This window comes from Seriola aureovittata, chromosome 23 (assembly GCF_021018895.1).
Source record: "Seriola aureovittata isolate HTS-2021-v1 ecotype China chromosome 23, ASM2101889v1, whole genome shotgun sequence".
Lineage (NCBI taxonomy): Eukaryota > Metazoa > Chordata > Actinopteri > Carangiformes > Carangidae > Seriola > Seriola aureovittata.
The window spans coordinates 19,193,594-19,264,286 of NC_079386.1; the positions used below are offsets into that span (position 1 = coordinate 19,193,594).

Genomic DNA, 70,693 nt, shown 5'->3' on the forward strand with positions numbered 1-70,693 from the left:
AAAAGTCATAAAAAAGTCATAGTATAGCATGGCATAAAAAGTCATAAAAAAGTCATAGTATAGAATGGCATAAAAAGTCATAGTATAGCATGGCAAAAAAGTCATAGTATAGCATGGCATAAAAAGTCATAAAAAAGTCATAGTATAGCATGGCATAAAAAGTCAAAGTATAGCAAGGCATAAGAAGTCATAAAAAAGTCATAGTATAGCATGGCATAAAAAGTCATAAATAAGTCATAGTATAGAATGGCATAAAAAGTCATAGTATAGCATGGCAAAAAAGTCATAAAAAAGTCATAGTATAGCATGGCATAAAAAGTCAAAAAGTCATAGTATAGCATGGCATAAAAAGTCATAGTATAGCAAGGCATAAGAAGTCATAAAAAAGTCATAGTATAGCAAGGCATAAGAAGTCATAAAAAAGTCATAGTATAGCATGGCATAAAAAGTCATAAAAAAGTCATAGTATAGCATGGCATAAAAAGTCATAAAAAAGTCATAGTATAGCATGGCATAAAAAGTCATACAAAGTCATAGTATAGCATGGCATAAAAAGTCATAAAAAAGTCATAGTATAGAATGGCATAAAAAGTCATAGTATAGCATGGCAAAAAAGTCATAGTATAGCATGGCATAAAAAGTCATAAAAAAGTCATAGTATAGCATGGCATAAAAAGTCATAGTATAGCAAGGCATAAGAAGTCATAAAAAAGTCATAGTATAGAATGGCATAAAAAGTCATAGTATAGCATGGCAAAAAAAGTCATAAAAAAGTCATAGTATAGCATGGCATAAAAAGTCATAAAAAAGTCATAGTATAGCATGGCATAAAAAGTCATAGTATAGCATGGCAAAAAAAGTCATAGTATAGCATGGCATAAAAAGTCATAAAAAAGTCATAGTATAGCATGGCATAAAAAGTCATAAAAAAGTCATAGTATAGCATGGCATAAAAAGTCATAGTATAGCATGGCATAAAAAGTCATAGTATAGCATGGCATAAAAAGTCATAAAAAAGTCATAGTATAGCATGGCATAAAAAGTCATAAAAAAGTCATATTATAGCATGGCATAAAAAGTCATAGTATAGCATGGCATAAAAAGTCATAAAAAAGTCATAGTATAGCATGGCAAAAAAAGTCATAAAAAAGTCATAGTATAGCATGGCATAAAAAGTCATAAAAAAGTCATATTATAGCATGGCAAAAAAAGTCATAAAAAAGTCATAGTATAGCATGGCATAAAAAGTCATAAAAAAGTCATAGTATAGCATGGCATAAAAAGTCATAAAAAAGTCATAGTATAGCATGGCATAAAAAGTCATAGTATAGCAAGGCATAAGAAGTCATAAAAAAGTCATAGTATAGCATGGCATAAAAAGTCATAAAAAAGTCATAGTATAGAATGGCATAAAAAGTCATAGTATAGCATGGCAAAAAAGTCATAAAAAAGTCATAGTATAGCATGGCATAAAAAGTCATAAAGTCATAGTATAGCATGGCATAAAAAGTCATAGTATAGCATGGCATAAAAAGTCATAGTATAGCATGGCATAAAAAGTCATAGTATAGCATGGCAAAAAAAGTCATAAAAAAGTCATAGTATAGCATGGCATAAAAAGTCATAGTATAGCATGGCATAAAAAGTCATAAAAAAGTCATAGTATAGCATGGCATAAAAAGTCATAAAAAAGTCATAGTATAGCATGGCATAAAAAGTCATAAAAAAGTCATAGTATAGCATGGCATAAAAAGTCATAGTATAGCATGGCATAAAAAGTCATAAAAAAGTCATAAAAAAGTCATAGTATAGCATGGCATAAAAAGTCATAAAAAAGTCATAGTATAGCATGGCATAAAAAGTCATAGTATAGCATGGCATAAAAAGTCATAAAAAAGTCATAGTATAGCATGGCATAAAAAGTCATAAAAAAGTCATAGTATAGCATGGCATAAAAAGTCATAGTATAGCATGGCATAAAAAGTCATAAAAAAGTCATAGTATAGCATGGCATAAAAAGTCATAGTATAGCATGGCATTAAAAGTCATAGTATAGCATGGCATAAAAAGTCATAAAAAAGTCATAGTATAGCATGGCAAAAAAAGTCATAAAAAAGTCATAGTATAGCATGGCATAAAAAGTCATAAAAAAGTCATATTATAGCATGGCAAAAAAAGTCATAAAAAAGTCTTAGTATAGCATGGCATAAAAAGTCATAGTATAGCATGGCAAAAAAAGTCATAAAAAAGTCATAGTATAGCATGGCATAAAAAGTCATAAAAAAGTCATAGTATAGCATGGCATAAAAAGTCATAGTATAGCAAGGCATAAGAAGTCATAAAAAAGTCATAGTATAGCATGGCATAAAAAGTCATAAAAAAGTCATAGTATAGCATGGCATAAAAAGTCATAGTATAGCATGGCAAAAAAAGTCATAAAAAAGTCATAGTATAGCATGGCATAAAAAGTCATAAAAAAAGTCATAGTATAGCATGGCATAAAAAGTCATAGTATAGCATGGCATAAAAAGTCATAGTATAGCATGGCAAAAAAAGTCATAAAAAAGTCATAGTATAGCATGGCATAAAAAGTCATAGTATAGCATGGCATAAAAAGTCATAAAAAGTCATAGTATAGCATGGCATAAAAAGTCATAAAAAGTCATAGTATAGCATGGCATAAAAAGTCATAAAAAGTCATAGTATAGCATGGCATAAAAAGTCATAGTATAGCATGGCATAAAAAGTCATAAAAAGTCATAGTATAGCATGGCATAAAAAGTCATAAAAAGTCATAGTATAGCATGGCATAAAAAGTCATAGTATAGCATGGCATAAAAAGTCATAAAAAGTCATAGTATAGCATGGCATAAAAAGTCATAAAAAGTCATAGTATAGCATGGCATAAAAAGTCATAGTATAGCATGGCATAAAAAGTCATAAAAAGTCATAGTATAGCATGGCATAAAAAGTCATAGTATAGCATGGCATTAAAAGTCATAGTATAGCATGGCATAAAAAGTCATAAAAAGTCATAGTATAGCATGGCATAAAAAGTCATAAAAAGTCATAGTATAGCATGGCATAAAAAGTCATAAAAAGTCATAGTATAGCATGGCATAAAAAGTCATAGTATAGCATGGCATAAAAAGTCATAAAAAGTCATAGAATAGCATTTCATAAAAAAGTCATAAAAAGTCATATTATAGCATGGCATAAAAAGTCATAGTATAGCATGGCATAAAAAGTCATAAAAAGTCATATTATAGCATGGCAAAAAAAGTCATAAAAAGTCTTAGTATAGCATGGCATAAAAAGTCATAGTATAGCATGGCAAAAAAAGTCATAAAAAGTCATAGTATAGCATGGCATAAAAAGTCATAAAAAAATCATAGTATAGCATGGCATAAAAAGTCATAGTATAGCATGGCATTAAAAGTCATAGTATAGCATGGCATAAAAAGTCATAAAAAGTCATAGTATAGCATGGCATAAAAAGTCATAGTATAGCATGGCATAAAAAGTCATAAAAAAGTCATAGTATAGCATGGCAAAAAAAGTCATAAAAAGTCATAGTATAGCATGGCATAAAAAGTCATAGTATAGCATGGCATAAAAAGTCATAAAAAAGTCATAGTATAGCATGGCATAAAAAGTCATAAAAAGTCATAGTATAGCATGGCATAAAAAGTCATAAAAAAGTCATAGTATAGCATGGCATAAAAAGTCATAGTATAGCATGGCATAAAAAGTCATAAAAAGTCATAGTATAGCATGGCATAAAAAGTCATAAAAAAGTCATAGTATAGCATGGCATAAAAAGTCATAGTATAGCATGGCAAAAAAAGTCATAAAAAAGTCATAGTATAGCATGGCATAAAAAGTCATAAAAAAGTCATAGTATAGCATGGCATAAAAAGTCATAGTATAGCATGGCATAAAAAGTCATAAAAAAGTCATAGTATAGCATGGCATAAAAAGTCACAGTATAGCATGGCATAAAAACTCCAAAAAGTCATAGTATAGCATGGCATAAAAAATAAAAAAAAGTTATAGTATAGTAAGGCATAAAAACTCATAAAAAAGTAATATTATAGTAAGGCATAAAAAGTCATAGTATAGCATGTCAAAAAAAAGTCATAGTATAGCATGGCTAAAAAAGTCATAAAAAAGTCATAGTATAGCATAGCATAAAAAGTAATTAAAAAAATCATAGTATAGTGAGGCATAAAAAGTCCAATTATTGTATGGCATAAAAAGTCATAGTATTGAAATGCATAAAAAGTTATATTTTAATAAGGCTTAAAGTTTTTTTAAAAATCATAGTAAAGTCAAACTCAAACTGCACAGTTGATACCAGAATCGAACTTACGTTGAGTCTGGTTAGAAGCTGACCCTTCACTAATCCCCGCCATCCTCAGGTACATGTTGTTTGATACAGTTTACTCATTGAATTTAAATATAATCTTTAAACATGAGTCTGATTTCCCCTCAGACTACAGTGGTGGGCTAAATGCAGAGTGGGTCGACGAAGGGCAGTACAGTGTTGGAAATTGATGATTTAAAAAATGTTAGTAGTAACAACAAGTCACAAGATAAGTTTAAGAACGGAGCAGAGACATCTGTTCATTTTGACCGATTTATTGGGTAAATCACTGAAATAAAAGTCAGAAAAGTCCATTGTCTCACAAATAAAACGATTAAAGACTAAAGTACAGCTGAGTCCAGTCTCTCAGACAGAAGCCTGGATCATTACTCACACTGAGCATATCAACAGTATCACTATGAAGGAAACTTTACACAATCAGACCAATTCAAACATACAGCACAATGACTTCTACTAAAAACATGTTGCGTATTAGGAAGAGAACTTCATTCACTTCCAATGCAGTTAACAGTGTTGACAAACAGGAATGTGTTTCTTCCTTTGGTTTTACTACAACAGGTACAGAGTTCTCCATTGTATTACATGTTACATTTGTAGTAGCAGTTAGCAACATGCTAATCCGTCTAAATTCACCAAACGTATCAAAGCTCAGTTGAAGAGACTTGGAGTCTGTTGCTGAACTAATTAGCCACAAAGCTAGATATTACCATGGCTCGTCAGCATGAAACAGCTAATGAGCCGTTAGCATGTAACATTATTGATGGCGTAAGATCTGAAACTCAATTCAGTTACTGTCAGTGCTTTGTAAGTCAGTGGTTTGTCTTTAAATTCTGACCATCACATTTGAAACAGCTGGATAGAACTGGTAATATTAGAGGGATTATCAGACTGAAATGAAGGTGCACACTGTGACAGCTGATTCAGACACTCCCCATGCCTCATCTGCAGATATCAAAATCAACATTTCCCTTAAATATCCCAGATCAGTCGGGCTCTGATTCGTAGCACACTGTTGCCAGCTTCGTTTAGTAGTTACTGGCTGAAGGTTACACCTCTGCCAGAAGACACCAACTGATTTTTGACAGGTAATGTGAGGTAGCTAAGACAATTTGAGCTTATATCAATAACTGATATAGATAAAACGCTCCATCTGAAAAATTCAAAACTGTTTACTCATACTGAGCTTATTTTTTTTGCGTTAGGCATTAACTGTAGACATGCATTTTTTATTAGTGTTTTCCTTTTTGACGTTCAGTTTTATTCATGTTTTTTTATTTCATTTACAAATGTAATTCCTTATTTTAGCACAAATGTCTCACAAGTAAAGTCAAAAAGGTAATTTCTTCAATCAATAAGTACTTTCTAATTTTCCAAAAATTTCACTTTTCGGCCAGAACACCTGTTCAAATTTTGCTCCCGTTAAAATTTTCAGAAATGTGTACTTGTACACTTAAGAACTATAGTGTATACTGCAGGGCCCCCGATCAAAGACTGTCCTACATGACTGGTAGTTTAAGCCATTAGTCGAGTAATCGTCACACATTTATAATATTAATTATACAAATAAATATTTTTCCAAGGATGAGAAAGAATGTTATAAATAATGTTGTTAACGCTGTGCTTCATTACAAATTTAAAAAACCTAATATGAGCCTTTAAAATATAAACAAGACAAATGTAATAAGGCCTGTCTGAGAATTTTGGGTTTTTATATTTCTGCTAAAACACATTGATCCCAGATATCAATTTTTAATTTATTTAATGAAAAATATTTTACACACATATATATATATATGATAAACCAATCAGAACTTTCCTGTGGTTAGCGTTAGAACATTTAATCAAAATGTTATGTTCCAACATAGAATGGACTAAATTTTAGTGAATATTAAGTGCAATCACTTATAATTACTGGAAATATGAAGAGACAGGTTGAATCCTGATGAACAACATATTCACCTGCTAACAGGAAACAAAGTAATTACGTTAACTCAAGACACTCAGTTACATCACTATCCAATAACAGCAGGGACCAGTTTGACTTTTTCTCCTACAGACAACCTGCACTCAAAACTTAACGCCCTAATATCTTCATAGGTCTCTCTTATCACAGTTTTACAGTATCAGTGAAACACAATTTATTTTCTCCGACATTGAGTTTTGAGGATTATTGTTAATCTCAGTGAGTCGGGACACGGCTAGCACAACAGACATAAGGCAGGAGAAACAGTTAGCTTGTGTTTCTAACTGGCGTGGACACGTTGGTGGATTTTCAGGATACTCGATCTACCGAACGCTTTCCCACACTTTTCACAAACATATGGTTTCTCTCCGGTGTGAATCCTCTGGTGGTTTTTTAGATCCCCTGACTGTGAGAAAACGGCGCCACACTGGTCACAGCTGTACGGCTTCTCTCCGGTGTGGATGCGTTGGTGGACTGTATATTGACTTGAGGAACCAAAAGCTTTGCCACACTGGTCACAGCTGTACGGTTTCTCTCCCGTGTGAATACGTCGATGGGGTTTAACTTGACTTAAAGTCACAAAAGCTTTTCCGCATATGTCACAACTGTACGGCTTCTCTCCAGTGTGAATACGTCTGTGAGGTTTTAATCTACTTAAACTCACAAACGCTTTACCGCATAAATCACAACTATATGGTTTCTCCCCCGTGTGGAGGCGTTGGTGGATGTGTAACTTACTTGACGACACAAAAGCTTTCCCACACTGGTCGCAGCTGTACGGTCTCTCCCCGGTGTGAATGCGCTGGTGACGCTTTAAGCTACAGGAAGTCATGAAAGCTTTCCCACACTGATCACAGCTGTACGGCTTCTCTCCAGTGTGAATGCGCTGGTGAGCTTTCAAATTACCTGAATTTGTAAAACTATTCCCACACTGATCACACCAGTAAGGCTTCTCTCCGAGGTGAACACGCTGATGGACTTTTAAATTGCCTAATTTCAAAAAAGACTTCCCACACTGCTCACAGCTGTGCGGTTTCTCTCCAGTGTGAATTAGTTGGTGTCTTCTTAAGCGATATGCCACGGAGAAAGATTTCCCACAGCTGTCACAGCTGTACGGCTTCTCTCCACAGTGAATGAATTTGTGGTGGGTATTTAAATGACTTGAAGATGTGAAAGTCTTCCCACACTGGTCACAGCTGTGCTGCTTCTCTTTAGCGTGAACTCTCCGACGAGTCTTTGTGCGTCTCCGTTTCTATAGCGACAGACAGACAGAAAGAGAGCGAGGGAGAGAGAGAGTTAGATCTCATGGAGTGGTAAGTGGTAAAGCATAATCACATATAATCACATTGTTGTCTCTTTGTTTTTAAAAGTAATCTTTCACCGTTGTTTTTATAGTACTATGCAGTAATTCATTCAGTCAGTGAAGAAGTGATTGTGGGGGGGGGGGGTACAAGAGTTCAGAGGAGGACATTAAGAAACAGGAAGATATGAACATGAACTAGTTCATTTTAATCTGTGTGTTGGTGAGTAAAGGAATGAAGTTTGATGCTGAACTCGCGTTTCTTCTACACTGGTAAATAAACAGCTGCTAATGTTAGCGATGTAGCAACAGCAAAACTTATAAAAAGCTCCTTTAATGCGAAAGCCAGTGAACTAGGAAGACACTCAGTGGAGCACAAACTTCTCCCAAAGACACATTACAATGACTGATGAGAAGATTATAATCCTGAGTTAAAAAAGCCTCTAACAATGTTTAGGAAAGTGATAAAGAATAATCCTGGATCCTTGTCACCTAGATTTAATGTGCTCTTCCCTGATCAATCCCTCCACCAAGTTTGGTTCAAATCGATTCATACTTTTTACATACTTCTGCTAACAAGCAAACAAACCAACAAGAACAAGAACAGACATCACACCTTCCTACAGATGCCTCCAAATTCTCAAACCAACCGTCCAAAGATTTTGTTAATGTCACATAAGAGACAGACGCAGAAATAAAATCTATTGAGAGGCTGAAACGATGAATTTGAATTCATGCTACAAATTATTAACAATCTCTTGAGCGCTAAATAGAGTTTCTAAGATGTAACTTCATTGAACTTAATTGTCGAGGAAATTCAAATTTGACACAGCAGCAACAAAAAGAAGTAAGAAATAAAATAAGAACAGAAAGAGAATGTAAAATAAATGAGATAAAACAGAGACACTATATACAATATAAAAGGAGATAATTAAGTGTTTGAAGAGACAGTGAACTGACACTTGTTGCAGCTCTAGTTTCATTGTGCATTTTCCTAGAATCACAGGTTTGATGGACGTTATAGTTTTTTACAGTGAAACACAAAGATTTGGATCGATGACTAAAAGAAAACATGAGTCTCTTTCTCCTGAAAAGTCCTCAGCTCGTCTTCTTTGTCTCTGTCTGATCTGTGACTTTCATTAGAAACTGATCAGTGTTTATTGTTCTTACACGACATGTGACACTACTCAGAACTCCACTACAGTCAAAACCAAATATAAATGTAAGGTAAGCTCCTGTGTTCCCGCCATGTTGTGTGTGAAGAGTGCAGCTGCTTCCGGACTCTGTTTTCTGTCTGAAGCTGGTTCTAAACCGACCTGTTCAACTGATTCTGGGTCTCTGGTCTCTTCACAGCAGTCTGATGCTAATGCTAGCCATGTTAGCAAACGTCACTCACTTCACCTGAGATTCACTCTGGTCACGTGACTCGTTTCAACATGAGCCCGGGAAAACAGACCAACACAAACACTTTGTATTTCTGATGCCACAAAAACCAGCGGATCAAACACGGACCCTCCATCAAGTCCTGAACACTGACCTGTAGACCGGCGGGACCAGCGGCCTCCAGGCTCCGATGCTCCTGGTTCTCCTCCGTCGTCCCGGTCTGGTCGTTAAAATCTGGATCCTGGTTCTCCTCCTTTATGCCGACCTTCTCCTGGTCAGGGTCGTTGAAATCTGGGTCCTGGTGTTCCTCTTTCACCGCAGTCTTGTAGTGGTCCTCATCGATGAAATCTGGATCTTGGTTCTCCTCCTTAATTACAATCTTGTAGTGGCCCTGGTCAACAAAATCCGGGTCCTGGTCCTCCTCCTTTATTCCGTTATTCTCTTGGTCATTGTCGATGAAATCTGGATCCTGGTTCTCCTCTTTCATCCCGGTCTTGAAGAGGTCCTGGTCGATGAAATCCTGGTCCTGGTTCTCCTCCTTTATGCCGGTATTCTCTTGGTCATGGTCAATGAAGTCCGGGTCCTGGTTCTCCTCCTTCATCCCGGTCTTGTAGTGATCCTGGTTGAGGAAATCAAACAGAAATGTTCTACAATGGTTCCTTTAAGAACATTCCTGTGTTCTACAGTAAAACTAAGACTTATATTTTAATTAAACAGGAAAAAGGAATTGATGAAATTGAATGATGTAATAAACCTGTCAAACATTAAATTAAGTTTTCTTCTATATTTTTCATTCTTCATTATCAGAGAATAGAAAACGACATTGACTCTTAAAGTAAAATCTAAACATGGACGTGGTTAAATACAGATGTGTAAAGGAGGTGGTGTGTGTGTGTGTTGGGGGGGGGGGGTCATACATATATACATAGATAATTATGACATCTCAAAGAACAATTAGTTTTCCACTGTATACAGCACAACTTTCACCTTCGTAGAACTTAAAGTGTTCATAAGAGTCCTCATAAGACTAAGTGGGGGTTGTGGGTGGAGTCATCCCAGAACCCATCCTGTATCCCCCCATAAGGAAGGTGGACCGAGCCCCTGTGTGTTTGGACCGGACTCTGAACTCTCACTGAACACTGGTCAGATCAGCTGACGACCATAACAGACACAAACACTGGCGGGAACAATCACTGCTGCGTGTGATTGTTGTTGGGCGCTTAATAAACGACTTAACTTCATACCTGAACAACATCAACCTCCGGAACAAAGATACACGAACACAGGAAGCAAATTAAAGTTCCTCGACAGACGCCGGAAGTCCAGTAACATACATTTAAGTTACGACCGGTTACAGGCGCAAATAAAACGTCAAATCGCTGAAGATAAAAACGTTGACATGAAATTTAAATCTAAATCTGTTTAACAACGAACACACCGGCCTCTGTTTGACTTTAAGTCTGTTGTCAAAGAACAGCGTCAGCTAGCTACGTTAGCTTCCGCCCGCCGAGCTAATGCTAGTTAGCTCCTCTTTTCTGACGCAGCGAAACAGGAAGTTGTTTCAAAAATATAAAACTGCCTCGGAAAAATGTAAAGTTACGGCCTCATTCACTGTATCATGTAAAACTTACCTGGAAAGGCCCGATTATCAGAACAGAGTTCGACCAACCCGCAGTCTTTACGCTGCAGGATGAAAACAGGAAGTCCCGACAAATACCAGTGTCCGGGTGAAACATGGAAGAGGAACATTGTTTCTGTTGTTACAAGTTCTGTGACACGATTAGAAATCTCAGCTATATCGCATGTCAAAGATTGATAACCACCCTCAATTATTCATATCCATAAACATTAATGATCCTGAATGAATCTTTCTCAATTATTAATATCATTCAAAAACATAATAGTCAAATTAAAGATCTTGCTTTTTTTAAAATAAAAATAATTTGTTTTTATAATGAGAAATAAAATAATTTGGGAATTCACCATTTGCTCCACCAATCCTGAAGACACCTCAGTAAATGTGGTTAGAATTTCTATTGACACTCAGTTACTCAGTTTTGACAAATAAACAAAAAGTGTAATTGAAAGTCTTTCTTTTTAGTCTTGAGTCTTAAATTAAGAAACAACTAAAATAGCAATCTGTAGAAGAGAAATGAGATTCTTTAAGTTGCAGCTTTCCATGTTAACGTGGGACTGTTTTGTCAGCTGTGGGAAATACAATCTTGTTACTGATGTTGGCGACTAGGTCGTTAGAAGAAAGGAAAACACTCTCCATCAACATGGATATATTTAGCATGTGAGTCAGTTGATGATGACGTGGAGGAACGTTAGGAGACGACACACAGTGAAGCTGTTTTGTACTTTTATGGAAAACTAATTATTCAGTGCAGCTGGAGGTCAGGTCTCACTCAGGCGTCCCAGCAGCTAATGAAACAGTCCTGAGGTCATTATGCTGCCAGGAGTGACTTCACTTTAATCAGCAGCATGTGTTTGAGACTACAGCAGTGATAACATGCAGACCGGCTGGAGGAGGGACAGTACAACCTGATGGGTGCACTGTTAGAGAGTTCATCATTTAAAATAATGATGTTTTGTGACTCGTCGTTACGAGTGAAAGAAGAAGCAGAGACCTCTGTTCATTTTTACAGATTTATTGAGTAAACCACATGATCAATATCTGATGCGTCTCAAAAAGAAAAAAGACTTAAAGTTGACTCCAGTCTCTGAAGCTCCTTTTCCACTGGATAGAATATTTTCAGCTCTTTATCTTCCCGTAAAAACAGCACTTTCCTTCGTTACATTTTCCTCAACAGCTGAAAGAGTGAACTTACGGCACGCACGGTATTACGCCGCAGCTGAAGCCGCAGGTCAGCTGAGTGATCCAGAGGAGCTAAACTTCTTTGTTTAGACGGTAAGATAAAGAGCTGAAAATATCCCCCATGAAGCTTGATTTGAACAGATATGGGATCTTTTCGGTGGATATATTTAGCCCCGCCCACAGCAGCTCCTCTCTCTGCTCCTGCACCGGTTCTCCTGCTGCTCCTCTAAACACACTGACTACACACGACAACCTCACACAACCCCAGCTATCCCTTTAAGGATGAAAGCGTGAAGCTGCAGACTCTAAATAAATTTCTAAAACACAACCACCGTCCACGGTCCGAACAGAGCGACAAACTCGACCGGCAGTGCGTGTTTTAAAAAACCTGATTAAGCCTGATAATGTGGGTGTGAAAAGGGAATCAGACGGAGGTCAGGAATCAGAGTTACTCACACTGACACTGTCTTTCTGATCAAAATCTTACAGGCACTATAAAGGCAACTATCACAAGAAATCAAACACATCAGCACAATGACTATGCCACTAAATAAGACCAAAGCTTGTAGAGTATTAGGAAGACATTTCATTCCTTGTAGAAAACTCTTTAGAGAATTAAAGTCTGACCGTCACAGGTCACAACAGCTGGATTGAACTGGTTCAACTGGAGGGATTAGACTGAAATAAACATGTGCACATTGTGAAAGAGACAGCTGATTCAGACACTCCCCACATCTCATTGGCTGATACATTATCAGTTTTTATATCACAATATCAAACTCAACATTCCCCTTATAAATTCTGTGTCAGTCAGGCCGTGGTTCGTATCAGTTACCAGCTTCAGTTAGTGGTTACCGTCTGAGACAGAAAGTCGGTCGCTGTCAGTGGTGTTAGTAATTACACCTCTTATTACTTTAACATGTAGCGTTCATAACTTATTATTACACCGATAACTCTGATATTAGTAAAGAGTCGTATCTGCCTAAGAAGCATAAACCTAAAACCACTGACACAAATTATGGTCAGTTTCTGGTGACAGCCATTCGCCATGGAAATGCATTTTTTATGACATCGGTTCAACATACAAATCACTTTCCTTTTTGTCTTTGTTGGTTTTACTCACGTTCATATTTTTAAGTTTAATTCCTACTGAGAGACGCAATTTCATATTGTAGCAAAAGCTTTTTAATCCTTTTCAATTGTGTTACATTGGAGGTCAAAAAATGATTTTTAGTCCATTTTTTTAGTTGAAAACTCTAAAATATTTAGAGTTAAACAATTTGAAAATGATCAAAGTTTCATTTTTAAACCAGGACATCTATTCCAGGTTCTGCTCCCCACTGTCAGATGTAGTGACTCCCTCTGCCGTCAGCACACGTCGGTTTGGAAAGTCCGAGCGAATCGTAAGAAGAGAGACAATAAAAGGTTGTTGCCAGTGAAAATGCTGCATTCAAACACAAACAACCAGGAGATGAATTATCAACAGGAAGTGCAGTCTGTAAGTTACTGGGATAATACAGTGAGTCGGGTTCAGCACCTTTGTGAACATCATAATCTCTTACAAACTGTTTACATTTTGAGGTTGACCAGTCCAAGGTTTCAAAGAGCAAAAAAAAATCAAAACTTTCCAAAGAGCTTTGACAAAATTTCTGTTTTTATCAAGCAACCTACCAACCAATCAGAGCTTGTCATACTCATGTGTCTCTTTACAGGATGGAGAAATGTGCTTTACATCCCAAACACCAGTGAAATCAGAGGTTTTTCATATGTGAACACATTTATTGCTAGAAAACATCAGGCAGGAGAAAACAGCTGAACTGGCGTTGAGTGTTTCTAACTAACATGGACACGTTGGTGGATTTTCAGACTGGTCGACCTGCTGAAAGCTTTCCCACACTTATCACAGATGAAGGGCTTCTCTCCGGTGTGACTCCGCCGGTGGTTTCTTAGATCCCCCGACTGTGAGAAAACGGCGCCACACTGGTCACAGCTGTACGGCTTCTCTCCGGTGTGGACGCGCTGGTGGACTATACACTGACTTGAAGATGAAAAAGCTTTGCCACACTGATCACAGACGTACGGTTTCTCTCCAGTGTGAATGCGTCTGTGGGATTTTAACTGACTTAAAGTCACAAAAGCTCTGCCACATGTGTCACAGCTGTGCGGTTTCTCTCCAGTGTGAATACGTTTGTGAGGTTTCAATCTACTTACAGTTGCAAAAGTCTTTCCACACAGGTCGCAGCTGTACGGCCTCTCTCCACTGTGAAGGTGTTGGTGGGTGTGTAGCTCCTTCAGAGTCACATAAGCTTTCCCACACTGGTCGCAGCTGTACGGTCTCTCCCTTGAGTGAATGCGCTGGTGACGTTTTAAACTACAGGAAGTCATGAAAGCTTTCCCACACTGATCACAGCTGTACGGCTTCTCTCCAGTGTGAATGCGTTGGTGGGTTTTTAAATTACTTAAGCTAGTAAAACTATTCCCACACTGATCACACCAGTAAGGTTTCTCTCCGAGGTGAACACGCTGATGGACTTTCAGGTTACTTAACTTCATGAAAGACTTCCCACACTGGTCACAGCTGTGTGGTTTCTCCCCAGTGTGAACAAGTTGATGCCTTCTTAAACGATCTGCCAGAGAGAAAACTTTCCCACATGTGTCACAGCTGTACGGTTTTTCTTCAGAGTGAATGTGTAAGTGGGACTTCAGGTGATATAACCTACTAAAAGTTGCCCCACATTGACTACAGCTGTAGGGTTTCTCTCCGGTGTGAATGCGCTGGTGGTTTTTTAAACTGCTTATAGCTGTGAAGGTGTTCCCACAGTATTCACAGCTGTAGGGTTTCTCTCCAGTGTGAATCCATTGGTGGGTTTTTAAATGACTTGATGTTGTAAAACAGTTCCCACATTGGTCACAGCTGTACGGTTTCTCTCCAGTGTGAATCCTGCGGTGGGTTTTTAAATTACCTGAAGATGTGAAAGTATTCCCACAGTGGTCGCAGCTGTGCTGCTTCTCGTTAGTGCGAACTCTCTTCTGAGCCTTTGTGCATCTCTGTTTCTATGGTGACGGACAGACATGAGGAAAGAGAGAGAGGGAAGAGTTAGATCTTATGATGGAGTTGTTTATAACAAACACTTTGAGAACATCCAGAGACTAAAGCATCAGCTCTCAGGCATCAGATCAAACTGCATCATTTCTTAGACCCAACATACTTCAGGGCGTATCATCAGGTCTCCGGTCTTATGTCAGGGAGTTGGACTCTTTGCAGCTCAGGTATCAAATCTTAGTGTTTTTTTATTTTACTGATCACTTACGGAAGTTTGTTAAAGTTAATACTTCCTGCTTGTTGAAAAGCAGACAAGCATATCTGATAGTTTTAATGCCTAAAGTCTGATAGCTGGTTCCTGAAGTCTGAGTCAGAATGACTAGTACTGGCAGAGTTAGGAGAACCGCCAGTAAACAAAGGGACTGACAGTTCTGACGGTTCTGACTTCGACTCCTACAGTCATTTTCACTTTTTAAATATGTACATCATGTTGCAGTTGTCAGGTTAAACCTACAGCTTTGAACATTATGTGTTGGATGATGTTTTTATCAAAATAAAATGAACTTAAATGAAAAGGTCAAACATGAATCCTCAAGTCCTGAACACTGACCTGCAGACCGGTGGGACCAGCGGGCTCGTTGCTCTGGTGGTCCGCGTCCTGGTTCTCCTCCGTCGTCCCAGTCTTGTAGTGGTCCTGGTCTAAGAAATTCGGGTCCTGGTTCTCCTCCTTCATCCCCGTCTTGTAGTGGTCGTAGTCTATGAAATCTGGATCCTGGTTCTCCTCCTTAATCACAATCTTGTAATAGTCCTGGTTAATGAAATCTGGGCCCTGGTTCCCCTCCATTATCCCACTGTTGTAGTGGTCCTGGTCGATAAAATCAGGGTCCTGGTTCTCCTCTTTCATCCTGGTCTTGTAGTGGTCCTGGTTGACGAAATCCGGGTCCTGGTTCTCCTCTTTCATCCCGGCCATGTAATGGTCCTGGTCGATGAAATCCGGGTCCTGGTTCTCCTCTTTCATCCTGGCCTTGTAGTGGTCCTGTTCGGTGAAGTCCAGGTCCTGGTTCTCCTCCTTCATCCCGGTCTTGTAGTGGTCCTGGACGGTGAAGTCCGGGTCCTGGTTCTCCTCCTTCATCCCGGTCTTGTAGTGATCCTGGTTGAGGGAATCAAACAGAAATGTTCTACATTGGTTCCTTTAAGAACATTCCTGTGTTCTACAGTAAAACTAAGACTTATATTTTAATTAAACAGGAAAAAGGAGTTGATGGAATGAATGATGTAATAAACCTGTAACTCATCTAATTAATTTTTCTTTTATCTTAAATCAGATCCCTCAAAACAAACCAGAGAAGCAAATGAACTAAACACCTCTGTCAAGATGCGTGTCCTCTGACTATAACTTGATCCTAACCCTGACCACCGAGAGGGGGCGCAACGGGAAACACAGACTTCTATAAAACACCGGAAGTCCCCTACAACACATTTAAGCTAATGCAACAAGTTACGGCCGGTTACAGGCGCAAATAAAATGTCAAATCACTAGAGAGAAACTTAAACCTTAAAGTTAAAGCTCTGAAATCCGTTTAACAACGAGGACACCGGCCTCTGTTTGACTTTAAGTCGTGGATGGTTCGTTCGTCTGTTGTCAAAGAACAGCGTCAGCTAGCTACGTTAGCTTCCGCCCGACGAGCTAATGCTAGTTAGTTCCTCTTTTCTGACGCAGCGAAACAGGAAGTTGTTTCAAAAATATAAAACTGCCTCGGAAAAATGTAAAGTCACGGTGTCATTCACTGTATCATATAAAACTTACCTGGAAAGGCCCGATTATCAGAACAGAGTTCGACCAACCCGCAGTCTTTACGCTGCAGGATGAAAACAGGAAGTCCCGGAGTGTAATAACGTCCTGGTGAAACATAGAACAACACGTTGGTTCCGTTGTTACAACACGTTAGTAATCTCAGCTATATTGCCCGTCAAAGATTGACAACCACTCTCATTCATTTATAACCATTAACATCAATGATCGTGGATGAACCTTCTGATGATTCAGAATTAATTAATTTTCACCACTTTATCCATCTTCATTGTAGGAGTTATTTTGTGATTGGACCAGTGTTGATGTCAGGGAAAGAGTTAAGCAAGCTGACCTGTCACTGTTATTATTATTACCAATGATCTACTGGACACATGAATTTCTCCAAGGAGATAAATAAAGTATCTATCTATATATATCTACTCAAAAAACATGGACCAAGACAGGTCGATATCACAGTCATAATAACTGAAAGATGTAAATACATGATCATATTGTTACTATAATTCGTTGGTATTTCATGATACTGAATCATTGTCCAGCGCATTCTGTTGTCTTTATTAATTTCACTTTTTTTATTGTGGAAAATTAAACAATCTTATTATATAGTATTTTAATGTTTTTCTTTGTCAAGATTGATCAGAAATACTTATTCATAACAAAAACTTTTAACGTTACTTCCAGTATATATATATATAAAATATAATCAAATGACTGTAAAGTTTATACTCTCGCCTTCCTTTGCAGGCCCGCGCCGACTTCAATCCGTCAGCTGACCATCAGAGGTATAAAAAGTAGTTGCTCTGCTCACTCAGTATGTTAAAATAAAAAAAAGCAGGTATGAACAAGAAAACTGGAAAATGGCAAAGAGCTGGTCGACCAAGGAGCACACCAAGTCACCAATGTTCTCCAGGATGTAGGCGCACGTGTTTCCTTGTTCAAGAAACATCACGACCACAGAAGTTATTGTACTCGGGCCTGAACACCTCAGAAACACATGATCTGATGATATACTTGCTCAGGATGGCATTACCTTCGGGTCACTGTTGACCAGGACGTGTCTTTTACTTCAGCCTTTTTCCACCTGACCATTACTGTCCTGTCTCTAAAGGAAGCTGAAAACCTAAAGAAATAAAACTTTATTATCAGGACGTCCCAATAACCGAGTGAAAAGCCTCCAGCTGATCCAACATGCTGCAGGTTTCTTCCTCTTTCTCTGGTATTTCTCACAGCTGCTGCACAATAACAGGCACAGTGTTTAAGACTGAATTCAATACAATCTATCAGTCATTGAAATTGCCGACAAATGACGTTGTTCAGGGAAAGGTGAATCAGTTTCATTGATGACATGGAGGAACATTAGGAGACGACACAGAAGCTGTTTCATAGTTTAACGGAGAACTAATTATTGAGTGCAGCTGGAGTTCAGATCAAACCCGTCCTTCACTAGAAATACAGAAATCTAATCGTGTAACAGTTAAATTACTGAAACACACACAATTACACTTTCATTTTACAATGAAATCGATCTCCATCCAGAACAACACACACACACCTACTGAGCATGTGTGAGCCGGTGTAAACAGGAAGTAGATCGTCTCCTCTGCAGTAAATCCTCTGAAGGAGGAACAGCAAAGACAGTTGTAGCAGGAGTTTTCAGAATAAAACACAAACCCAGAGTTTTCAGAATAAAACAGGTCCAGCAGTTTCCAAACTCTGTTGGGGGGGGGGGGGGTCAGTACGACCTGATGGGTGCAGTAGGAAGGAGATGATTTAATAAATGTTTTTATCTTGTGAAAGAAGAAGCAGAGACCTCCATTCACTTTGACAGATTTATTGAGAAAACCATGAAGAATATTTCATGCAGAATAAAAGATCAGAAAAGTTCAGTGTCTGAAAAATAGAACAACTTAAAGTTTAGTCCAAGTTTGTCTCAAAAATTAAAACAACTTAAAGACCAACGAACAGTGAAGTCCAGTCTCTCAGACCGAGGTCAGGAATCAGAGTTAGTCACTGAGAACACTGGCTTCTTGAATAAAAACTATCACTACTATATATCAGAACAGATCAAACATACAGTACAATGACAATGTTACTAAAAAGAACTAAAACATGTAGTGTAGCGGGAAGAGCACTTCATTCTTTATAGAAAACAGGAATTAAAAAAAGGAAAGTATAAAGTTGGTTTCAGCGGCTACAACAGTGAAAAATGTCTCATGCAGTTTCCCAGAGTCCAAAGTTTTGAGGTCAGGTGTGTTTCATTCTTCCGACAGCACCGAGGTGCTGCACATATAAAAGTACATGAGAGCAGGAAAGCAGCAAATCTTCATCTGATTCAACTGAACCAGGAAATGTTTAAGTTTCTTCTTGACTCAGTAACTCTCAGAAATGAGCTTGACTAAATCTGTGTGTTGTTTCTGTGCCAGTCGCCACGGCAGCTCTCTGCTGCAATGACGCAAAGTGTTCTGGTGCTGCAGCAGATCAGTGACTGTTGTACAGACAACACACTGTCTGATGTCTGAGGGCTACACCCGTCATTACAGCTGCAGCAGGACGGTGGACGGAGAGGCGGGTGGTTCGCTCTGCAGTCTGTAAATTCCCTCGAGCAGGAAGGAGGCGACAGTGGCGACGTCCAGGAAATGTCTCATTTCACATCGATCAGACCAGTAAAGTCTTTATCATCCAGTGTGAGCATGTCAATGCTCATTTCGTTGCCTTGGCGTGCGTTCGTCACAGCTGTGCGGTTTCTCTCCGGTGTAGATGTGTCGGCGGGGGCATCAGGTCGTGTGACCTCCTGAAAGCTGCCTCACACCTACAGACCTTTCTGTGTGTGCCAGGTGTTGAAGCAGTCCCTCTGTGCCACAAAACACAAGGCCACCTCACAGGTGACGCAGTGAACCGGCGTCTTCCTGTGGCAGAGCACGCAGCACCTTCTTCCGGCGGTGCTCGCGTCCCGTTTGGGAATGTTCTGTCCGACCGTGAAGTATCGCAGCTTGTGTGGAGCCATTGGGCCACAGGGGGCGATGTACCTGGAGTTTTTAGGTATCGAGCTGGACACAGAGCCTTTGTTGGCAAGCTCCTCGACGAGCGCCTGCCGGAATTCTTTCTGCGTCATGGCGGGAGCGCTCTCGCATTTTGTATATAGAATGTAGGCGTTCACCACAGCTATGTCCAGGAAGTGGTAGAAAAAGGTCCGGTACCACTTCCTGGTCTTGTGTATGACACTGTAATACCCAATGAGAGCGTCGGACAAGTCGACCCCTCCCATGTGTTGGTTGTACTCCCTGACTGGGGCGGGAATAGGGACGTCGGTCTTCACCCAGTTCCCCGCTCTCTTTACTCGTCTGTGGACGACGTCACCGCTGTAGGCCTTGTGGATGGTGGAACACATGGCGACCTCTCGGGTGTCCATCCACTTCACGAAAAGCAGATCGCCGTCCCTGATCCACCTCATGGTGCCTCTGGCGGTGTCCCTGGTGAAATCGTTGGCCTGGTTCTTGGGGAAACCAACTCTGTTTCGATGGAAAGTGCCGCAGGCCCCGACCTTTTTGGCCAACAGGTCCTGGAAAAGGTGAGTACTGGTGTAGAAGTTGTCAACATAGAGATGATAACCTGTACCCAGGTTATCGAACTCCATGAGGGACATCACCGAGTCGTAGCTCATCCCTTTCCCAGTGACCGATGACTTGCCCTCATACACATGGAAATTCCACGTGTAGCCACAACTGGAATCGGCCAGTACAAACAGCTTGTACCCCCACTTCATGGGCTTGTTGCGGACGTACTGCTTCATGGAGATTTTGGCCTTCGACGCCACCATCCTCTCATCGATTGAAATGTGCTGACCGGGTTGGAAGTGCGTCTTGCAGGCTTTGACGATCTGATTGTAGAGCGGCTTTATCTTGCACAGACGGTCATACTCCGGCGTCCCCCTCTTGGCGTCATTCTTCTCGTCGTCTTTAATGCTGCTGATGTGTAGAGTTCGGCAAATGTTCAAGAATTTATTCCGTGATATGATGGAGGCCGGCAATGGGAAGTTGTAGAGTCGGGATCCTTTCCAGTAGTCCACCATGGCAGAGCACTTCACTAAGCCCATGTAAACCACCATTGCAAGATAGGAGAACAGGTCATTGACGGTGAGGTCACGCCACGCTGTTTTACTCCCTTCCTGCTTCTTCGCACCGTACGCATTGGTGTTCTTCAACAAAGTCCTGAACACGGCGTCGGTAAAAAAGAGTTTGAAGAAATCTAGTGGAGTGCGAGCTTGCCTGGTTTCCTGCTGCGGCCCCGGCTGTCTGATGGGCATGAAGGCCAGTGCGGCGGGCTCGACATCCTCATCATCAACAGTTCTCCACGGCTGGTCTGTGTGGCTGAACTGAGACGAGGCCGATGACCTGGGTGATTTTCCCTTTCCACCCGCAGCATCGGAGTTAGCGGGTGTAGCAGAGGAGTGTTTACGCTTCAGCTTACTGCGCCGAACAGAGGACGAGGTTCCCAGAACGTCACGCTCACAGTCTGAGTCAGTGAAGTCACTTGCTGACCTAGAAAAAAACACCATACAATTATTAGCTGAAATTGGTTCCAAAAATACAAAGTTATGTAAATCTAGACACAAGGAAGCTGCTCGTACCGCCACGGAGATCTGTCTATATAAGGAATCACGCCGCTCTGGTTTGCTTCCTTTTCCAGCCACACCCTGAGTTTGTTTATGTTTTTTTATTTCATTCCAACTTGCTCTCACACATTTCAACTATATCCTCGGCTCTGTGCGAGAGTGGCTGAAGTAAGCCGAGCAGCTTCCTCCATGAACAGAAGAATCGTAAGAATATCCCGTGATATCAAGTCATTCACAAGTCTCCATGTCTTTGTTTACAAGCTCGATAAAGACAGTTTATACAAAACAGTAAATATACAGGAAGTGAAACTCAAAACTAAATTCATCAAAAAATAAAATCACAACAAAAAGTAAAAGATAATTTGAGATACTCACTGATCTAAAATATTATCCATGCCGTTGGCGAACATGGTCTCTCTCTCCGAATCGTACTCGCTGTCCTCGCTGTCGTCAGAGGAAGCGATTATTAAAGTGCTGTCTGTGGATAACTTCTTCTTCTGCAGAGACTCAGGCACTTCTACATGTAGAGAACACATTTCAGTCACCACATAGTCGAGCCTTTACTCAGGTGAACAGGTTCCTGTCTATAATGAGAACGACTGATGAAGCCAATAGTCAATAACAGCACATTCTACAACTGCAAGAAAATCATCATTGACTTTTCAGAATAGGTGTCATCTTCACTAAAATTAGATTAATTGCCCAGCCCAAGGGATAGAATGAAGATCAGACAACACCACGGCTTCAAAGGTGGTGAATCACCACTGTTTTGCCATCTCGCTGGTTTTAAGATGCAAGTAAATCTGAATGAATTACACTTCTGTGCTTACGGTTCCTATACAATAAACCCAACGGTCGAGTCGTGGAAGATCTACTCAAACTTAACCATGTGCAGCTTCTTAATATTGACACAACTTTAAGCTTTTATATCGACCAGGTTAAACTGCGCCACATCGGTCACAGTTGTATGGTCTCTCTGCAGTGTGAATGTGTTGGTGGAGTTTTCAGTTACCTGAAGGCATCACAGTCTGGTCACAGTTACGCCTCCTCCTTTTAGTCTTAACTTTCGCTTTAGTGTTCACTCTTTTCCTGCGTTTCTATGGTGACAGAGAGACATACAGAGAGAAAGAGCATTAGATCTGATGGTGAAGCTTTTTTGTCTAGAAACCATATACACTATATCAATTTTACATTATCCACAAACCACAGCATCAGTTACTTAATTTCTTAAAGCAAAATTCTTAGACATTAACAATCGAACTCAGTGGCAAGTTCAACACAACAACCTAATTTCTTTGTAATAGCAACGTAAACAGAAAATAAAAATGAAAAAATTAACATATATTATTGAACGTTAGATGTTCAAATATTAAAGAAACTGTCAACTGTTTGTTGAATATTTGTACAAACGCTCTCTGGTGATCCAGCAAGCCTTTTCTTTCTGACTGTTGTAACTTAAACATAAACTTGGAGACTCATTTACCTTAGTGTTCGAGTCTGGTGGTGCGCTTGGTGGTCTTCCTCTTTTACCTTTCCCCCGACCACCTCTGGCAGCACGTGGACGTCCAGGTGTGCTGGTGGCTGCAGAGGAGCGCCGCCGCTTCAGAGTATTGCGCTGAGGGGGCGGACTTGACGAAGGCTGCCAGTCTGAACCACTATCATCACTATTGTTGGCAAAATATACACTTCAATTTAAATGGAGTTTAATGGCATAAGGCAAGTAGTTATGTTGACAAAGAAAGTATGAAACAAAAACAGCAGAGAAATGTACAGAGGAAGTTGTAAATGTAATCTCAATTAAATTGAATTTGTTTACAAGCTTGATAAAAGACTAAATTAAAACGTACAATCACAATAAAAACTAGAAGTTTTAGATACTCACTAATCTAAAAGGTTGTCTTCATTGTTCTCGCCCTCCGAATCACTCCCGTCCTTCTCGCCGTCATCTGGGAACTTCCTCTTCCTTGCAGACCTTTGCGTACCTAAAATATAGATCAGATATTACAGTCAGCAAATATCCTGCCGACATGATAAACGCTGCTCCACACTGAGCAGAGCTGCGTGGCCTCTCTCCGGTGTCAGTGTGCAGCCTTGTGTCTTTGTTATTTCTCTTGTCTGAGACTTGTGTGGATGAAGCAATGAACTTTATTTTATGAAGAAAATAACTGTCACCCATGGCCGGGCCTGAGTGGTAGTAGTCGTAGCAGTAGTAGTGGTGGTGGTCGGGGGTGGACTTACGCTGGCGAGGTAACTGTGAAATTTGGGGACGTCTGATCTGACGAGTCCTTGGGAGTCTCCGTTTCTATGGTGACAAAGACAGTCAGAAAGAAAGATGGAGGGAGACAATTAGATCTAATGGTGGAGCAAGTTGTCAGAAGCCACATATTCTATTTCAATTTTCTAACATCCCCAGACTAAATCATCAGTGGCACCAAAATACTTATACAAGCTACATTGATGGACCTCGGGTCGGGTGTTGGGTTATTGGACATCAGACCTCAGGTATCAGGGCCGTAATCCATCATAGCAGATGAAGTAAAATCCTGGCTTATATTTTTAAGTCTCGTTTATATAAATGAGCCATGCACAGTATATGATCATTGGAGTCTTAAGCATCTTCTGACCTTTGGGGCAGATTGGACAGTTTATAATAGAGTTACACACCCTTCAATAAAAACGAAGTGTGTGTTCAACCTGCCAGAGGAGTAAATCAGAACATATTTCCTGTTGCCCCTGGGTGGCGCTATGAGTATAACTGGATATTATATATGTAGATGTCTTCAGGCCAGGACTCCTGTCAAACATATAAAGTTTATGGCAGTTTGGACAATGTGCGCTGGAGTTATAAGAGGTTCATTTTTCATGGCGAAATATGAAAATATGTTGCTCCGCTGTGAGAAGGATGAAACCCCAAAAGCTTCTGAATTTATCACAACGATTTTAAGAGACTGAACAAATATGATGTTGATCTGATTAATTCTCTAGGAGAGGAGTTGAAATTCATAGGAGGCGCTGTCGAGTCATTTTGCAACGCCCACCAGGAAGAGCACCTGGACTGGCGCGTGTGCAAAGTTCCGTGAGTCTTCGACCGTGTTTCAAGACGGTTCGTTTTTATGAGGGAGAAAAATACAAACGTATAAAGACGCCATGTTGTTGTTGTTGTTGTTGTTGGACAGTTTGTGTCTCTCCTGCGACCAATTTAACCGTGACTCATTTTCTACATGAAACCGGAAACCACATGAACAAACACCGTTGATGCCACAAAAACAAACGGATCAAACATGGACACCGACCTGCCGACCGTTGGGACCAGCGCGCTCGGTGCTCTGGTGGTCCTCGTCCTGGTTCTGGTTCTCCTCCTTTGTCTCGGTTTTGTCCTGGTCCTGGTTGGAGAAATACGGGTCCTGGTTCTCCTCTTTGATCTCGGTCTTGTGGTCCTGCTCGATAAAACTCTCCTCCTTAATCCCGCCATTGCAGTGGTGCTGGTCGACTGGATCCGGGGCCCGGTCCTCCTCCTTCATCGCAGTCTTGTAGTCCTGCTCCTCGAGATCCAGGTCCTGCTTCTCCTCTTTAATCGAGGTATCACAGAAGTCCTGGTTCTGCTCCATTGTCCCGTTCTTGTTGTGGTCCCGGCCGACGTCCTGCCTCGGCCCTGTCTGTTGGCGCCACTTTAAATTCTCGCGATCTCCTCTCATCTCGCGGGCACAGGAAAGCTCGTTTGGGATGAACAGAGCCTTCCCTAAGACCCCTCCCCTCTTAGTTACTGTTGCTATGGTGTCAGCTTCACCGTGACCTGAAGCAGATTCCAACAACAGCAATCACTTTCCGGCAACGTTACGGTAATTAATTAGGAGGACAGACCTTTAATGTGACCTAAAAAGTCACTTTTTCTACCTTTTATAATTATACATGAATTTTATCATCCTTAAAACAATTATTTAAACATGGACATGTGTTAAAAATAAAAGTGATTCCCACAGTGAAACTACATTATTGAACACCTGCAGTACCTCTCTCAGACCAGCAGAGGGCGGCAGACCACAGGTAGAAAACCTCTGAGACAAGACACTGAACATCCCACGACATAAATCATCTTGTTCTGAGCTGAAACAGTGCAGGAGGATTCAGTTCATAATCAGAGGTCCAGAACTTTATATTATCAATATAATAATATAGTAATAACTATAAGTAGTAACTATAAACTGATTCTGATGCAGTAAAATGTCTCTTCCTGCTTTGAATGCATTAATGTTTTTATCTGTTTTATTTATATTTCATATTCAGTCTCTGAACTGTTTCATCTTGTCGTCTATGATCATTTCTATGTTGATGACACCCAGTTATTTATTCGTCTACAGCCCACGGATCCTAGCGGCCTCCTGACTCTGGCCTTTCTGACATTAAATCCTCCCATACACAAAGTAACATGTAATTTCCATATATAAATGATGTTTATAAATATATTTAAGGCTTTTAACTTCCTTTAAATCTCTTCTTCAAACACGTTTCTTTGTCTCAGCCTCTGGTGACGTCTGATACGTGTTTCATTAATATTGTTTTTTTATATTTTATGTCTTTGACTGTCCGATCTTTTTTCATAATGATGATTTGAGATGTTTTTATGTTGCTCAGGTGCTTTGGACTTTTCTTTTATCTGGTTTTACCATGTTGTAACTCTATTAAGAAAAGTTCCATAAATAAAGTTATTATCATCATTATGACTCATCTGAGAACGCTGCTAATTAAACCTGTTACCGGTTGTTCTTGTTGCTCAGTAACTCGGCACAGAGTCCAGAGGTAACAGGAAACAAAATGGTGCCAACACAGAGACAACAAAGACCCACCTCCAGAGATTCATCATCAGCCCTGAGGGCGACAGCAGCTGAAATACTTCCTCCACATCTGAATTCAAAACAGTCTCATGGTTGAGTGACAGGAGGAGGAGGCAGGTTTGAACCTGCTGATGGATCAAATGAAACCTGATCAGACGGCTCAGTAAAGATGGAGGCTGGTGCTTGTTTATTCTAACACAACATTTCCTCTTTTTAAGATAATTATTCATTGAATCTAATTGTTTATAGTCAGTTAGAACACTTTCACTTTTGAATCCTGTGACTCATCGGAGAGATGACTGATTAAGCTCCTCCCACACAGACAGAGAAACATCATGTGACCTCCATAAACAAATGTGTGATTTCCACATCGCAGTGACTTTTATTCAAGTGACAGTAGAACTGATAGAAAACAGTGAGCATGTTTGTATCAGCTGCGTCTGGACGTAGATCTGAGGTGAACAGAACCTACAGCTACAGCTCTCATACTGAACAGAACCACTATAAAACAGCAGCTGCTCAGGTGTGCTGGTTCAGATCACACCTGCAGCAACATGTTCAACAGCTCAGACTACTTTTAGCTCCATACTCACAGGTTATATTAAAATACTGTATGAACATTTATTCACACAGAAGAGTTAGAATTATTATTATTTACATTTCACACACTTTATCATAATGAGACGTAAACGTCTGAACAGCTGGTTCTTCTGCTGCTGAGACCAACACAGATACAACCAGGAAATAAAGCAGCTGTAACCAACAGAACAGATCCTGACTTCATTTCCCAGAGTCACCTGGTCCCTGAACTCATGAACTCCTGACCTGGCGCAGGTTAACTGACAACTGCCAAACTACTGACCAATCAGACACCTGGAAACACTGACTCATCATTCCTACAGGATCCTGACAGGGACAAAAGAGTTCACAATCAAGTGATCAATAACAACGATCAGTAGATAGAACATATACATCAGAGGAATAGTTTCCTGTTTGAGTTTATCACTAAATAAAATCAGAGCTTCATTTGATTCTTTAATGGAGGATTCAGTGATGAAGCTTTTACTCTCCTCTTCATCACTGAGCTCAGAACAACACGAGGAGACTGTGACACGACTGGAGAGAAACCTTCCTCACTCTCACATCCTCTTCCTCTCTCACTCTCCTTCTCCTCTTCCTCTCCTTCTCTTCTTCTTCTCCTCCTCTTCCTCTCTCACATCCTCTTCCTCTCTCACTCTCCTTCTCTTCTTCTTCTCCTCCTCCTCCACTCCCTCTCCTCTTCCTCTTCTCCTCTCTCTCACCTCCTCCTCCTCTCCCTCTCCTCCTCTTCCTCTCCTCCTCTTCCTCTCAGGAAAAAGAAACAGGTGTGTGGTGGGCGGGGTCACAAAGGTCAAACTCTTTTTCTCCTGAAGGTTCAGAGTCTTTGAGCAGCTTCATGATCAGAGCGGAGGAAAGGAGCTTCACTGCTTCCTTCCTTATCTCCTTTAGGAAACAGAAATGCCGTCCCACAATTCCTTGCTGCAGCAACATTTAAAGTGACGCTGCAGCTTCACCTGAGCTGAGCCTCTTAAATCAACACAGGAGACAGAAACATGAAATACATACAAACCAAATGAACCAGGAGTGATGTCACTGACCACACCTCCCAGGTAGAGTCCTGCTCCAGGTGTGGACAGGTTCACTTGTTGTCATGGGAACAGAATGTCTCTGTATGCGTCTCTTCATTTCCACCAGTGGATCAGTCACAGAGCAGAAGCTTCTCTCTGATGGAGTTTGTTCATCTGAACTTTATGTCTCTGTTTCCTTCAGACTCTGATTCTTTTCTTCTTCATGGATCAGAGAGAAACAGGAAACAGGAAACAGATCTGAGACTCTTCAGACCGGCTGAGAAACAGCTGTTCTATCAGCAGGTTCATATGACAGCTGCTCTGTGTCGTTTACGTTTCCTATAGATCATCAAAACAACAACAACAACAACAACAAGCAGAGCAGCAACTGACAGACCGACTCCCAGTCCAACACGTCCTCTGCTGTTTTCCTCCTTGTCTCCTCCCTCCTCGTCTCCTCTCTCCTCTGTGATACCTGCAGAGAGAAGCAGGTGTGAGGTATCAGCTGTCAGGTGGGTGATGAGACAGACATTATCTACTGCACTTTGATCACATGACTCAGACCAGCTGTTCTCTACAAAGTCTCATCAACAACATCTGGAGAAAACACAAACATCTGGTCTGTGATGGTTCACTCTCACATCAACAACCAGGAAGCAGCTGCACCAGGACTCACCTGAGACTGACTCACCTGAGATTCTACTGACTCACCTGACTCACCTGAGACTCTACTGACTCACCTGAGACTGACTCACCTGAGTCCGACTCACCTGAGATTCTACTGACTCACCTGAGTCCGACTCACCTGAGTCCGACTCACCTGAGTCTGACTCACCTGAGTCTGACTCACCTGAGATTCTACTTACTCACCTGAGTCCGACTCACCTGAGTCTGACTCACCTGAGATTCTACTGACTCACCTGAGTCCGACTCACCCGAGACTGACTCACCTGAGATTCTACTGACTCACCTGAGTCCGACTCACCTGAGATTCGACTGACTCACCTGAGACTGGCTCACCTGAGATTCTACTGACTCACTTGAGTCCGACTCACCTGAGTCTGACTCACCTGAGATTCTACTGACTCACCTGAGACTGACTCACCTGAGACTGGCTCACCTGAGTCTGACTCACCTGAGATTCTACTGACTCACCTGAGATTCTACTGACTCACTTGAGTCTGACTCACCTGAGATTCTACTGACTCACCTGAGACTGACTCACCTGAGACTGACTCACCTTTCTGATGAACATCCAGGTGGATGATGCTGACGGGCTCAGGTAAGGAGTTTGCTTCTGTCTGGACTCGACACTCGTATCTTCCTGAGTCCTTTCTCGTCACGTTCTTCAGAGTCAGAGACACGTCCCCGTCCTTCATCTGTCTGTCCCTCAGCTCCACCCGGTTCTGAAAAGACGGACTCTGGTTCTGTGGATCAGGCTTCTTGTCCCGGTACAGAAACACATGTTCTGGTTCCGGCTCAGCTCTGCTCCACTCTACAACTGTGATGTCTGTGTCTCTGGCAGCTCGACACGGCAGAGAGACAGTCTGTCCAGGTGCAGCTGTGACGTTTACTGGGATTAAAGGAGGGAAAACAGAGCAGCCAATCAGAGCGAGCGCCCACCGGTCTCGACCGACACACACAAGACTAATAAGAAGTGATGTCTCTAGAGTCGTGTCGATCGGGGCTGAGGACTACAGGTGAGACCCGTTCAGTCTTCACCTGCAGTGAGGAGCAGGTGGGACAGGAAGCCGTGGTGTTAACTGACCATCAGCCTCTTGTCTTCGTACAGACACCTGTCCCTCGCTCTCTACCTGAACATCAGCTCAGTCAACACAGGAGTCACAAACATGAAATACACACAAACCAAATGAATGAGGAGGGAAGTCAGTCTGACCACACCTCTCAGGTAGAGTCCTGCTCCAGGTGTGGACAGGTTCACTTGTACAAACTCACCTGAGTCTACAACCTTCAGGGTGATGGTGCTGATGAGCTGAGGATCATTTCCGTTTATTCCAACATGACACTCGTATATTGCAGCGTCGTTGATGGTGACGTTCTTCAGAATCACAGAGATGTTTCCGTCCTTCATGTCTGGATCTGTCAGCTCCACTCGACCACGATAAGATGGAAGCTGGTATTTTTCGTAAATCCGTTTGTCTCTGTAGAAGAAGACGTAATCCTCTGACTTCAGGTCAGGTCTGATCCACTTTATCACTTTGATTTCAGCATCTCTGGGACCTCGACACTGAAGAGTGACGTTTTCTCCAGGTTTCACCTTCGTCTCTTCACCTGAATCACAAGAAAAAGTCCAGAGAGAAACAGGAAGTAAAAGTCAGTGACCCAGTTCTTTATCAAATACTTTTATTTTGAAGGTTCACCACAGAACCTCCATGATCTGAGCTAACTGGTGATGATGATGATGATGATGATGAAACTTAACAACCTGCAAAGATCTGAGCTGCATTGATCTGTTTACACACATTTGTAGTCACATGACCTGATGAGATCAGAGATCAGCTGTGGGACCCAAACACCTCTGTAGTTTCACGTGAGGAAAACAGAGACACCTGGGGACAAAGGTTTTCATTGGCTTGTTCTCTTGTAACTGTCGGGGACACGTTTATTTTGTATGTTTTATATGATTTAATGAGAAATTCGTCGTTAAGAAGATGCAATAAACAGGATGTTAAAATGGAAACATTGATAAACAGCAGTTTAAAAGAAGGACTGGGTTTGAATCAAGCCGTTTCCTGCAGGTGATCATCTCCCTCCCAGCTCTGCTGTCTCTCTCTCACTGCCCCTGTCCATTTAAATATGGCCAAAGCACAACTTTAAAGAGATGAAGGAGTAGATATCTGCCATTTGATTTTACTTGTGTCAGACTGAGAAGAAATGTTCAGTAAACACAGCTGGTCCTCAGAGTGACATGTGGCCTTCAGCACATTAAACATAAAGCAGTGAACTTTATACACAGTTTATGGTTATGGATGAATGAGAAGTTACTGAGCAGATGAAACATCTCGCTGGATGATCGTTAGTGTTGCTTCAGTGCTTGTTCATGAATTCAGACGGGTCAGATTTGACCACCTGGTTGTAAGTAGTGTGGAACAACCAGGGCTGAGCGGGAAAGATCTGATCCACCAAGTGCAGCTGCCGCCGCCGCTAACCAGGAAGAGACGGTATCTCCGCCATCACACGAGGCAGCGCCCCTGTCCCACTACACCTGAACGCACCGTGACACCAGGAGCCTAAAGCTCGTCCTCAGTGACCCATCTGATCCCAGACCAGGACTTGGTCTTCCTCTCTGACATAAACCTCTGAAACACACTTGATGTTCGCTTTGATATCGACTGTAACGAGGAAGTGAAGCGCCGCCATGTTCAGAGACTCCGTCACACACAGAGACTGATACGGGTCTTTACAGTAACTTCCCCACAAGCTCAACTACTTTCTCTTTCCTCCATATATCCGCTCACACACTGCTTACCTGACACACATGGCAGGAGACAGGTGAGGAGACACACAGAGACGATCAGCACTGAAGAAAACATCTTCTTCTTCTGCTGGTTAATAACCGTCAGCTTCCTGGAGAATCGATGAAGGCAGTGTGAAGCAGCTGAAAGGCAGTAAGTGGACTATGACCGAAGATAACCGAGGTACAATGATCTGTGGGCAGCTTCCTTTGACTCTGACGCCACGCCCACCTGTGACACAGCTGAGGGAGGAGTCACGTGATTTACAAGAAGACGCAGAGGACTGAAGCTGAAAGGACAGAGTGATGTGTGTGAACAGCAGCTGAAGGTCCAGACTGGAAACAGGAAGCAGGAAGCATCACTGCAGACTCCACACATACTCACACAACCTGTTCCTGCTGCTGCCAGAGGGGAGGAGCTTCACCTCTTACCTCTGAACCTAATGTTCATTTCTCTGTGAATCTCAGAGCGACGCTACAATGTGACGTTCAGACTCTGATGCCACGCCCACCTGTGACACAGCTGAGGGAGGAGTCACGTGATTTACAAGAAAATGAAAAGGACTGAAGCTGAAAGGACAGAGTGATGTGTGTGAACAGCAGCTGAAGGTCCAGACATGAAGCATAAACATGAAGCTGCAGATGTGACAGATGTTTTTACCTGCTTCATCAGAGCGGAGTAGGGTTTCACCTTTTATCTGATGTGATGTTTTGACGTGATTTTGTGAGAATTTAAAAAGCCAATACACATTCCTTTATGTGCTTATGACCCAAAATGACTGAATATCAAAGGTAACAATAGATGTAACCTGATGCTGATTCACAGTTTTAGAGAAGACGGGATGACACACAGCACAACATGAAGCTGCAGATGTGACAGATGTTTTTACCTGCTTCATCAGAGCGGGATGACACGCAGCACAGGGCCACGGGTCGGACTCCAACCCACAGCGCTGTGGTTAATGATGTGTTCTCCTCCAGGTAAACCACCTGGTTCACAGCTCGTCAGTCTGCTGCTAATCCATAAACCTGTAGGTCACCTGACGTTACATTCTTCACAGCACTTTGAGGACGTAACATGAAGGAAAATGCAACAACAACTACAACACGAACTACAATCAATACGGACACATTGCGTTGATTTAATACAGGACACATTTTATTTTAATACAGGACGTGGCAGCTGAGACACCTGACCTGCAGGTGGAAGCAAAGTACAGAGGAAGATGCAGATTCACTGTTAAAAACACTTCGATGATGTTTGATGCCTGTTGGTATTTCATTGATGTGGCTCATACACTGTTATAGGGCTGCAGAGGTTTTTGCATTTTGTTTTCACTGAAAAAATATAAAAATTATGACAATGTGAGTGTGAACGGGTATGATGCTAACAATGCTAATGCTAACAATGCTAATGCTAACGATGCACGACAATGTGACACATTTTCATCGAATAAACTGCAGCTCCTGTGATTTGGAAAGTTCTTGGTATCAAATTCATGTCTTTAAGAAAGAAAGCGTCACACAGATATGTACATTTTAATATTTTATCCTTGAGGCCAAAGGGAAGTCCTCCTGCACTCTGAACATCACTTCTGGCTGCACCTGTCTGCTGCTTCTGGAGACCCCTGGGCGTCTTGTCAGCACATGACTCTATAGGAATAACAGTGAATCCAAATATGGTCAAACAGGAGGGGCGCATGTTGAGCAGACTTCGGTTCATGCCAGTTTGTGGCAAGCTCTCACCCACCTGTCACTCAAAGAGGCCACGCCCTCAATCCTCCATAACTGTAAACATAAATAAAATGTAAGCAGGTGAGTTATATAAACAGGTGAGTTATATAAACAGGTGTCATGAAGGAGGAAATTATCTCTAGAGACCAAAACAGTTTTTGTACCAGGCTGTAAACATGTTTATTTCTGCTGTAAAGTTGGACATTTTAACATGGGAGTCTATGGGGACTGACTCACTGTTGGAGCCAGACTCTAGTGGTCGTTAGAGGAACTGCAGCTTCTGGTTCTTTGTGTTGATGCTTCATGTTTCAGTCTGGAGGTAGTGGTTGGTTTAAACCAGCAGGTGTCAGCAGAGAGTCAGTCCTCAGCCAGCAGGATAACACTGATCCATACAGTACCAGCAGCTTCTGCTACTTCTAGTATTTATTTAATAAATAACAGCAGATTGATGACCAGACACCTGCAGGCCAACAACCAGGGACCAAACTGACTGTGAGAGTTTTACACCCCCCCCCCCCCATTTTAACAGTAGTATAGATTATATGATTATATTTAAAATCAAATTCAAATGTATTTCTATGGAATCTTCTAAATCAAAACTTTTAGTTACTGTTAAGTTGAAGGAAGTTTGCTGCTATCCAGAGGTTGATTTCCTCCAAACAGCTGACCGGGGAGTTTATGGGTTGGGGTCATCAGTGTATAATGAGATGAGAAGCTGAGTGTCATTGGCATAATTATAGTATAGCTAATGTTATCATTGTTGATAACATAGCCAAAGGGAAGCGTGTATAAGTTAAAAGGAAGGGGCCCAGGATCGAGCCCTGAAGGACCCCACACACTAGATCTTATTTGTTGGAGTCAAGGCTCCAAGTGTGACAGTAAAAACAACACCAGACGGACCCGCCCAGTGTCCAACAGTATCCCATGATCCACTGTGTGGAATAACAAACTGAGGTCTGAGACTATTAGGACGGAGGTTTTGGCTGGACATCAACAGTGGGACCATGAATGTCTGTGACTGACTGACTGACCTGAAATAACGAGCGATGACCAGAATGAAAAAACACATGATAAATTAAGTATAGGGTCGGTTTTAACAGGATAAATACTGTTTTTATTCCTCTTTGATTTCTTGATCAGTTACAGTTCATGAAACTCAGCACTTCCTCCGGATTCTTCAGACTAAAGGTCTAAGAATAAAATAAAGGCCAAAAGACTTTTAATGTGAAAAATCTAAAGGAAGTTGTAAGTAAGTTTATACATTTTAAAACAGCAGTGGGACTGGAAATGGTGAATACATGAAAATAGAGCGGTAAGTTGACTGATGAATTCAGTTATTCATTTATTATCAGCCTGGTTAAATAATGGCATCAGACACTGAGAATCTATGGTAAAACACTTTCACAGCCTCTGAGGGATCGGCCCTCTGGTGGTCAGAGACTCACCGTCAGGACAGGAAAACCAGGCAAACCAGGCAAACCATTGGGGCCCATGAGGAGAAGGCAATGACTCTATAAACCAGTTTAAACCTCCATAAAGACACTATCACACTGAGGGAACAGCTGTAAAGTGTGTACTGATACTCTGCATGTGAGACGTTGAGGGGACATCTGTAAATTGTAGTATCTCCCCACATCATCACACACATGAACAGACAGGAAGGAGGTGGGATCAGCTGCTGTGTTGAGCTCATTTTAGCAGGTGGAACAATGGACCTCACATCTCTGCAGAGGCTGCTCTGTGAGTACACTCTGTTCATTCCCGTCATTTTATTTACAGCTCAGTTATAAATGAGTGTATGATGTCATGCAATGAGATTTAAATTATACTGAACAGCATCGAGACGAATCTACAGAGTGAAACATAGAAATTCATAGTTCAGCTGTTTAAATATGAACCAGCTTCTTAAACAAGAAAATATGAGATAAAAGATTCTTCATCATGTTTCAACTAATCATCAACATATTAACTGTGACTTTAGCTGATGTGAATGAGCTTCAACAACATCGTCATCGTCAACAAGAATAAAAGGAAACAACATCTGAACGTACAGTAAACGAGTGTTTTCATTCAGATGGCTCTAGTTTTAAGTTTATCTTGAACAGGAGGAAAATGAAGGTTATATAGCAGATAATATTCAGACGTTCATCAACATCACTGATGATCGGTCAGATCTGTTGCAGAGTCAGAACAGAGTGAAGGAAACCTCATTGATCCACTGACGTTTGAATTTACTGAAATCAACTGTTTAAATCATTAAATCAAAGACACATTTGTTCATTTCAAACCTCGATGAAGCAACTGAATATATTTTCTATCCTGCTGATCTGAAACAACGTGGTTGTGTTGTTGTTATCATCATGACTCATTATATTATCGTCTTATCTCTGAGTTCTGTGGCTGTATGAATGCAGTGTAGAGGAGGAGGTTTCCCTTTGTGTTCATGTTTAACTTCACAGTAACTGTCCCGTCTGTAGGTCTGACTTCGCTGCTCTGCTGCACCACGAACGCAGGTCAGTCCACTTCCTGTTTCTCTTTTCTGAGTCTCAATAAACACAGTTCTTTCAGGAAGCTCAGTTAATGAAAGTGAAGACATTTAGTTTTTCTCATGGTTTTACAGAAGCAACATTAACGTCCGCACTGCTCCGTCACTAATCAATACTCTCTCACACACACACACACTGCTCCGTCACTAATCAATACTCGCTCTCACACAATGATTCGGTAGTTGAACTGATCAGGGATCAGATAAACGCTGCAGCAGCACATTCCACTGTCTCTATGATCGTACGTGTTGGAACCACTGCAGATGTTTTCTCATGAACAGCTGTGAGGACAGAGATTATCAATGTGTCCTGAATTCTTCACTGAGGCTTCATCAATGTCAGATATTGATCCAGTGATCAGTGATCAGTCACTTATCTCTGATCCACTGCAGAAACATGATGCGACTAAGTGGTAAAAATAAACACGTTGTACTGAACACCACCCACCGACTGCAGCATGAAACAAAATGTGTGTGACCAAGACGTCCACTAGGATTATATGACTGTTGTTGTTGTCGAGTTGAAATTCATGTAAATTTATGTTTTGCTCAAATATTAATTGATTTCCCTCCAGCTGGTCTGACGGTGAGTCCCAGCAGCTCCCAGTTCTTTAAAGGAGACTCTGTCTCTCTGAGCTGTGAGGAGGACGACAGCTCTGCTGGATGGAGGCTGAGGAGGAACACCACCAGAGACACCAGGACTCAGTGTGGAGCTGACTGGGGAGAATCAGCTGGTTCTTCCTGTAACATCAGCTACATCGTCCCACAGGACAGTGGAGTTTACTGGTGTGAGTCCAGAGAGGGAGCAACCAGTAACAGCATCAGCATCACTGTCACTGGTAAGATCAGACTGTGGAGTCAGTGTTGATGAAGCTGTGTGTAAATGGATGAAATGCTGTAGTTTGTCTGTGTGTTGAGGTGGAGCAGTGATCCTGCAGAGTCCTGTCCTCCCTGTGATGGAGGGACATGATGTCACTCTGCACTGTAAAACAAAGACCCCTCCCTCCAACCTCCCAGCTGCTTTCTATAAAGATGGCTCCCTCATCACAGAGACTACAGGTCACATGACCATCCACCATGTTGACAAGTCTGATGAAGGCCTCTACAGCTGTGGCATCAGAGGTCATGGAGAGTCTCCACGCAGCTGGATCACTGTCACAGGTCAGGAGGTCAAAGGTTAAAGTTCAAAAACAGAATCAGCTCCAGTTTCTTAGTTTCATCTTGAAACTTTCTGAACAGTGAAATGAATTAATGTTTTATTCTTTCTTTATTTAAGTATTTTTAATTATTATTTTTGTTGGTTTCAGAGCGACCGACCACCACCTCTCCTCCTCGTCTACCTGTGTGGCTGTCTGCTGCATCTGTCTGTGGTCTGCTTGTATTGATGTTACTGGTGTTACTGGTTGTACTGGTGAAACGATGTGTTGAGAGGAAACCTCCAGGTGAGACACACACTTATTATTTTAAATGTATTCTATATGTAAATTCAGTTTAATGTGTTATTTGCATCAGATATTCCACTGTCCATTTGGACTGTATTTCTTTTTTTTTTTTTTTTAATTCTTTATTTAGGAATGGCAGTACATATCACAAGGGCAAAGGTAATACCATTTTTCTCCGCCACCCAGTTTTTACATTTTAAGTACAATTTAGTAATAAAAACAAAAAACAAACAAACAAACAAAAAAAAAACAAAACAAAAACACAGTTGGGAGAGAAAGTGTGCACATACATGTCCATAGTGTCTTTACAGGAGAGAAGTGACCAACATGATACTTAGTTAGGTGGCAGTGGTGGTGGAGGGGGGGGTATCGGTAGTCTTCAGTATGGGGGAAGCGGAAGCAGTTCTCAATGTATGGCAGGGGAGAGGTGGATGGGGGGGAGTGGAGAATGATATCAAAATATTGATGGGACAGTATATATCAGTGTCAATCTTCAGCCATTTAAAAAAAAAAAAAAAAAAAAAAAAAAAAAAAGGGGTGAGAGAGGAGAGACAACAGAACAGGGTTCATTTATCTAATACCTCCACAAACTCTGGGCGTAAAGGTTTCACATATTCAACCCACTTTGTCCAATGTTTAACAAATACATTTTTCTGGAGACGGAGACAGAATGTGATCTTTTCCATGATATAAATATCATTCACTATGTCTATCCACTCCTGAACTGTGGGGGACCCAGGGAGCAGCCATCGCCTTGTGAGCGCTTTTTTAGCAGCAGTTATCAAAACACCAAATAGATATTCATCTGACCGTCTCACAAGGAAGTCGGCCCTTCCTAGATATAGCGTAGAAAACTCAAAAGTCATATCAGCATTGAATATATTTTTCAGTACCTTGTGAAGCTCTTTCCAAAAGGGTTGTATCCCTGGGCATTCCCAGAAAACATGCCAGTGGTTAGCTCCCTGAAGCCCACACTGTCTCCAACATTCGGTATTACTCTCTCCAATATATCCTTTCTGTTTTGGTGTAATGAAGAATCGTATCAGGCATTTCCACCCAAACTCCCGCCATGTGTAAGAATTTGTGCACTTCCATTGAAATTTACATGTTTCGAGCCAATCTTCACTTGTAATTGAGAGATTACCCTCCTCCTCCCATCTCTTTCTAATGTATTCAGTAGAGTGGGCTTTTTTTGTCCTAAGGCCTTTATACAATCTGGAGATAACACCTCTACTTGAGTCTTCTTGATAGGCACCGATAAGTATCTTCAATATGGGATCACTCAAGTCTGTTTTGTTTTTAATATTATGTTCAAAATGGTTACGTATTTGGAGATACCTATAAAAATCAGATTTTTCAAGGCAGTATTCTTTCCTTAAATTTTCAAAATCCTTTAATTGTCCTTTTTTTGTTAAAGAGTAGAACGTTGTTATTCCTTTTGACACCCAGAGTTTGAACCCATGGTCCATTGTGTTGGGCTTTAAGTCAGGATCATAAGCACACCATTGGATTATTTGTAATTTATGGTCTAGTTTATACTCTTCTTTCATCACGCTCCACGTTTTCATTTGAGCTTTGATCCATGGATTCTGGAAACAATTAATGATTTTTTTCAAATTTTTGTAAGCCAACATTGCATGGATTGGGGGATCGTTCTGAATTGAGAGTTCAATATCTTTCCACCTGGCATGAAATGTTGGATTACATATATTGATTAAAGGTTTAGCCTGAGCTGCAAAAAAATAGTCTTTAAATTTGGAAGAGCCATTCCTCCTTCCTCCCTTGAGAGTTGCAGGGTTTTAAATTTCACTCTGGGTTTTTTCCCTTGCCAGATAAATCTGGAAATAACCTTATTCAATTCGGATATCTGTTGTAACGGCATTTCTACAGGGAGTGCTTGGAATAAATATAGGTATCGTGGAAGGATGTTCATCCTTACTGAGTCTATTCTGTGGCTAAGACCGAGAAAAGAGATGGAATTCCATCTGTGTATATCATCTTTAATTTTTGTTGAAAGAGGGCCATAGTTTATTTCTCCTAGTGTTAGAATGTCTTTTGGTAAGTATATCCCAAGGTATTTCAAATTGCACTGGTCCCATTTAAGTTGAAATTTCTCTCTGAGGTGTTTTGAGGCTGTATGATTAAAAGTCAAAATTTGCGTTTTTTGTATATTCAACTTGTAACCGGAGTAACTACCGAATGTCTCTAAAAGGGTCATTAATTCAAAAAATGAGTTAGGGGGGTCACTTAAATAAATCAGCACGTCATCGGCATACAAAGCTAGTTTGTGGTCTTCATCCTTAATACGGATACCTTTGATGTTTTCGGACTGCCTTATCCATTGTGCGAGGGGCTCAATATAGAGCGCAAAGAGGAGCGGTGAGGCCGGGCAGCCCTGTCTAGTGCCACGTTCTAACGTAATGGCGTCTGAAAGGTACCCGTTTATTTTTATTCGAGCTGACGGTTTACTGTACAGCATATGGATGATGTTAACAAAATCCTTATGCATTCCGAATTTTTCCAAGACTCTGTATAGGAAAGGCCAACTCACTGAGTCAAAGGCCTTCTCAGCATCTAGGCTAATTAAGAAGGCTTCAATTTTGTTCTGTTGGATATGGTCTAGTATGTGTAGTGATCGTCTGATATTGTCGTGAGTTTGTCTTTGTGAAATAAATCCAGTCTGGTCATTATGTATCAGCTGAGGGAGAATTTTTTCTAATCTTCTGGCAAGGATAGCTGTGTATAATTTATAGTCCACATTCAGCACCGATATCGGTCTGTATGACCCACAATCCAATTTATCTTTTCCCTCCTTTGGGATAACAGAGATCACTGCCTCATTCCATGATGGAGGCATTTTAGCGTTCGTCATTGATGTATTGAAGGCACGCAGAAGGCTTGGCATCAGATCGGGTCGAAAGACTTTATACCACTCTGATGGGAAGCCATCTGGACCAGGTGACTTGTTCGCTTTAAGCCTGGAGATAGCATCATTTAACTCTTTCTCAGTTACTGCAGCTGTTAACGTTTGATTTTGGTCTTCTGACAAGACAGGTAAATTGAGAGAGTCGAGGAATCTACCAATTTGCTGTTCATCTTCTAAGTGTGGTTGCGTATATAGAAACTTGTAGTATTTCCTAAATGCATTTTGTATTTCATCTTGTTTGTATTGAACAATCTTGGAATCTGGGTCTCTTATTTTATATATTGTACTGTTTGTTTGCTGTTTTTGTAGCTTCCTTGCCAGAAGTCTAGTTGATTTTGAACCTGATTCATAGTATTTCTGTCTTGTAAATATCATTTTTTTTCTCAATTTCTTGTGAGTAGAGCATATTTATTTCGATTCTAATTTTTTAAATTTTTGTCATCAAAGTCAGTTTCTGTTCTCTTTTGTGTTGTGTCTCAAGGTCCTTTAATTGTTTATTGAGATTTTTTAGTTTCAGTTGTTTTTCCTTTTTTTCATGAGCACAGAATGAAATAATCCTTCCTCTGACAACTGCCTTCAACGCATCCCATACTATAGCTGAATCGATTTCTCCTGTATCGTTGTCTTTTAGAAACATTTTTATTTCATCTTTCATTTGGGTCTTAAATTTTGGGTTGTTGAGGATACTCGTATTTAATCTCCACAATGTTCTTCCCATGTTGTCGCCAATATGTACCGTGCAAGAGAGAGGTGCATGGTCAGATAAATCAATACATCCGATGTCACAATTTTGTATTTTATGGCGGTCTCTTTTCAGCACAAAAAAATAATCTATCCTCGAATACACATCATGAGGACATGAGTAAAAAGTGTAATCGCGGCTCGATGGGTAAAAATCTCGCCATAGATCTAGTACACCTAATTCTGACATTAATATGTTAATTTTCCTATGTAATGATGTGACCATTGAATTTTTTGATGAGTCTAATTTTGGATTGAGACGGATATTCCAATCTCCACCGAATATGACAGTGCCAGTCGCCCCAATCATCAAATCAAAAAGTTTTCTATACAAAGCAAAGTCACTTCCAGGGGGTGTATAGATGCTACCTAGTGTTATGACCTTGTCATCGATTTTCCCTGTGACCATAATATACCTCCCTTCTTTGTCTGATATCTCTGAGATGTGTTCAAATGATACTTTTTGTTAGATCAAAATTGCTACACCTCTTCTATGTCCTGATCTGTAAGATGAATGATATACCTTTGAAAATCCCATTCTTCTAAGTTTCTCGTGTTCTGATGCAGTGAGATGTGTCTCTTGCAAGAGTACAACCTGAGCACTTTCTTTTCTCATTTTTGACAGTATTTTACTTCTCTTTGCCGGGTTTAGTATCCCATTCACATTAAATGAGACTACCTTAAGGATTTGCTTATTCATAATTTACCACGTCAGTTAAACCCACTCTCTCCCAGTATCTCTGCTGGCATTGGATTTGTACACTATAAACATCTCTCCCAAAAAACAAACATAGTAGGAACAAATTAAAACAGTCTTTATCAACACGCCACCAGAACAAAAATGGAACAGTTGTCTCCGTAGTTGAGGCTCGTCTCAAAGGAGCCTTGTGGGACTTTGTAAAGTCAAAGCCCTCGTAAGGGAAGATCCCACGTCGCAGCCGCGGTGGGGCCCTTAATTGTGGCCACATAATAAAACAGAACTTGGATTGTTCGCCAACTAACAAGTCCCGACCCTTAATTAGTCAAAATGATATTGCAGGACGACTCGTGAATATATTAAGTCATATACCTTATCCTAAATGAACGCTCAGTGTGGGGCGCAGCCGCCCGGGTGTGAAATACCACTTATCTGCATCTACAGCGTGGCTCCAGTCCCTCCTGCCCCGGGCACCTCTCTCCTAAACTCCCGGAGCTTTTCTTTATATTGGGAGCGGGGGTTTCTCTTTGGTTGTGTGCAGCCGTCCGCTGCATCGGGCTGATCTCCGTGTCGGTCGCGCCGTCTCCCCGCTGCCATGTAGATAGTAACCCGATTTCCTCTTGGTCCGGAGTACTGGACGATTTCACCACAGCCACTGAAAATCCCCTTGAAACCATGTCTCTCGTTGCCTCCGCAGCATCCCGGTATAGACGGGTGCCGTCGTTGTAAAATACTCGCATCTTTGCAGGATAGGGTGTCTGAAACTTGATCTGTTTCTCTTTCAAGACTCTCTTTGCTTCGGCGTATTCGCCGCGTTTCTTCAGCACTTCAGAAGGAAAGTGATGGTCGACATAAAAGCGGGCATTGTCGCAAAACACTTCTTTCTTACGCCAGGCTCTCCGAAGCACCTCTTCTTTCATCCGGTAGCTCCCAAATTTCACCACGATAGATCGAGGCTTCTGCGGGCCGTTGGGCTTCGGTCCCAGTGCCCGGTGTGCCCGCTCAATCCCGAGCTCTCCTTCGCGGGGGAAGTCCAGGGCATTTTTCAGCAGTTTATCCAAAAAGCTCATCATGTCGCTGCCCTCTTTATCCTCCGGTATCCCGTAGATCCTCAAGTTATCCCTCCGTGCGCGGCCCTCCTGGTCTATTAGCCTAGCTTCAAGGTCAGCCTGGCGCTGGCTCAGCCGCTTTATTAGCGTGGATGTTGCTTGCAGCACGGTCTCAGTCTCATCAATCCTCCCCTCTGCTTCGTCCAGTCTGGCGTTTGTTCTTTTTAATTCCTGTGTGATGCCAGAGAGTTGTGTTTTGTTGTCCTTTCTGAACTCACGGAGTTCGTTAAGGATGCAACGCAGGCTAACCTCGGGGCCGTCTTCATCAAGTACACGTGGGCTCGGAGAATTACTTCGGCTGCTTTCACTCATTTCACTATACGTTTCTGCCATATTCGTTGCGGTCCTACTTCTGGTGCTAACCCCCAACTCCATTGTTGATCTAATTATTCACTAGGTTTGATAATATCAAATTATTTGGAGGTTATTTCACAAAACCATCGGGGAGCTCGAAAGTTAGGCTGTCATCCTCTTGGAGGCGGAACCGGAAACCTGGACTGTATTTCTAATGAGTTCATATAAGTTTAAGTTTATTATTCAATAGTAAGTTTTATATTATTATGTTTTAAATTATATCATTGTTCATTTTGGTTCCTTCCAGCTGATGAAGAAGTCAGAGAAGATGACATCACAGATGACATCACATACAGCGACGTGAAAATATTACGCAACCAACAACAGCCAATCAGACGAGGCAGAGGTGAGCATCTATTGTACATTTAAATTACCTGGACGTGTTGTGTTTGTAACGGCTGAGGGCGTTAGGGCGTTACAGTTAACGTAGGTCAGGGCGGCGCCTCATGTCCTCGTGTAGATAAACTGGACCTGTGTCTTTGTGAGGACCATGTCTTCTTCTTTTAAACTGATGACACCGTCATGAATTAAAGGGACAGTGTGTGATGTGGAGACTTTTATAAAGTTAAATCCATTTTCCACAGGAGGACATTTTTAAAAAGTCGGATAATTGTGGAATATGAAGATGTTTTTAGACAATTAGGACATTTTAGAAAAAGTAAATGAGGACATCTTGTTCTGGTTTCATCTCTTCAAAAGGTTAAAATTGTTTTTTATGATGAAGATTTATGTGTGTTATTGTTATTTTATTTTATCTATTTATTTGTGTTGTTACCTTATGTCCCTTATGTGCAGATATTTTATGGCTTTAATATATGAATGAACTGAAAAGGCAATAAAGAGGTTTTTATGTTAGGATGAGAATTATCAGAACATTTTGTTATATGAGGATATTATGGATTATAAGGACCATACATGATTGTTGTTTTACTCAATTAATGTGACTGACTTTTATTTTACTCTGCATTTACATTTGATTTATTTTAATGATGCATTTTTTCAACAGCAACTTCAAGACATTTGAAGTTGTTTAGTGGCATGTTTCAGACTGAGGTTAGGCAGGTGCTGCTGTACCTGGTGTGTTGTACCCTGTAGTGGAACTGTAAATAGAAGCTAACAGCTCTGTGGTCGTCCAGTTTCCTGTTTCTGATAGAAACACTTGAGCCGAGCGCGGACCACCACACGTTTCACTGAGCTGCAGTTACAGACATCTAGTTTATAACTGCACAGATTTGTGTTTCTCTGCACACATACAGTTTAATGTTTGATGTGATTAATAATGACATCATTGAACTAACTTGAGTATTAAACACTGTTTCCCTTCAACTTACACTTTACATTTTATATTTACAACATTTTATTTTCTATGTATCTCAGTATGTACAAAGGTAACTACACTAGTGTTAGCAGTGGATAAACTGACAGTACAGGTATCAGCTGTAGTTCCTGCAGTATTGTAATGTGACGTGTGCTCTTTGCCTCCATCACGTCCGACACCTGCACAACAGTCTGCAGCCACGAGGCTGAGAGGCTGAGCTCAGAGCTCCGAGCTAATAGCTAACAGCATGCTAACATGCTAACATCCTCACAGTAGCCAATTAGCATGAGCACAAACTGATGGGATGTCGACCTGACGATGGCGCTGCATGAAAATCACCAACAGCAGGAGGAAGTTCTCACAGAGGAACTGGGTTCTTCTGGTTTTACCCCATTAAAGTGCAGTTTAAACTAAATCACGTATTCTCCTTTAGTATGACTTTAAGCCTAATCTATGGATTTCTCAATAGATTATTTTATTAATTTGCTAAGTTTTCAATTCTTCTATTTATTTAGTTTAATAGACACAAACAAGAAGACGTGACGGATTATAACATAAGATGTAAAGGGGGAATAAAAGAGCAGAAGGACTCAGCTTGAATTGTCTCTAAAGATCATTTTATTCTTTTTTTTAAACTGCGTCTAAAACCACAGGAACAACTTCCTCCTGTTGATTCCTCTGAGCTGTGGTTTGAAGCTGCTGATGTTTCTCAGCTCTGTATCTATTTTGGACGTGGTGGTGAAATGAGCACTGCAGCGTTGTGGTCGTCCAGCGTCCTGTTTCTGATGAACACCCTCCTCTTATATTTGGTCTCTGGTCGTTCACAGAAAAAAACAACTGTAAACCCACTGACAGTTATAGAGTCCTTACTTGACCTCTGTAATAAGATATTTACCATCCTACTCGTGGTCCTAACTCCAGCAGTGGATAAACTGACAGTACTGGTATCAGCTGTAGTTCCTGCTGTGTTGTAATGTGACGTGTGCTCTGTTTCCCAGAGAGCGATCCGGCTGCAGTCTACTCAGCTGTGAGAACAGACCACGTCACTTATGGACGAATATTCATCAGAACAAACAGGACCAGAGGTAAAGCTGCTCTTTATGTGTGAACTTGGCACAGAGACAAGCTAACAGTTCCCCCCCGGTTCCAGGCTTTATGCTAAGCTAAGCTAACCACAGCTCTCAGCTCTCTCTAGTCTTCCTATGATTAAATGCATTTACAGTTGATGAAGCCAAACGAGAATCCTGCACCATGGAAACACAGCTGGGTGTTGGGCTTCCATTAATCCATCAGTTGCTTTGTCTAAAAAATATTAGAAAATAATGAGAAAGAATACCTGTCATGGTTTTTCCAGAACTGAAGGTAACGTCTTCAAATGTCTTGTTCTGAATATACATATAATATATATCTGTATTTAGTAGTTTAATGTTGCTAAGATATTACGCTGCTGCAGTCTTTGTAGGTTTCAGCTCGTCTGGACGAAACCTCAAAGTCACAAAGTCAGAGTGAAATTAAACCACGATCCAGTGAATCTACAGTTTTTAGTTCATAGCAGAAAGTTTGTCGAGACTTTAGATTTAGGAGATAAACCGAGGAACTGAGGAAAGTTTCGATGACCAACTCTTAGAGAATCAAGGTCCTCCAAGAGTTTGATGGTCAGATACTGGTCTGAAGAACAGATCCTGCCGGTCCTGCCGGTCCTGTTGGTCCTGCCGGTCCTGTTGGTCCTGTTGGTCCTGCCGGTCCTGCCGGTCCTGCTGTTCCTGCCGGTCCTGTTGGTCCTGTTGGTCCTGCCGGTCCTGCTGGTCCTGCCGGTCCTGTTGGTCCTGTTGGTCCTGCCGGTCCTGCCGGTCCTGCCGGTCCTGCCGGTCCTGTTGGTCCTGTTGGTCCTGCCGGTCCTGCCGGTCCTGCCGTTCCTGCCGGTCCTGTTGGTCCTGTTGGTCCTGCCGGTCCTGCCGGTCCTGCCGGTCCTGTTGGTCCTGTTGGTCCTGCCGGTCCTGCCGGTCCTGCCGGTCCTGTTGGTCCTGTTGGTCCTGCCGGTCCTGCCGGTCCTGCCGGTCCTGCTGCTCCTGCTGGTCCTGCTGGTCCTGCTGGTCCTGCTGGTCCTGCTGGTCCTGACTGGTGGAGCTCAGGTAAAGGTCAGCGTCGAGGTTGTCTCATATTGATGAAGTGTGTGTTTGTGTTCAGAGTGTCCAGCAGAGCCGGAGGTCGTCTACTCTTCACTGAGGTCAACCGTCACACCTTCACACCTGTCCCACCAGTCCCACCAGTCCCACCAGTCCCACCACTGACGTCCTCCTGCTGGTCTGTTACTGGTCCTCTCTCCAGGGTACATTCAGCTTTCATAACACTTTAGATATTTGTCAAAGTTTTTAAGTGTTTTTAGCTGCAAAATGAAAAATGAAAACAAAGAGAAAGTTAAGATGAAAAGAAATTGGTCAATTACAGTGCACTCCTCACTGTGCAACATGTTACTTGTGTTGTCGTACTTTCATTTATAGATATGATGATACCCACCATTTGTTTTGTGGTGAATGAAGCCATTAACTTTACTCTTATTTATATTTAATTGATGTTTTTTGTTACGGCAGCAGAGATCTGGTTTCTCTGCAGGATCAATAACCTTGTTTTTCTCCTGTGGTTCTGTGGCTTTCACAGTTCTTCTGATGGAAAATTTGACTTGTTCGTGTTTGGTTGTGGCTAACCGATCGTCACCTCTGCTCAGCGCAGAGACAACAGACCGACAGAAACCACGACCGCAGACTATAAACAGCCTGAACGCTCAGCGCTGGAAACTCTGCAGAGAGTCTGAAGAGTGAAATATTGATGAGACGTTTCTTCTCTGAACTCTGACGCTGACCCAGGGACCAGCACTCTGAGCCTGAGGACCTCTCTGTGTGGTCTGCAGACCCCTGGTTGATCACTAGTGACCCCTGCTGGTCCATCAGTGACCCCTGCTGGTCCATCAGTGACCCCTGGTGGATCACCAGTGACCCCTGGTTGATCACCAGTGACCCCTGCTGGTCCATCAGTGACCCCTGCTGGTCCATCAGTGACCCCTGGTGGATCACCAGTGACCCCTGGTGGTCAGTGAGTAAACTAGTTAAAACATCTCAAACCCAGCTGACCTCTGTGGAGTCACAGTAGTGCCATGAAAAAGAATAAATCTGTAAAAGAGTAAATAAATAAATGTGGAAATATAAAAAGAAACAAATAAAACATTTACACAAATACATAATATAATATAATATGATAATATAGCTTCTGCTTTTACTGTATTGTTTTTGCTTTGAGTTGTACGAGTTGTTTTCAATAAAATTCAAACATCATATGAATTGGTTGTTTTACAGTGTTTATGTCGTAAATGTGACATTTGAAATGAAACGTGATGAAGCTAACAGTTAGCCTGCTCAGGGTTGAGCTAAATGTCACCAGTTATCAGTCTGTTAACTCAAACACTGACAATGAACAAGATTATGGACTGAGACTCGTGGTGCGTTTGATGACCTCTAGCCAGTGTTCGTATTGATGAGTGATGCTACAGAAAAGCCTCAGCTGTTGCAGTGTGTGAGCTTCAGGGTTTCCTGATAATTAAAACTCTGTTATTGATCAAGGTAATCAAACAGCTGAGTTGATAGGTCACACATGATATATGTATGTGTTATAAGTAACAAGTTTCCGGTTCGATTCCCCAACAATCGGACTTGTTTCCTGTCTCTCGTCATCGTCCTGTCCAATAAAGTCGGTCTGAAAAGGTGAGAGAAACACTGTTGGAGCCTGTAGACGGTGTTTCACTGGAAAAACCAGCTGTAGTTCTTCTTAGATGTTGATCAGTAAACTAATATATTCTTATCTGTACGTGATGAATTTGCATGTGACATTAGGGACACATTCCAACATTAGCACAGCGCAGACCTTTAATCCTGAAAGTCACTTTTCTACCTTTTATAATTATACATGAATTTTATCATCGTTAAAACAATAATTTAAACATGGACATGTGTTAAAAATAAAAGTGATTCCCACAGTGAAACGACATTATTGAACACCTGCAGTACCTCTCTCAGACCAGCAGAGGGCGGCAGACCACAGGTAGAAAACCTCTGAGACAAGACACTGAACATCCCACGACATAAATCATCTTGTTCTGAGCTGAAACAGTGCAGGAAGATTCAGTTCATAATCAGAGGTCCAGAACATTATATTATCAATATAATAATATAGTAATAACTATAAGTAGTAACTATAAGCTGATTCTGATGCAGTAAAATGTCTCTTCCTGCTTTGAATGCATTAATGTTTTTATCTGTTTTATTTATATTTCATATTCAGTCTCTGAACTGTTTCATCTTGTCGTCTATGATCATTTCTATGCTGATGACACCCAGATATTTATTCGTCTACAGCCCACGGATCCTAGCAGCCTCCTGACTCTGGCCTTTCTGACATTAAATCCTCCCATACACAAAGTAACATGTAATTTCCATATATAAATGATGTTTATAAATATATTTAAGGCTTTTAACTTCCTTTAAATCTCTTCTTCAAACACGTTTCTTTGTCTCAGCCTCTGGTGACGTCTGATACGTCTTTCATTGATATTGTTTTTATATATTTTACGTCTTTGACTGTCAGATCTTTTTTCATAAAGATGATTTGAGATGTTTTTATGTTGCTCAGGTGCTTTGGACTTTTCTTTTATCTGGTTTTACCATGTTGTAACTCTATTAAGAAAAGTTCCATAAATAAAGTTATTATCATTATTATGACTCATCTGAGAACGCTGCTAATTAAACCTGTTACCGGTTGTTCTTGTTGCTCAGAAACTCGCCACAGAGTCCAGAGGTAACAGGAAACAAAATGGTGCCAACACAGAGACAATAAAGACCCACCTCCAGAGAGAACAAGGAAGGACAGAGCATTATTCAGAGATTCATCATCAGCCCTGAGGGCGACAGCAGCTGAAATATTTCCTGCACCTGAATTCAAAACAGTCTCATGGTTGAGTGACAGGAGGAGGAGGCGGGTTTGAACCTGCTGACGGATCAGATAAAACCTGATCAGACGGCTCAGTAAAGATGGAGGCTGATGCTTGTTTATTCTAACACAACATTTCCTCTTTTTAAGATAATTATACATTGAATCTAATTGTTTATACTCAGTTTTAAAACGTGTTACAATTATATTTATAAAACAGAGAATTCCCCTGAATCCCAGAACACTTTCACTTCTGAATCCTGTGACTCATCGGAGAGATGACTGATTAAGCTCCTCCCACACAGACAGAGAAACATCATGTGACCTCCATAAACAAATGTGTGATTTCCACATCGCAGCATGTTTGTATCAGCTGCGTCTGGACGTAGATCTGAGGTGAACAGAACCTACAGCTACAGCTCTCATACTGAACAGAACCACTATAAAACAGCAGCTGCTCAGGTGTGCTGGTTCAGATCACACCTGCAGCAACATGTTCAACAGCTCCAACTACTTTTAGCTCCGTGAGAGAGAAAGAACCAGCTACGACTCCTGCTCATCATCCTCATGAAGAAACAGACACACAGGTTATATTAAAATACTGTATGAACATTTATTCACAGAAGAGTTAGAATTATTATTATTTACATTTCACACACTTTATCATAAAAACAAATTAAACTTTAAACCAAACCTAATCAAAAGGCCACTGATGCACCACAGGGATGTGGTTTAATGCAGGCAAAGGAAGATGAATGTCCATTCCAATCTTGCAGTTTTATGTGGATTTATTGCAACTAAATAAAACAAACAAAAGAACAAGGAAACCATGGCTGCTGCTGCTGCTGCCTCTCTTTGCACTGGTAAAAAACCATTGGCCCACCCAGGTGCATGCTGGTCCTCAGTGTGCCTACCTACTCATATAACCTCAAGTGCCCAGTGTTAACCAATTACCAAAAAATAAACAAAAATACTAATTATACAAATCTAAATATGCTAAACAAATAACTAACAAACAATATTATAAAAGATCTAATTTCAATAAAGCAAACAAGTTAATCAAACAAACAAAGTTGCTCATAATTAATCAATTACAACTAAAACTAAACTGAACAAAACTAACAAATAAAAAACAACAATCATAATGAGGCTGAGACGTAAACGTCTGAACAGCTGGTTCTTCTGCTGCTGAGACCAACACAGATACAACCAGGAAATAAAGCAGCTGTAACCAACAGAAAAAGATCCTGACTTCATTTCCCAGAGTCCCCTGGTGCCTGAACTCATGAACTCCTGACCTTCTCCTCTCATTCTCTTCCTCACCTCCTCTTCATGATCAGAGCGGAGGAAAGGAGCTTCACTGCTTCCTTCCTTATCTCCTTTAGGAAACAGAAATGCCGTCCCACAATTCCTTGCTGCAGCTTCACCTGAGCTGAGCCTCTTAAATCAACACAGGAGTCAGACACATGAAATACATACAAACCAAATGAACCAGGAGTGATGTCAGTCTGACCACACCTCCCAGGTAGAGTCCTGCTCCAGGTGTGGACAGGTTCACTTGTTGTCATGGGAACAGAATGTCTCTGTATGTCTCTTCATTTCCACCAGTGGATCAGTCACAGAGCAGAAGCTTCTCTCTGATGGAGTTTGGTTCATCTGAACTTTATGTCTCTGTTTCCTTCAGACTCTGATTCTTTTCTTCTTCATGGATCAGAGAGAAACAGGAAACAGGAAACAGATCTGAGACTCTTCAGACCTGCTGAGGATCAGCTGCTCTATTGGCAAGTTCATATGACGGCTGCTCTGTGGATCGTTTACGTTTCCTATAGATCATAAAACCAACAACAACAACAACAACAACAACAAGCAGAGCAGCAGCTGACAGACCGACTCCCAGTCCACCATGTCCGCTGCTGTTTCCCTCCTTGTCTCCTCCCTCCTTGTCTCCTCCCTCCTTGTCTCCTCTCTCCTTGTCTCCTCCCTCCTTGTCTCCTCTCTCCTCGTCTCCTCTCTCCTCTGTGATACCTGCAGAGAGAAGCAGGTGTGAGGTATCAGCTGTCAGGTAGGTGATGAGACAGACATTATCTACTGAACTTTGATCACATGACTCAGACCAGCTGTTCTCTACAAAGTCTCATCAACAACATCTGGAGAAAACACAAACATCTGGTCTGTGATGGTTCACTCTCACATCAACAACCAGGAAGCAGCTGCACCAAGACTCACCTGAGTCTGACTCACCTGAGACTGACTCACCTGAGACTGTACTGACTCACCTGAGACTAACTCACCTGAGACTGACTCACCTGAGACTGACTCACCTGAGACTCTACTGACTCACCTGAGACTTTACTGACTCACCTGAGACTGACTCTACTGGCTCACCTGAGTCTGACTCACCTTAGTCTGACTCACCTGAGACTGACTCACCTGAAACTGACTCACCTGACTCACCCGATACTGACTCACCTGAGACTGACTCTACTGACTCACCTGAGTCTGAATCACCTGAGACTCTACTGACTCACCTGAGACTGACTCTACTGACTCACCTGAGTCTGACTCACCTGAGACTTTTCTGACTCACCTGAGACTAACTGACCTGAGACTGACTCACCTGAGACTGACTTACCTGAGACTCTACTGACTCACCTGAGACTGACTCTACTGACTCACCTGAGACTTTACTGACTCACCTGAGACTGACTCACCTGAGACTGACTCTACTGGCTCACCTTAGTCTGACTCACCTGAGACTGACTCACCTGAGTCTGACTCACCTGAGTCTGACTCACCTGAGACTGACTCTACTGACTCACCTGAGACTGACTCTACTGACTCACCTGAGTCTGTCTCACCTGAGACTGACTCACCTGAGACTCTACTGACTCACCTGAGTCTGACTCACCTGAGACTGACTCACCTGAGACTCTACTGACTCACCTGAGACTGACTCTACTGACTCACCTGAGACTGACTCACCTGACTCACCCGATACTGACTCACCTGAGTCTGACTCACCTTAGTCTGACTCACCTTAGTCTGACTCACCTGAGACTGACTCACCTGAGACTGATTCTACTGACTCACCTGACTCACCCGATACTGACTCACCTGAGACTCACCTGAGACTGACTCTACTGGCTCACCTGAGACTGACTCTACTGACTCACCTGAGTCTGACTCACCTGAGACTGACTCACCTGAGACTCTACTGACTCACCTGAGTCTGACTCACCTGAGACTGACTCACCTGAGACTCTACTGACTCACCTGAGACTGACTCTACTGACTCACCTGAGACTGACTCTACTGGCTCACCTTAGTCTGACTCACCTTAGTCTGACTCACCTGACTCACCCGATACTGACTCACCTGAGACTCACCTGACTCACCTGAGACTGACTCTACTGGCTCACCTTAGTCTGACTCACCTTAGTCTGACTCACCTGAGACTGACTCTACTGAGACTGGCTCACCTGAGATTCTACTGACTCACCTGAGACTGACTCACCTGACTCACCCGATACTGACTCACCTGAGACTGACTCACCTGAGACTCTACTGACTCACCTGAGTCTGACTCACCTTAGTCTGACTCACCTGAGACTGACTCACCTGAGACTGATTCTACTGACTCACCTGAGTCTGACTCACCTGAGTCTGACTCACCTGAAACTGACTCACCTGAGTCTGACTCACCTGAGACTGACTCTACTGACTCACCTGAGTTTGACTCACCTGAGACTGACTCTACTGACTCACCTGAGACTGACTCCACTGACTCACCTGAGACTGACTCACCTGAGACCGACTCACCTGAGACTGGCTCACCTGAGATTCTACTGACTCACCTGAGATTCTACTGACCCACTTGAGTATGACTCACCTGAGTCTGACTCACCTGAGACTGACTCACCTTTCTGATGAACATCCAGGTGGATGATGCTGATGGGTTCAGGAAAGGAGTTTGCTTCTGTCTGGACTCGACACTCGTATCTTCCTGTGTCGTCTCTCGTCACGTCCTTCAGAGTCAGAGACACGTCCCCGTCCTTCATCTGTCTGTCCCTCAGCTCCACCCGGTTCTGAAAGGACGGACTCTGGTTCTGTGGATCAGGCTTCTTGTCCCGGTACAGAAACACTTGTTCTGGCTCCGGCTCAGCTCTGCTCCACTCTACAACTGTGATGTCTGTGTCTCTTGGACCTCGACACGGCAGAGAGACAGTCTGTCCAGGTGCAGCTGTGACGTTTACTGGGATTAAAGGAGGGAACACAGAGCAGCCAATCAGAGCGAGCGCCCACCGGTCTCGACCGACACACACAAGACTAATAAGAAGTGATGTCTCTTGAGTCGTGTCGATCGGGGCTGAGGACTACAGGTGAGACCCGTTCAGTCTTCACCTGCAGTGAGGAGCAGGTGGGACAGGAAGCCGTGGTGTTAACTGACCATCAGCCTCTTGTCTTCGTACAGACACCTGTCCCTCGCTCTCTACCTGAACATCAGCTCAGTCAACACAGGAGTCACAAACATGAAATACACACAAACCAAATGAATGAGGAGGGAAGTCAGTCTGACCACACCTCCCAGGTAGAGTCCTGCTCCAGGTGTGGACAGGTTCACTTGTACAAACTCACCTGAGTCTACAACCTTCAGGGTGATGGTGTTGATGAGCTGAGGACGACTTCCTTTTTTTCCAACATGACACTCGTATCTTGCAGCGTCGTTGATGGTGACGTTCTTCAGAATCACAGAGACGTCTCCGTCCTTCACCTGTGGATCTGTCAGCTCCACTCGACCACGATAAGATGGAAGCTGGTATTCTTCATAAAAGCGTTTGTCTCTGTAGAGGAAGACGTAATCCTCTGACTTCAGGTCAGGTCTGATCCACTTTATCAGTTTGATTTCAGCATCTCTGGGACCTCGACATGGAAGAGTGACGTCTTCTCCAGGTTTCACCTTCGTCTCTTCACCTGAATCACAAGAAAAAGTCCAGAGAGAAACAGGAAGTAAAAGTCAGTGACCCAGTTCTTTATCAAATACTTTTATTTTGAAGGTTCACCACAGAACCTCCATGATCTGAGCTAACTGGTGATGATGATGATGATGATGAAGAAACTTAACAATTAAAAAAACCTACAGTGGACGAGTGGTTTGACATCATTTATAACATTTTTAAGATGGAAAGAATTACTTTTGCTATAAGACTAAAACAGGGTCTGTTTTTGAAAAGATGGGAAAGATGGATTAGATATGTCACTCCGGTTCTTCCATCGTTTGTCTAGCACCAGGTCTTATATCCATTTCCTTCTTTCATCTATGTTTTTCCTATTCAACCCTTATGCATCAGTATTTTAACTTTTTTTTTCTCCAGTAAAACAGATGTGCACCCCAGCATTCTTGTTCTAAGCCTAAGGAGTTAAGTTCTCAATTTTTGTATTGTATTAATTTCATCTTTTGTGTGATTGAGGGAGGTCCAATCATCCCTATCTGTATTGTCAGTGGAATCGTGGATGTATTACTGTGCAATTCAGTTGCAATTTACAGATGAATGGATGAGATTGGTGAATTGATATGTGAATGAACATGTAAACCATGAAAATCACAATAAAACTTAATCACTGAAATAGAAGTCAAAGCAGCAATATCAAGACTCAAACCACATAAAAGATGGTTCGGTAGATTATCAGGCTATAAGATAAATATTCAGAAAACTCAAGCTATGACCTTTAATTTTAACCTACCAGATGATTTAGTTACTAAATACAACCTGAGTAGTAACAAAAAATTAATGAGGTATCTGGGAATTAATCTTACCCAAGACATTACAAAATTATTCGAAGCCAAGTATATTCCTCTCAACCTTAAAATGAAGTGTGACATCTCCAGATGGAATCACTTACCTTTTCTCAGTCTAACTTCAAGGATTGAATCAGTCAAAATGGTGATTTTGCCCCGCCTGTTGTATCTTTTCCTATCGCTACCAATTGAAATAAGTGATCGACAGTTCATTGAATGGCAGAAATTAATTTCTCGATATATCTGGATGGGTACAAAACCAAGGGTAAAATTTAAAGTAATGCAACTATCAAAAGACAAGGGAGGAATGGCGCTGCCTAATTTAAAAGATTATTATTACGCGGCTCAGATAAGAACCCTGGGGTATCTCTGTGACTCGCAGTTCAGGGCCAGGTGGAAGGAAACAGAAGAGGGAGGCTCTGCAGGTCCACCCTTACAGGCAGTAATGTCAGACAGAAAACTTATAGACAGTCTTGCAAATAAGAATAACCCCTGGATAAAAGTAACACTAAACACCTGGCACAAGGTAGTTAGGAAATACAACTTAAAGGGTGCAGAAAACATATTACGTTGGTGTGCTTATGACACGGATTTTATTCCAAATAGGACAGACAATAGATTTAAACTGTGGACAGAGAGGGGCCTTACGGCTTACTGTTGCTTTATACACAATGGGTCTGTGAGCAGGATTTTTTCAGATACCTCCAAGTAAGGAATCGATTACATACAATTTTGACAGAGGACCAGAGTAGTGATATCCTGAAGGTTTTCGTTTCAATTTATAAATCTGGGAGTGGAAAGAAATGAATATCTAGATTATACAAAGGTCTCCAAAACTCCCCGAATTCGAACAGCCTGCATATTAAATGTAAATGGGAAAGGGAGGGAGATCTGGTCATAACTGGTGATAAATGGGAAAACATTTGTAAATTACAATGGAAAACCACAACTTCACACAACTGGCGAGAGTTTAGATGGAAAAACATTGTGAGATTTTTTATAACACCTGCCCAGAAGAGACACCAAGGTAATGGAACAAGTTGTTGGAGGGTGTGTGGTGCAGATGTGGCCAACCATTATCATCTATTTTGGGGTTGTCCAAAACTTTCACCTTTCTGGCATGATATTCTTGATTGTCTGGAATATATGTTTCAAAAGACTAAACAATTTGATGTCTGCTCAATGTATTTTTGTACCACAGTAATACATATGCAATCATTAGCAGACACATATCTAATGAAGATATTATTGATTGGAGCAAAGAAAGCTATAACAAGGAAATGGCTGCAACCCAACACACCGACACTGGAAGACTGGCAAGGGACTGTTCACGAAATCTACATCATGGAGAGACTGACATTCGCTCTAAAAGTGCAGTCGGAGAAGTTTAAGAGTTGGTGGTCAAAATGGATCAGCTATATAAAGTCACGGAGACCTGAACTGCTTTAAGTATCTCTATTACATGGCTTGAAGTACCAGTTTAATTTTGATGGAAAAATGAGTAAATGTGACTTTCTTTGGTTCAATTGTTCCTATTGTATACATGGTAAAATGAAAGGGAGAGTAATAGCTTGGAGAATATGTTAGCACAATTGTCCAAACACATGTTTTTGTTTAGCTCTGTATGTGTGTAATGGTGCTGAAATGACTTTCTATGTTTCTCCCTGATAAAAAAAAAAAACATCTCCCTGGATGATCGTTAGCGTTGTTTCAGTGCTTGTTAATGAATTCAGACGGGTCAGATTTGACCACCTGGTTGTAAGTAGTGTGGAACAACCAGGGCTGAGCGGGAAAGATCTGATCCACCAAGTGCAGCTGCCGCTAACCAGGAAGAGACGGTAACTCCGCCATCACACGAGGCAGCGCCCCTGTCCCACTACACCTGAACGCACCGTGACACCAGGAGCCTAAAGGTTGTCCTCAGTGACCCATCTGATCCCAGACCAGGACCTGGTCTTCCTCTCTGACATAAACCTCTGAAACACACTTGATGTTCGCTTTGATATCGACTGTAACGAGGAAGTGAAGCTCCGCCATGTTCAGAGACTCCGTCACACACAGAGACTGATACGGGTCTTTACAGTAACTTCCCCACAAGCTCAACTACTTTCTCTTTCCTCCATATATCCGCTCACACACTGCTTACCTGCAGAGGACACACATGACAGGAGACAGGTGAGGAGACACACAGAGACGGTCAGTACTGAAGAAAACATCTTCTTCTTCTGCTGGTTAATAACCGTCAGCTTCCTGGAGAATCGATGAAGTCAGTGTGAAGCAGCTGAAAGGCAGTAGTGGACTGTGACCGAAGATAACTGAGGTACAATGATCTGTGAGCAGCTCCCTTTGACTCTGACGCCACGCCCACCTGTGACACAGCTGAGGGAGGAGTCACGTGATTTACAAGAAAACAGCAGGGAGCTCTGCTCGTATGAAGCACCTGAACTGATTGAACACAGAACAAAACAGCAGCTGAAGGTCCAGACTGGAAACAGGAAGCAGGAAGCATCACTGCAGACTCCACACATACTCACACAACCTGTTCCTGCTGCTGCCAGAGGGGAGGAGCTTCATCTCTCACCTCTGAACCTAATGTTGGTTTCTCTGTCAACTCACTATGTGACAATCTCAGAGCGACGCTACAATGTGACGTTCAGACTCTGATGCCACGCCCACCTGTGACACAGCTGAGGGAGGAGTCACGTGATTTACAAGAAATGGAAAAGGACTGAAGCTGAAAGGACAGAGTGATGTGGGTGAACAGCAGCTGAAGATCCAGACTGGCTGCAACATGAAGCTGCAGATGTGACAGATGTTTTTACCTGCTTCATCAGAGCGGAGTAGGGTTTCACCTTTTATCTGATGTGATGTGGTGACGTGATTTTGTGAGAATTTAAAAAGCCAGTACACATTCCTTTATGTGCTTATGACCCAAAATGACTGAATATCAAAGGTAACAAGAGATGTATCCTGATGCTGATTCACAGTTTTAGAGAAGACGGGATGACACACAGCACAACATGAAGCTGCAGATGTGACAGATGTTTTTACCTGCTTCATCAGAGCGGGATGACACGCAGCACAGGGCCATGGGTCGGACTCCAACCCACAGCGCTGTGGTTAATGACTGAAAACATATAAAAAATTATGACAATGTGAGTGTGAACATGTATGATGCTAACAATGCTAATGCTAACACTGCACGACAATGTGACACATTTTACCTTCATCGAATAAACTGCAGCTCCTGTGATTTGGAAAGTTCTTGGTATCAAATTCATGTCTTTAAGAAAGAAAGCGTCACACAGATATGTAGATTTTAATATTTTATCCTTGAGGCCAAAGGGAAGTCCTCCTGCACTCTGAACAGCACTTCTGGCTGCACCTGTCTGCTGCTTCTGGAGACCCCTGGGCGTCTTGTCAGTACATGACTCCATAGGAATAACAGTGAATCCAAATATGGTCAAAGAGGAGGGGCGCATGTTGTTCATGCCAGCTTGTAGCAAGCTCTCACCCACCTGTCACTCAAAGAGGCCACGCCCTTAATCCTCCATAACTGTGGTCCTTAATAAAATGTAAACAGGTGAGTTATATAAACAGGTGAGTTATATAAACAGGTGAGTTATATCAACAGGTGTCATGAAGGAGGAAATTATCTCTAGAGACCAAAACAGTTTTTGTACCAGGCTGTAAACATGTTTATTTCTGCTGTAAAGTTGGACATTTTAACATGGGAGTCTATGGGGACTGACTCACTGTTGGAGCCAGACTCTAGTGGTCGTTAGAGGAACTGCAGCTTCATGTTTCAGTCTGGAGGTTGATGCTTGGTTTAAACCAGCAGATGTCAGCAGAGAGTCAGTCCTCATCCAGCAGGATAACACTGATCCATACAGTACCAGCAGCTTCTGCTACTTCTAGTATTTATTTAATAAATAACAGCAGATTAACTGATGACCAGACCTGCAGGCCAACAAACCAGGAACCAAACTGACCGTGAGAGTTTTACTCCCCCCCCATGTCGCCCAAATCTAAATCCGCCATTGATACACACACAGTTGAACTTGAACACAATTGAAAAGAGCCCACATTCGAAAACAAGCACATGCAGCTCTGCACACAACAAACACACTGCTGGCAGCTTGATCTCTGTGGTTTAATCTATACGTCATAAATATCCTGATATTGTGCTGCGTATGTTGTGGAAACGTGGGGCTGGTTCAGGTATAAATATCACTCCTTTGTGCCACCCTGAGGACAACAGGGGCGTGACATTAGAGCACAACTGGATCTGATCTCATTCAATGAATAAATACATAAATAATCTATTCAATGTTGGGTTCAAATCCGGAGACACCGGACATCCCGTGGATGTTGCATGATGATCAGGTGCACACTTTAATGAAAGCACCACGCTGCCGTGACGACCCCTGGGGTCTGACCTATCCTCTTGTGTGTAGCTGATCAGGTCGTGTCATGTTGTGTTTGGTTACGTCTCAGTTTCCACACATATTCCACTCATGCACACCTCAGACTACTACTGAGTCCCACACCTTAACATTTCATTTGGTCCAATAAAATGTTCTTTATTAGTGACGCCCGTGGTGCATCTCCCTTTATGTCGTGGCCTCTTGAGTCAGGGTCTTCATCTTGCTGTGTTTGCAAACTGATGCAGCGACACACTGAATGTATGTCACATCCTGACCACATCACCTTGGTTAAAGCAGAGACAGGCTGTCAGACATGCAGGGTCAAAAACCCCCTCTGCCCACTTCCTGTCAACTAAACTCATGTACGGGAAGCAGCAGCTTGTTTCCATCAACGTGTATCTCCGTCTATAAAGTCAAAGTCTTTAGAGAATGATTAACTGAATGTTTTATTAAGAAACTCTTTGAATCATTTCAAATTAAAGTCAAGAATCTTTCTGAACAAAGCCACGAACATCAGTCAGAGTTAGTCCTACTGTCAGTGAAGGCATCATGCAGCCACTAGATTCATGTCATGTTTCAGTCTGTTTTCCCTTTTTTATTGCAACTAAAGAAAGAAGCTCAAACATTTTGTGTGCAGATGAAACCACAGCAGTGTGAACCACGGACAGAGGAAGGAGGAGGGTTTTACTCAGTGACTCTGAGCTGATCAGAGAGCAGCTCTAACATCCTCAAAGAGTGAAGATGGAGGGAACATGTCTGCTGTGTCTGCTCTGTGAGTCCTCTCTTTATCTTTATGTCTGAGCTTTGATTTGTTCTCTACTTTCCAGTCTAGAAGAAATGCTGTGAATTCTGCATCAAACTTCATCCCGTTACTCACCAACATCTGTCTCCAGAGGTGGAAACAAACCCTCCTGCTTCTGTTTCTGTCACTTTTCTCTTCCGCTGAAGTCGGTGTCTGTCTGGGAGCATGTGAAGATCGTTGTAACGATGGGACGGGCTGAGGTAGAAATAAAAGAAAAGGAATTAAGTTTTATGGTGAACTCAATATTTTTTACTAGACTGTAAACAGCTGCTAATGCTGACGTTAGCTACAGTATGTAGCAGTAGCAAAATTTATAAATAACTCCTTTAAAGTCAAACTGTTGTCAAAATGTCCCAATTACAGACCTGCCAACCTACTGTAATAGTGTAAAGTTCATGTGTCTCCACACCACTTCTCTTTTCATTCAAAATTCATTCAACATTAAGTTCTTCAACATATGAACTGACTATGAAGGAAACGATACAATCATATATTCTGTAGAAGAAGTCTGATGAGAGGACATATTTACATTTAGAAACAGTCAGCTGTTTGTGTGTGAACCATGTGACATCAGTTCAAGGAGGCTAAACCCTGGATTTTGACTGGCAGGGAGCTTTGACCATGTTTTTCTAAAATACCACTTACACTGGGATATATTATTAGTGCCACGGGTGCTCCGCTCCGAGGCACTCCTCTACAGCTAGAATAGCTGAGAGGAGTGCCTCGGTGCCTGAAGCTCATTAGAAATGCATTGGAATTTTCTTTAGAAACCCACCTTTTTTCTACAAAATTGCACCTTTTTTCTGAGTCACCCAGCTCTCTCATACCTGCACGTAGAAATGTGATTCAAACTATAAAACGGAGGAAAACTTCTGCTCTCTCAAAAAGACAGGAACTGTTTTTACATAACATGTAAACTTTTCACACTGTGAGCACTCAAAGGAGGAGTGCAAATCACTTTTTCTTCAAAGTTAGAGTGAAAGCGTCAGTTGGCTAGAGTGCGTGAAGCAGTAAAAAATAACCTTTATTTTTATTTTTAACTCGAGCTCGTGGCCAAACCGTAAAAAGGAGACAAATAATTCTTTCTGAAAATGTAGACATAGTTGTTGGGATTCATAAAATGTAACTTTGACAGGCAGGGTCTGCACAAAATTTAAACGGGGGTGCCGAGTCCGGCAGCAATACCTGTCTCACTCTCATTGACACCTAATGTAATCGTCTTTTATTTTCAAAAGAATCTCACTCTGTCTTCGCACTGAGCTTACTCACTCATTTTAAGGAATATCTGAATAAAATACAGACTGTAGAAACTTCTGGCTTCAGTGTCTGGCACGGTCTTTTCGGTTTTTGAAAAGAAGTAACGGTTTTCTCATAATTTGCAGTTGTTTGAAGCCATGTAGAAGCCAAATTCTGGGCAGATTTTCACATTGCCATGGCAACGGCAGCTCCTGACCTGTGTGCGTGCGCCTAGCAACCAGATAACCAACTCTCCAAGCTCTGCTAGCTTTACATTAGCCGCATGTTAGGTCTTAAATTACATTTAGTTAGGTCTTAAATATGTAAGTCCATTTACTGCTTCCTTCGTTGCTTTTTGTTTTGTTTTGTTAAAAGAGTGAATGAAGTTGTGACGGTCTCCGCTGAGACAGAGGAGAGGAGAAGCTACTAGCCCTCTCTCGCTGTCACTTCTAGTCGCGTTGCTCTCCTCCCCAGTAATGTTAAATTTAGCACAGAAAAAAACATAATAGTGGTAATTTAAATAGAGGTTCATGGGATTTATTAACCCTCAGGGGTCCCTCTGTCCTTTTTTGGACATTTTCTTCACTTTTCTTTTTTGATTTGCTGATCATTTTGGCTGTGTTACAGCTGAAGGTATGGATTTCTGCAAGAAAGTGTCTTTTTTGACATATTTTTAAAATCTAATGTCAGTTACTGTTACAGGTCTATTATACACTGGTAACACATTTTGTACCCTCTGGGGTTCCTCGCGTCCAAAAAAGGACACACAAAGAAAATGCTATAAAATCATCATATAACAAAATTTTTCCTGCTTTTTTTGCATAAATCTCTTAAACCACTTCAGTTCTGCTCAAACCTACCAAATGTTTATTAGTTTTCAGGATTTTAACCCTTTAAATGCCAGTTTGAAGACATGTCGCCTCTTGTTTTATAAAAAAAAACAACACAGAATATGAGATATTTCCCACATAATACATGATGGAGGGATGTGACATTGTTTTATATCAGAGTCTTTTATATCAAGACATTTCTCAAAGCCAGAATATGATCAGGGTGACTTTTGAACACTGGAAATAAATCATGTACTCATCCCGGCAGTAGCCCCCGTGGCACTCAAAATTTCCCTGGAATTTTTGTAGTTATTAGATACAGTTAAAGTGCAGCTGCTTAAAGCCATTGTTTTCATGAGTCATATTTAATTGTATGATAGGTGATACAAACTGATAAACGTGAATTTGATCCTGTTATTAATTTTAAATATTACATATTTATTCACTTATTACGTGAATAAATATTTAAATAAATAATAAATGTTACTTATGTTATTCCGGCGGCACAGTATCATGAACCTTCACGTTAACTGTTGAGATTCACCCAGAGTGTAATCTCACCCAGGCCGGGGAGTCGAGGTACACAATTGAGGAGACAGGAGTTGAATCAAGTAGAAGTATTTATTTGCGCAATCTGCAGAGAGCGGAGATCGTACAGTACACATAACAGTGGTACCAGGAACAGCTGAGAACGATCTAGCCTGAGGTTGTTAGTGTCTTAGCTTAAGTCAAGGAGTATAGCTCCTCCTTACAAGTAAGGCATGTCTTAGTTTGATTGATTCAAACGGCAGCTGACGTGTGTTGCTAGGCGGCTTCGTGTCACATGTGTCAGGGGTGTAGGCTAATATTATACGTCAACAAAAGTAAGTTAATCAAAGTAACAACAATGTTTCTTGTAATTTAAGCAAAGTAACAACAGTGTTTCTTGTTATGCATGAGAAAGCACATTTCTTAAAGGTCACACAGTTAATCACATGCCCCGTTCTTTCTGGTACACACTGTACTCCTGAGATATGTGAGAGATACATTCACCAATCCCCCTTTTGATCTCTGCACAGAGATCACTAATACAGAGTGTACATCAAAAAGCATAATCTCAAGACAATGAATTTTAGCACATATAAGAAAACCCTGAGTGTAAGCATCAAACTTCACATTCCCTTAATCACAGGGATACAGTAAAACGTAGACCCCTTGATAGGGCCGTTCAGGAAACCCTGTGATTTGGGTAACACAGACTGTCTACGGGGTAGAATGTGGAAAACTCAAAATTCACCTGGAATCTATAAAGAGTTTAGCCCTCTACCCGAGATAAAGAAAATGAATTCTTCATGAATGCGAACACAATGTAAGGCAATGGGCACACTGCGCTTCTCGTTTCTATAAAGCATGTGATAGTAAAAACATAATTATCTCAGTGTAAGACACTTATTAGGACATGACACTAAACCCTGAACATGGAGTGATCAGTCTCATACAACATTTTAGCAAACAAAACCTTTCAAGTGACGAGCTGTTACTACAATATAGTCTATGGCGGGGTTACCCCAGAGACAGCTTTTAGACCTTCTATGTTTCACAATATTCTCAGTCACACAACTCTTTTAGCAATGGCTTTTAAGAATATAACACAAGAGTATAGAAATCACTATAATTTCAATGGTTCTCGTCTAGGGTATATAAACACTAGAGGTCTCACAGCTTGGTTGAACCAGTGGTGTACAGGTGTATAAGAGCCCAAAGAAAGGTCATAGTCACCACAGCCCAGCTGAGGATGAAGAGAGTAAGTTTCCTCATCTTCTTGACTCCACGACGATCCTGGTTGGTGGTTTGGCACACCACGTGTTGGAGAGGAGCGCTTTTTCACCTCCTCCCACAGGGCTATTGGTTAGACTACCTCACCCTGATGCCACCCGGGGATTATTCTGCCCCTTCTTGTTCGGTGGTCTTTGTTTTCTGATGTTGTACACGCAGCTCAGTGCGTGTCTGTTCCAGCGTCCTAGCGGGAGCGTCTGATGCCGCGCACTGGCTCCAGTGGAACCACGTGTCTCCTTTGCCGTTCAGCCGAACAGCATGTGAGGTTCGTTCCTTTACCTGGTACGGACCCGTCCACCTTGGCTCCGTCCACTTTCTTTTGATCACCTTTAATAGCACCCACTCAGTGTCCGGTGGAGCCGCTGTCTCTCCTTTGATCCTTTCTCCAACCTGCTTTGCGTACTCTGAAACAAGATTCTGCAGAGCATGAAAATACTGTCTGTGGGTTAGAGATTGATCATCCTGTGTCAATCCAACGAGTTTGGATTGAGGACCTGGAAACATTCTCCCAGCAGTTAGTTCAAATGGAGTAAATTTCGTGCTCTGGTTTACAGAGCTGCGTACTGACATGAGCGCCAGTGGCAGCGCATCCAGCCAATTCATCTTGGTCTGTGCACATATTTTTGCCAGCTTGTTTTTAAGAGTTTGGTTCATTCTCTCAACCTTCCCTTGAGACTGGGGGTGATAGACCGAACCAAACTTGTGTTTAAGTCCAAGCATCTCTTCCACCTTTTGCAGATCATGGTTTTTGAAGTGAGTCCCATTGTCAGATCTGATTTTTTCAGGAAAACCATGTCTTGGGATGTACTGATTTATCAGGAACTTTACCACTGTATTGCTGTCCTCCTTTTTCGCTGGGAGAACTTCTGGCCAACCTGAGTATGCATCCACACATACCAACAAATACCTGTATCCCCTAACTGAATTTATCATATCTGTGTAGTCTATGATAATTTCTTTCCCTGTCTTCGTTTCAAGAGGGAAACGTCCAGGGTGTGGTCTGATGGTTGGTCGTGTGTTGTACATTGTGCATTCAGGACAAGTATTTACATGATATCTACACATATCTTTCAAAAATGGATGCCACCAATTTTCCAAGTTTCTCAACATCTGTGCAGCCCCGACATGTCCCACACCATGTGCCTCGGTCAATGCTACTACCTTGATGCCAGGTGGCAGAACTATTCTGCCGTCTGGGCCTCGCCACAGGCTGTCGATTTTCGTGCAGCCTCTGGCTCTCCACAGGGATTTTTCTTCTGGTGATGCTTTGTTTTGCTCTATTTTTATGTGTTCGAGTTCTGTGTTTGTGTCAGTGTCAGTGTCAGTGTCTTTTTCTGAACAAAACATCATCATATTATGTACATACCCTGCTGCCTGTTTAGCTGCTGTGTCTGCTGCATCGTTACCTTGTTTGGTGGGTGTGTGAGTTTTCTCATGGCCTCTGCATTTGACTACTGCTACTTTCTGCGGTAGCATTAGTGCTTCTGCAAGCTGTTTCATTTCAGTTTCATGTTTTATGGGTTTATTGGATGCTGTGAGGAATCCGGTTCTCTGCCACTGTGGTAGTTCTACGTGCACTGCTCCTACTGCATAGGCTGAGTCTGTGAAAATGTTGACATTCTGTCCTGTTCCTAGTCTGAGTGCTTCGATAACTGCCATTATTTCTGCTCTTTGTGCTGACTGTGACCCAGCGATTCTTTCTGCTTTCAGTGTGTGCATCCCTTGCTCTGTCCGCTCTACCACTGCATAAGCTGATATCAGTCCTTGTCGCTCATGTCTGTAGCAGCAACCGTCTGTGTACAAGTTTCTGGCTTCCTCTAACGGCTCTGCCTGCAAATCAGGTCTGATTTTCTCTTCCTTCTGCACTGTGTCTGCGCACTGATGTGGTTTACCTGTACTCATCTGATCTGCCATGTTGATTCCATCGTGTGTGAAAGTTAAATTGGGCGCTTCTAGGATTTTTGACAGGCGTCTTTGTCTCAGTGCAGTGAGTGTGAATGTTGCCGAGCTGACGTAGGCTACAACGCTATGTGTAGTCAGTACATGTAGCGGGTGATCCATGACTATGTGTGCTGTTTTCTGTATGATTTTTGCGATTCCAGCGACGTGTTGTGCGCATACAGGGTGTCTTTTTTCCATGTTGTCGAGCATTGTGCTGATATACATTAGCACTTTTCTGTCTCCCCCTTTTTTCTGGAACAGCACGCCGTTGACACAGTGTGGTGTTCCAGAAACATCAAGATAAAACGTGGAGGAGTAGTCAGGGACTGCAAGTTCAGCAGCTATTGATAGTCGTTGTTTCAACGCTATGAACGCTGCTTCCGCGGTTGTTGTCCAGTTTAACGGAGCTGTAAGTTTGCGCATACCGTGCTCACGGATGAGGTCTCGGAGTGGAGTCGTCAATCCTGTATAATCGGCAACATAGTTTCTGCTGTAACCTGTGAGGCCAAGGAAGGAGAGCATATCCTTCACTGTGTTGGGTTTAGGGTGATGTAGAATGGTGTCACGATGTTCTGGGGACAGACCTGACCCATCTTGAGAGATTTGTCTCCCCAGGAAAGAAACAACTCTCCGAGCTACCTGTAGCTTTGATTTGCTCGCCTTAAACCCTTTCTCAGCCAGGCGTAGGAGGACCTGTTCGGTGGCTTGCAAACACAGTGACGCTGTTGGTGCCGCGAGTAGTAAGTCATCAACATACTGTACCAAAGTGGTGTCAGGGGGTAGGTCACAGTCAGCTAGGATATCTTTTAGCACTTGATTAAACAAACCAGGCGAGAGGGCAAACCCCTGTGGCAGGCGAGAGTAAGTCAGCTGGGCACCCTGATAGGTGAAAGAGAAAACGTCTCTACAGTGTTCGGCTAGTGGCATACAGAAGAATGCATTAGCCAGGTCAATGCATGTGAACCACTGATGTCGCGGGTCTAGGTTAGTGAGCGCAACGTAAGGGTTAGGAACAGGGATAGTCTTGGTTTGAAGGACAGCGTTGATAGCTCTCAGGTCATGTACCATGCGATATTTACCTGTGCCTTTCTTTTCGATAGGCAGGATGGGTGTGTTCCAGCTGGATTGTGACTCTATCAGCACCCCCTTTTCGAGTAGGCCATTGATAGTGTCTGCGATGCCAACTTCAGCGTCGTGTTTATGAGGATACTGCGGAAGCCAAATGGGTTGCGGTGAAACCAATGCGAACGATACCGGAGGACAGTCAACCAGTCCAACGTCAGTAGGACCAGCAGACCATAATGTATCGGGTAGAGAGTTAAGTAGGTTTGCAGCATCAGGGTGATCTGTTTTTTCACGGCCATGGTGGCGAGAGATCTGGACATGCTCCACGAGTGCCTGGTCTGTGCAAGAGACCCTGATTTTGTATGTCTGTGCTGTGGGGGAGTACATAACCTGTGGTGCAATCAGTTGCCAATCAGTTTGTTGTTCTGCAGTCTTCACAATCGAACCCAACTCCTTCGCTTGATGGTCAGGATGGAGGGCAAGAGATACATGGGGAGCTGCCTCGTCCCCCATCATGTACCACTGTTGTTGAGCGGGCAAGAGAGTTACTCCTGCTGCTACGCCTATGGGAGCCACATAAATACATTCTGTGTCAATGCTCCATTCGGTCCCCTCAATGTCGTTACTGAATTGTTCTTCGTACCACTCAGTATTCTGTCTGTCATAAAACAACGTAACATGGGGAGGGTCAGGAGGGGCCACATAAGGGTGTAATTGGGAGATCCAGGGCTTCCATTCTAGATAGGCCGACAGGATTCCACCCTTTTCCTGAGGTTCACTGTGCAACAAGCCCCAGTAGATGTCGGCCGCTTTTTCAACGACTGGTTGGATGAGGTACTGGCTGGAGTGCCCAGCACCAACGTTGTCACAGGGTAGTTGCGTACCGTCGGGAAGGGAAACGGTGAGACCAACAGGGGAACACAAAATGGTGGCACCCAGGCGGGTTAGTAAGTCTCGACCCAGGAGATTAGAGGGCACATCGGGGGAATAAACGAAAGGATGCAACACAGTCTGATTTCCTAGCTGCGTGGTAAGAGGCTTGGTGTAAGGCAGTGTCGTTGGAACCCCAGAGAAACCCATGACTGTGATGACTTCTGTTGATAGCAAGTTCTTTTGTACAGTCTTAATCGTGGAAACAGTAGCACCTGTGTCCACTAGGAAAGGCAGTGTGTCCTGATTGACCGCTACTGGCAACACTGGTTCTGCCGTCAAGTGTTGCTCAGGGCTTCTCTGTGGGGTGTTTCAATCTTGTTCCGGCCAGAGGGGGAACTGAGTCATAGTTCCTCCTGCAGGTGGCAGTGCCTGATGATCATCCCCACGTCCTCCTCTTGAACTTCCCCTGTTCTGGAACCCTCCCCTTTGGTGGTAACCGCCCCTCATTTGTTCCTTGACGTGATAGTGCGGGCAGTCTTTTAACCAGTGGGAGGGATCGGCACACAGGAAACAGGCACGGTTTCCTCCTTGAGACCTTCCTCTGGAAGCACCTCTCTCTCCCCCACCCCGTCGACCTCCCCTTCCCCTATACATTCCGCCACCACGTTTGTGGAAAGGCACCCATGGGGGAGTAGGAGACAGGTCCGGATAAGCCGGTGAGTGTTCTCCGTCCCATTCCTGAGCTGACTGTACTAGAACCTTAATCTGATCTTTCTTGCCCTTTCTCTTATCATTTACCTCCTCCCTGGCCTTAGCTAGCTGTAATTTTAACAGCTGGGCTTGAAGGTCTGCCTGTTCTTTCTCTTCCTGCTGTGTTTTGTCTTGAGCAGCGGTGAGGTGGTGGACAAGATGTTTTTCCCACACGCATGACTTGCAGCCTAACATATCAGGATTGTTTATCATGGCATCTCGCACAGACTCAGGGACACCACTCAATACTGCTTGACGGAACCACTCAGTTTGTGAACCCACGTTACCTGGACAATGTCCAGTTTGAGTGGTCCAAAGTTCTTTAGCACTGCTAAGAAATTGTCTGGGGTTCTGCTTGGGGTCCCATCTCAATTTGGGCATCGTTGCAGAGTTAGGCAGAGGAAAATGTGAGCGCATGGACCGACCTATTTCAGTGCTGCAATTAGTGAAAGTTGTATCGTCTGTCAGGGTGATAGTTTGAGCGTCAGTCTCTATGTCTCTAAGGTTGGTGGAGGTCATGCATCTGGCTGCTATTGCTCTAAAGTCTCCTAGGGCCAATGTCTGTCCGGCAGTTAGAGCATCTAATTTATTTAACCACAGGCTGCCTCCGTCTGTGACAGGGGGCAATTTGTCGACTAAGGCTTGTATATCACCGAGAGAGAATGGCTTATATCTAGGAGGTTGGCCTGGAGCTGTGGCAGTGAGTGGAAACTGCGTGGCGCTAGGGACGCCAAGCTCACGTCCTGAACGCAACGTCATTGTCCGCACTGTTTGGCCTACTTTATTACGCAGCGGAGTAAGCACCGGGTCTATCTGTTCACGCCGCCTATGCCTGGCTTCTTTTCTATGATCTAGCTCCTCCCATGCTTCATCAACCGTCTGTGTGTTGTGATGCAAAAGTTGTTTTAATTCAGCGCGAGTTTGGAGATCATCGACTGAATCTGCATCTAGGTTAGTTAACTCACACTCTAGGTCAAACAGCAGATCCATTTCCTGTCTCTTTCCTTCCCACTGACCTAAGGCTGTAAGTGTAGCTTTACTCTTTTCTCCTGTTCGCTGTGACTTTACCTCAGTGAGTAACTGTTCGTGTTGTTGTTCTACATCCTGCCTCAGTGACCCAGCGGTCGCCTCCAACATGGCTTCTGCCTGTCTCTGCAACTTACAGTATACTTCTTCCTGTGCTTTACACCGCTGTGCCTCTTCCAGGTACCTGCGGTATTTTGTCGCTGCTTCCTCTCTCATCTTTCTTACCTCAAACCCTTGTACTACTCTCCCTTCCGACGTTGTGGCTGTCTCTACTGAAGAGGTGGATGCTTTACTGGATGTCTCAGTCTGACAAGGCTGTGATGTGTTACATGTGATTAATGCTGTGGGTGAAGGGTGTGTATGTGAGGGCGGTGGAGCAGGCGCCGGAGCAGGGAAATATGCTGGCTGCATTTGGTGCGGGCCAACAGTTGCATGGGACGTGTCATGTTTTTGTGACCTGGAAAGATTACTCCCGGCCAAAATGTCACATTCTTCACTTAAATCTGGAGCCCCGTGTGGAGTGATCTGCATCGTACCTTTTTCAATGAAAAATGATGGATACATGCCCTGAGGTGGAGGCGCATATGGAGGTGGACGTGTGGGGGTGTCAGATGCGATTACCGGTTTGGAGCAGGGATCTTGGTGCTTCAGGTGCAGATGTTTGGTGCTTTGCCAACAGAGAGCCAGTTCAGACCATCCCTGGCGCTCCCTCTCCCACTCGTTTTCCTTCTTTTTCCAGCCTCGTTTCTGTAACACACCTGAACTCTTTCCCTGCTCTACTGCTTCTCTCTTTTTAGCAGTAGCTGTGTTTACTTTATCTATAAGTAATTGTCCCAGGGGTCCCCTATGTTCCAATGTTTTCCCCATATTAGTGATCAATTTTTCCATTTTCTCTTTAGCTTTATTCACTTTTTTTATTTTTATCCGCCAGCTTACTGACAGCACCTAGGGCATTGGCTGTAGTTTCCAGCTGCGTCAGCAGAGTCTGATAAGGACCAGCTGGACCCCAACCACCATCGTCTATTTCTTTATCATATTCCTCATTCATTTTAGCT

General features: G+C 42.3%; 6 protein-coding genes across 9 annotated transcripts in view; 2 read left to right on the forward strand and 4 right to left on the reverse strand.

Annotated features, from left to right (window-relative positions):
- Positions 1–4,625: 4,625 nt before the first annotated feature.
- On the reverse strand, positions 4,626–16,783 carry LOC130164931 (zinc finger protein 420-like). Its single transcript, XM_056369929.1, is given in 6 exon segments — positions 4,626–7,602; positions 9,188–9,652; positions 10,665–10,787; positions 13,670–14,905; positions 15,505–16,044; positions 16,702–16,783. Coding segments are annotated over 5 exon segments (3,318 nt in total). The 5' UTR covers positions 16,027–16,044; positions 16,702–16,783; the 3' UTR covers positions 4,626–6,630.
- A 1,739-nt stretch (positions 16,784–18,522) lies between these two features.
- On the reverse strand, positions 18,523–48,978 carry LOC130164259 (piggyBac transposable element-derived protein 4-like). Of its 2 annotated transcripts, XM_056368876.1 has the most exons (8): positions 48,015–48,978; positions 24,613–25,180; positions 23,558–23,621; positions 23,202–23,301; positions 22,803–22,983; positions 22,332–22,416; positions 21,695–21,836; positions 18,523–21,245 (listed from the first exon to the last, which is right to left on the reverse strand). In XM_056368876.1, exons 2-8 carry the CDS (start codon positions 25,012–25,014, stop codon positions 19,517–19,519), a joined length of 2,703 nt encoding a protein of 900 aa, XP_056224851.1. In that variant the 5' UTR covers positions 25,015–25,180; positions 48,015–48,978; the 3' UTR covers positions 18,523–19,516. The 2 variants fall into 2 exon arrangements, with proteins under 2 accessions (XP_056224851.1, XP_056224850.1); XM_056368875.1 differs by lacking the exon at positions 48,015–48,978 and having other exon boundaries at positions 24,613–26,365.
- On the reverse strand, positions 26,511–31,501 carry LOC130164328 (matrix remodeling-associated protein 8-like). The gene is made up of 4 exons (XM_056369000.1): positions 31,249–31,501; positions 29,715–30,050; positions 28,999–29,331; positions 26,511–28,233 (listed from the first exon to the last, which is right to left on the reverse strand). The coding sequence occupies exons 1-4, from the start codon at positions 31,310–31,312 to the stop codon at positions 28,064–28,066; spliced, it is 903 nt and encodes a 300-aa protein (XP_056224975.1). The 5' UTR covers positions 31,313–31,501; the 3' UTR covers positions 26,511–28,063.
- Positions 34,514–47,981, forward strand: LOC130164305 (low affinity immunoglobulin gamma Fc region receptor II-like). 2 transcript variants are annotated; one of them, XM_056368958.1, is made up of 9 exons: positions 34,514–34,707; positions 35,445–35,480; positions 36,088–36,351; positions 36,431–36,673; positions 36,820–36,954; positions 43,029–43,127; positions 45,098–45,184; positions 46,287–46,428; positions 46,758–47,981. In XM_056368958.1, exons 1-8 carry the CDS (start codon positions 34,614–34,616, stop codon positions 46,388–46,390), a joined length of 1,062 nt encoding a protein of 353 aa, XP_056224933.1. In that variant the 5' UTR covers positions 34,514–34,613; the 3' UTR covers positions 46,391–46,428; positions 46,758–47,981. The 2 variants fall into 2 exon arrangements, with proteins under 2 accessions (XP_056224933.1, XP_056224934.1); XM_056368959.1 differs by having other exon boundaries at positions 46,830–47,981.
- A 697-nt stretch (positions 48,979–49,675) lies between the features above and the next one.
- LOC130164309 (butyrophilin subfamily 2 member A1-like) lies at positions 49,676–57,171 on the reverse strand. 2 transcript variants are annotated; one of them, XM_056368970.1, is made up of 5 exons: positions 57,020–57,171; positions 53,712–54,047; positions 52,996–53,328; positions 51,073–51,101; positions 49,676–51,027 (listed from the first exon to the last, which is right to left on the reverse strand). In XM_056368970.1, the coding sequence occupies exons 1-5, from the start codon at positions 57,087–57,089 to the stop codon at positions 50,827–50,829; spliced, it is 969 nt and encodes a 322-aa protein (XP_056224945.1). In that variant the 5' UTR covers positions 57,090–57,171; the 3' UTR covers positions 49,676–50,826. The 2 variants fall into 2 exon arrangements, with proteins under 2 accessions (XP_056224945.1, XP_056224944.1); XM_056368969.1 differs by having other exon boundaries at positions 49,676–51,101.
- A 2,752-nt stretch (positions 57,172–59,923) lies between these two features.
- Positions 59,924–70,693, forward strand: part of LOC130164359 (uncharacterized) — a 15,136-nt gene continuing 4,366 nt past the window's right edge. The window contains exon 1 of the mRNA XM_056369043.1: positions 59,924–60,072. Coding sequence (XP_056225018.1) covers positions 60,042–60,072 — 31 coding nt within the window. The 5' untranslated portion in view covers positions 59,924–60,041. The remainder of the gene's footprint in view (positions 60,073–70,693) is intronic.

Coding starts and splice junctions, on each gene's coding strand:
- LOC130164259 (XM_056368876.1), bottom strand. CDS start 25,014: ATGAGAGGAGATCGCGAGAATTTAAAGTGGCGCCAACAGACAGGGCCG. Junction 23,302..23,557: donor TTCACAGTTACCTCGCCAGC/GTAAGTCCACCC, acceptor TCTATATTTTAG/GTACGCAAAGGTCTGCAAGG. Junction 21,246..21,694: donor ATGGATAATATTTTAGATCA/GTGAGTATCTCA, acceptor GTTTTTTTCTAG/GTCAGCAAGTGACTTCACTG.
- LOC130164328 (XM_056369000.1), bottom strand. CDS start 31,312: ATGTTTTCTTCAGTGCTGATCGTCTCTGTGTGTCTCCTCACCTGTCTC. Junction 29,332..29,714: donor CCTGAAGGTTGTAGACTCAG/GTGAGTTTGTAC, acceptor CTTTAATCCCAG/TAAACGTCACAGCTGCACCT. Junction 28,234..28,998: donor CCTGGATGTTCATCAGAAAG/GTGAGTCAGTCT, acceptor TTCTCTCTGCAG/GTATCACAGAGGAGAGAGGA.
- LOC130164305 (XM_056368958.1), top strand. CDS start 34,614: ATGAACAGACAGGAAGGAGGTGGGATCAGCTGCTGTGTTGAGCTCATT. Junction 36,674..36,819: donor CAGCTGGATCACTGTCACAG/GTCAGGAGGTCA, acceptor TGTTGGTTTCAG/AGCGACCGACCACCACCTCT. Junction 36,955..43,028: donor TGTTGAGAGGAAACCTCCAG/GTGAGACACACA, acceptor GGTTCCTTCCAG/CTGATGAAGAAGTCAGAGAA.
- LOC130164309 (XM_056368969.1), bottom strand. CDS start 57,089: ATGTTTTCTTCAGTACTGACCGTCTCTGTGTGTCTCCTCACCTGTCTC. Junction 54,048..57,019: donor GTCATGTGTGTCCTCTGCAG/GTAAGCAGTGTG, acceptor CTTGTGATTCAG/GTGAAGAGACGAAGGTGAAA. Junction 51,102..52,995: donor CCTGGATGTTCATCAGAAAG/GTGAGTCAGTCT, acceptor TTCTCTCTGCAG/GTATCACAGAGGAGAGAGGA.